Raw genomic sequence first — 72,089 nt, forward strand, 5'->3', positions numbered from 1 at the left:
CTATTATCCTCCTCCTTCTCCTCATCGTCATCAGGCACCACCACTAGATCACCATGGTGACCATGGTCTGTGATGCAACAGCCACGTTACTGTGCTAAAGGATGTTTTTGATGCCCGTAAAAAATGTTTACACACTATGTTAAGGTGTACCCCCCAGGGGAAAATGTTTGTCAGCCCATACACTTAGGCTGTCATGTGGCCATCCAGTGCGTGGGTTCAAAGGCTTATTGGGGTGCGTGTAACTTTGGGACAGGGCAGGCCTTGCATTCAATGCATAAGCAAATATTATGGGAGTATCAAATGAATAATGTGAACTTGGTTTTCCTGTGGCCATCAAGTATGTGAGTTCAAAGGCTTATTGGGGTGTGTGTAACTTTGGTGCAGGGCAGGCCTTGCTTTCAATACAAAATCAAACAGAATGGGAGTACCAAATGAATACTGGGAACTTTGTTTACATGTGGTCATCCATGACGTCTTGTCAATGGGTTGTTGGGGCGCTTCCAAATTTTTTTGCAGCCCTGCCAATCACTGCATACGCAATAATAGTACTGCACAGCAAGTGGTCACCGAAATCAGTCAGTGTTATAATTAATATGCCTTGGAGATCACAGTCATACAGCTGAAGAGTTGTGGACAGCTCTCCAGGCCCAGTTTGAGCAATGGCTGTCTCAGCAGAACCTGAATCCAAGGAAGGCAGTGTCCGATAATGGTGTGAAAATGGTGGTGGCCCTACACTGAGGCAAGCTATCACACATGCCTTGCATGGCTCACATCCTCAACCTGGTGGTACCATGTTTTCTCTGCCACTATCCTGGCCTGGGCAAGCTGCTGCAGAAAGCATGGGAGCTGTGTGCTCACTTCCACCATTCGCACCCCTCAGGTCGTCAACTTGCATCGATACAGAGGTTTTTGTTCAAACCAGTTAACAGGTTGATATGTGATTTGCCGACATGGTGGAATTCTACCCTGCACATGTTACAGCGACTATGGAAGCAGCAACGAGCCCTCACGCAGTATGTCATGTTGTATATCCTGGGTCAACACAGTACAGACGTTACACGTATCATTTTTATGGAGTTGGCAAAGATTAAGGACCTCTCCACCCTTCTGCACAGTTTCAAAATGGCTACTTAGATTGTTATTGCTGATAATACCATCATCAGCATCACTATTCCAGTCATCTATATGCTGGAGCAGACTTTGAATAGTCTGCGGGAGGAGGTGGTGGTCCCAGAGGAAGAGGAGGAAGCAGAGCAGGATGCTGAAGAGATAATATTGTCTCTATGTTCCAGACTGTCATCACACAGGGTGGTGCCAAGGGTGGGTGGATTACTTTGATCAAGGGGGGCTGGTAATAACAGACACATTTTTAGTGAAGGTGCAAGATCCGAGGAAAAAATGGAAGAGGAGGTGATGGGTGAGCAACTGTCAGGAGATGAAGAGGATAATCATCCCCTCTCTGTTGTTTGTGGTTGTCTGGAGGGGATGGAGGAAACAAGCTTCAGTGCTACCCAGCCATCAACACAGCATGGGCTTAGACATCAGCTCGTACACCAGCACAGCAGAGTCCAAGTATGACATGTAGTGAGCAACTGGAGAGGATGTCAAACCCATGTCAAACCAATCTAATCAGTTTTTATGAAGGGGTAAGCTATAGACTGGAACAAGGTGAGTCATTGTGCATGGTATACCTTGATTTTTCCAAAGTGTTTGACACCGTGACACACAAGAAGTTGGTACACAAAATGAGAATGCTGGGTCTGGAGGAAAATGTGTGTAATGGGTAAGTAACTGGCTTAGTGATAAAAAGCAGAGGGTGGTTATAAATGGTATATTCTCAAACTGGGTCGCTGTAACCAGTTGGGTACCGCAGGGGTCGGTGTTGGGACCTATCCTCTTTAATATATTTATTACCAATCTGCTAGAAAGTTTACACAGTAAAATATCAATATTTGCAGATGATACAAAACTATTTAAAGCAGTCAATACAAGAGAAGATAGTATTCTGCTATAGATGGATCTGGATAAGTTGGAAACTTTGGCCTAGAGATGGCAGATGTGGTTTGACAATGATAAATGAAAGGTTATACACATGGGAAGAAGGAATCCATATCACCATTACACACTGAACGGAACACCACTGGGTAAATCTGACATGCAGAAGGACTTGGGGATCCTAGTTAATTATAAACTTACAAACAGGATCATGGGGTGCAATAAAAGAGGTCTGGATGCATATGATGAGAGCATTATACTGCCTCTGTACAAATCCCTGGTTAGACCACACAAAGAGTACAGTTTTGGGCACCAGTGCTCAGGGAGGATATAATGGAACTAGAGCGAGTACAAAGGAGAGTAACAAAATTAATAAAGGGGATGGGGGAACTACAATGCCCAGAGAGAGTAGCAAAATAAGGATTATTTAGACTAGAAAAAAGATGACTGAGGGGTGAGCTAATAACTATGTACAAGTATATAAGGGGAGAATTGTTGTGAGTTCTGTTTTTGGGCTCCCTCCGGTGGTTACTGATGGTACTGGGTGACTTGTGTTCTCTGCGGTCTCTGGTGTCCACCTGTTCCATCAGGTTATGGGAGTTTCCTATTTAACCTGGCTTTTTTGTCATTTCTTCACCGGCTATCAATGTAATCAGCGTGTCTTTTTACCTCTGCTACCTGCGTCTGTTATCTTCAGGACAAGCTAAGTTTTGATTTTCCTGTTCCACGTTTTGCTTAATTGTTGTCTTAGTCCAGCTTGCAGATATGTGATTCCTTGCTGCTGGTTGCTCTAGTGGGCTGAAATTACTCCTCATGTTCCATGAGTTGGCACATGAGTTCAAGTAATTTCAGGATGTTTTTTTGAAGGGTTTTTCGCTGACCGGGCAGTTCACTTTTGTATCCTCTGCTATCTAGCTTTAGCGGGCCTCATTTTTGCTGATTCTATTTTCATAACTACATATGTGCTTTCCTCTCATTTCACCGTTATTACATGTGGGGGGCTGCTATTTCTGTGGGGTGTTTCTCTGGAGGCAAGTGAGGTCTGTGTTTCTTCTAATAGGGGAAGTTAATCCTTCGGCTGGCGCGAGACGTCTAGGAATCATCGTAGGCACGTTCCCCGGCTACTGCTAGTTGTGTGATTAGGTTCAGGATCGCGGTCAGCTCAGGTTCCATCACCCTAGAGCTTGTTTTGTTTTTGTGCTTGTCCTTTTGTTATCCCCTGCCATTGGGATCATGACAGTATAGCCGGCCAGAAAAAATTGGTCATCGTTTTGGCTGAAGTAGGAGGAAAAGTAGTCTGAGGAAGTTTTTTTTTTTTTTTCCCCTCCTCAGAGTTTGCTGCCTAGCCTTAATTGCAGCTTGGCTGCTTCTTTCCTCCTCTTAATCCTTGAATGGCTCTGACCTCAGCTGTTTATCATGGACGTCCAGAGTTTGGCTTCCAGCCTGAATAATCTTGCTGCTAAGGTTCAAAATATACAAGATTTTGTTGTATATACTCCTATGTCTGAACCTAGAATTCCTATCCCAGAGTTTTTTTCTGGAGATAGATCTAGTTTTCTGAATTTTAGGAACAATTGCAAGTTGTTTTTTTCCTTGAAATCTCGCTCCTCTGGAGACCCTGCTCAGCAGGTCAAGATTGTTATATCTTTCCTGCGGGGTGACCCTCAGAATTGGGCATTTGCATTGGCACCAGGGGATCCTGCGTTGCTCAATGTGGATGCGTTTTTTCTGGCATTGGGTTTGCTCTATGAGGAACCTAACCTAGAGATTCAGGCTGAAAAAGCTTTATTGGCTCTCTCTCAGGGGCAAGATGAAGCAGAAATATATTGTCAGAAATTTCGGAAATGGCTGGTGCTTACTCAGTGGAATGAGTGCGCTCTGGCTGCAAAATTCAGAGATGGCCTTTCTGAGGCCATTAAAGATGTTATGGTGGGGTTCCCGGCGCCTACAGGTCTGAATGAGTCCATGACTATGGCTATTCAGATTGATCGGCGTTTACGGGAGCGCAAACCTGTGCACCATTTGGCGGTGTCTTCTGAACAGACACCTGAGATAATGCAATGTGATAGAATTCAGTCCAGAAGTGAACGGCAAAATTATAGGCGGAAAAATGGATTGTGTTTTTATTGTGGTGATTCAGCTCATGTTATATCAGCATGCTCTAAACGCACAAAAAAGGTTGATAAGTCTGTTGCCATTGGTACTTTACAGTGTAAGTTCATTCTGTCTGTGACTCTGATTTGTTCATTATCATCCATTTCCGTCGATGCCTATGTGGATTCAGGCGCTGCCCTGAGTCTTATGGATTGGTCATTTGCCAATCGCTGTGGGTTTAGTCTGGAACCTCTGGAAGTTCCTATTCCTTTGAAAGGAATTGACTCTACACCTTTGGCTATGAATAAACCTCAGTACTGGACACAAGTGACCATGCGTATGACTCCCGTTCATCAGGAGGTGATTCGCTTCCTGGTACTGTATAATTTACATGATGTCTTAGTGCTTGGTCTGCCATGGTTACAAACTCATAACCCAGTCCTGGACTGGAAAACAATGTCTGTGTTAAGCTGGGGATGTCAGGGGGTTCATGATGATGCATCTCCGATTTCTATCGCTTCATCTACTCCTTCTGACGTTCCGGTATTTTTGTCTGATTATCGGGAGGTTTTTGAGAAGCCTAAGCTCAGTTCGCTTCCTCCTCACAGGGATTGCGATTGTGCTATAGATTTGATTTCTGGCAGTAAATTCCCTAAAGGTCATTTGTTCAATCTGTCAGTGCCAGAGCATACTGCTATGCGGAATTATGTTAAGGAGTCCTTGGAAAAGGGACTTATCCGTCCATCTTCGTCCCCTTTGGGAGCAGGTTTTTTTTTCGTGGCCAAAAAAGATGGTTCCTTGAGGCCTTGCATAGATTATCGTCTTTTGAATAAGATTACAGTCAAATATCAGTATCCTTTGCCATTGTTGACTGATTTGTTCGCTCGCATTAAGGGGGCTAAATGGTTCACTAAGATTGATCTTCGGGGTGCGTATAATCTTGTGCGGATAAGGCAGGGTGATGAGTGGAAAACCACATTTAATACGCCTGAGGGCCATTTCGAGTATTTGGTGATGCCTTTTGGACTTTCTAATGCTCCTTCTGTCTTCCAGTCTTTTATGCACGATATTTTCCGTGAATATCTGGATAAATTTATTATCGTGTATTTGGATGATGTTTTGTTTTTTTCTGATGACTGGGAGTCTCATGTTCAGCAGGTCAGGAAGGTGTTTCAGGTCCTGCGGGCCAATTCTTTGTTTGTAAAGGGTTCTAAATGTCTCTTTGGAGTCCAGAAGATTTCTTTCTTGGGGTATATTTTTTCCCCTTCTACTATTGAGATGGATCCCGTCAAGGTTCAGGCTATTTGTGACTGGATGCAGCCTACATCTCTTAAGAGTCTACAGAAGTTCTTGGGCTTTGCTAATTTTTATCGTCGCTTCATAACTAATTTTTCTAGTGTTGTTAAGCCTTTGACAGATTTGACTAAGAAGGGTGCTGATGTTACTGATTGGTCTCCTGCGGCTGTGGAGACCTTTCAGGAACTTAAGCGCCGGTTTTCTTCTGCTCCTGTGTTGCGTCAGCCAGATACGTCGCTTCCTTTTCAGGTTGAGGTTGATGCTTCCGAGATCGGAGCGGGGGCGGTTTTGTCACAGAGAAGCTCCGATGGCTCAGTGATGAAGCCATGTGCGTTCTTTTCTAGAAAATTTTCACCTGCTGAACGGAATTATGATGTTGGTAATCGGGAGCTTTTGGCCATGAAGTGGGCATTTGAGGAGTGGCGTCATTGGCTTGAGGGTGCTAGACATCGTGTGGTGGTCTTGACTGATCACAAAAATCTGATGTACCTTGAGTCTGCCAAGCGTCTGAATCCTAGACAGGCTCGTTGGTCACTGTTTTTCTCCAGTTTCAATTTTGTGGTTTCATACCTGCCAGGTTCAAAGAATGTGAAGGCGGATGCTCTTTCTAGGAGTTTTGTGCCTGACTCCCCTGGAAATTCTGAGCCCACTGGTATCCTTAGGGATGGGGTGATTTTGTCGGCTGTCTCCCCAGACTTGCGACGTGCTTTGCAGGAGTTTCAGGCGGATAAACCTGATCGTTGTCCACCGGAAAGACTGTTTGTTCCGGATAATTGGACCAGTAGAGTCATCTCCGAGGTCCATTCTTCTGTGTTGGCAGGTCATCCTGGAATATTTGGTACTAGAGACTTGGTGGCCAGGTCTTTTTGGTGGCCTTCCTTGTCGAGGGATGTGCGTTCTTTCGTGCAGTCTTGTGGAGTTTGCGCTCGGGCTAAGCCTTGCTGTTCTTGGGCCAGTGGATTGTTGTCACCTTTGCCTATCCCGAAGAGGCCTTGGACGCACATTTCCATGGACTTTATTTCGGATCTCCCTGTCTCTCAAAAAATGTCCGTCATATGGGTTGTGTGTGACCGCTTTTCTAAGATGGTTCATCTGGTACCCTTGCCTAAGTTGCCTTCCTCCTCTGAGTTGGTCCCTCTGTTTTTTCAAAACGTGGTCCGTTTGCATGGCATTCCGGAGAACATCGTTTCTGACAGGGGATCCCAGTTTGTGTCTAGATTTTGGCGGACGTTCTGTGCTAAGATGGGCATTGATTTGTCCTTTTCGTCTGCATTCCATCCCCAGACGAATGGCCAGACGGAACGAACTAATCAGACTTTAGAAACTTATTTAAGGTGTTTTGTTTCTGCTGATCAAGATGACTGGGTTTCCTTTTTGCCGCTTGCCGAGTTTGCCCTTAATAATCGGGCTAGTTCTGCTACCTTGGTTTCTCCTTTCTTTTGTAATTCGGGGTTTCATCCTCGTTTTTCCTCTGGTCAGGTAGAGCCTTCTGATTGTCCTGGAGTGGACATGGTGGTGGATAGGTTGCATCAGATTTGGAGTCATGTGGTGGACAATTTGAAGTTGTCCCAGGAGAGGGCTCAGCAGTTTGCTAATCGCCGTCGCCGCGTGGGTCCTCGACTTCTTGTTGGGGACTTGGTGTGGTTGTCTTCTCGTTTTGTTCCTATGAAGGTCTCTTCTCCTAAGTTCAAGCCTCGGTTCATCGGTCCCTATAGGATCTTGGAAATTCTCTGTGTCGTTTCGTTTGGATCTCCCGGCATCATTTGCTATTCATAATGTGTTCCATCGGTCGTTGTTGCGGAAGTATGAGGTACCTGTTGTTCCTTCGCTTGAGCCTCCTGCTCCGGTGCTGGTGGAGGGTGAATTGGAGTATGTTGTGGAGAAGATCTTGGATTCTCGTGTTTCCAGACGGAAACTCCAGTATTTGGTCAAGTGGAAGGGTTATGGTCAGGAGGATAATTCTTGGGTGATTGCCTCTGATGTTCATGCTGCCGATTTGGTCCGTGCTTTTCATAGGGCTCATCCTGGTCGCCCTGGTGGTTCTCGTGAGGGTTCGGTGACCCCTCCTCAAGGGGGGGGTACTGTTGTGAGTTCTGTTTTTGGGCTCCCTCTGGTGGTTACTGATGGTACTGGGTGACTTGTGTTCTCTGCGGTCTCTGGTGTCCACCTGTTCCATCAGGTTATGGGAGTTTCCTATTTAACCTGGCTTTTTTGTCATTTCTTCGCCGGCTATCAATGTAATCAGCGTGTCTTTTTACCTCTGCTACCTGCGTCTGTTATCTTCAGGACAAGCTAAGTTTTGATTTTCCTGTTCCACGTTTTGCTTAATTTTTGTCTTAGTCCAGCTTGCAGATATGTGATTCCTTGCTGCTGGTTGCTCTAGTGGGCTGAAATTACTCCTCATGTTCCATGAGTTGGCACATGAGTTCAAGTAATTTCAGGATGTTTTTTTGAAGGGTTTTTCGCTGACCGCGCAGTTCACTTTTGTATCCTCTGCTATCTAGCTTTAGCGGGCCTCATTTTTGCTGATTCTATTTTCATAACTACGTATGTGCTTTCCTCTCATTTCACCGTTATTACATGTGGGGGGCTGCTATTTCTGTGGGGTGTTTCTCTGGAGGCAAGTGAGGTCTGTGTTTCTTCTAATAGGGGAAGTTAATCCTTCGGCTGGCGCGAGACGTCTAGGAATCATCGTAGGCACGTTCCCCGGCTACTGCTAGTTGTGTGTTTAGGTTCAGGATCGCGGTCAGCTCAGGTTCCATCACCCTAGAGCTTGTTTTGTTTTTGTGCTTGTCCTTTTGTTATCCCCTGCCATTGGGATCATGACAGACAATATAAATACAGTTAGGGCCAGAAATATTTGGACAGTGACACAAGTTTTGTTATTTTAGCTGTTTACAAAAACATGTTCAGAAATACAATTATATATATAATATGGGCTGAAAGTGCACACTCCCAGCTGCAATATGATAGTTTCCACATCCAAATCGGAGAAAGGGTTTAGGAATCATAGCTCTGTAATGCATAGCGTCCTCTTTTTCAAGGGACCAAAAGTAATTGGACAATGGACTCTATGGGCTGAAATTAACTCTGAAGGCGTCTCCCTCGTTAACCTGTAATCAATGAAGTAGTTAAAAGGTCAGGGGTGGATTCCAGGTGTGTGGTTTTGCATTTGGAAGCTGTTGCTGTGAGCAGACAACATGCGGTCAAAGGAACTCTCAATTGAGGTGAAGCAGAACATCCTGAGGCTGAAAAAAAAGAAAAAATCCATCAGAGAGATAGCAGACATGCTTGGAGTAGCAAAATCAACAGTTGGGTACATTCTGAGAAAAAAGGAATTGACTGGTGAGCTTGGGAACTCAAAAAGGCCTGGGCGTCCACCGATGACAACAGTGGTGGATGATCGCCGCATACTTAATTTGGTGAAGAAGAACCCGTTCACAACATCAACTGAAGTCCAGAACACTCTCAGTGAAGTAGGTGTATCTGTCTCTAAGTCAACAGTAAAGAGAAGACTCCATGACAGTAAATACAAAGGGTTCACATCTAGATGCAAACCATTCATCAATACCAAAAATAGACAGGCCAGAGTTAAATTTGCAGAAAAACACCTCAAGAAGCCAGCTCAGTTCTGGAAAAGTATTCTATGGACAGATGAGACAAAGATCAACCTGCACCAGAATGATGGGAAGAAAAAAGTTTGGAGAAGAAAGGGAACGACACATGATCCAAGGCACACCACATCCTCTGTAAAACATGGTGGAGGCAATGTGATGGCATGGGCATGCATGGCTTTCAATGGCACTGGGTCACTTGTGTTTATTGATGACATAAGAGCAGACAAGAGTAGCCGGATGAATTCTGAAGTGTACCGGGATATACTTTCAGCCCAGATTCAGCCAAATGCTGCAAAGTTGATTGGACGGCGCTTCATAGTACAGATGGACAATGACCCCAAGCATACAGCCAAAGCTACCCAGGAGTTCATGAGTGCCAAAAAGTGGAACATTCTGCAATGGTCAAGTCAATCTCCAGATCTAAACCCAATTGAGCATGCATTTCACTTGCTCAAATCCAGACTTAAGACGGAAAGACCCACAAACAAGCAAGAACTGAAGGCTGCGGCTGTAAAGGCCTGGCAAAGCATTAAGGAGGAAACCCAGCGTTTGGTGATGTCCATGGGTTCCAGACTTAAGGCAGTGATTGCCTCCAAAGGATTTGCAACAAAATATTGAAAATAAAAATATTTTGTTTGGGTTATGTTTATTTGTCCAATTACTTTTGACCTCCTAAAATGTGGAGTGTTTGTAAAGAAATGTGTACAATTCCTACATTTTCTATCAGATATTTTTGTTCAACCCTTCAAATTAAACGTTACAATCTGCACTTGAATTCTGTTGTAGAGGTTTCATTTCAAATCCAATGTGGTGGCATGCAGAGCCCAACTCGCGAAAATTGTGTCACTGTCCAAATATTTCTGGCCCTAACTGTATCTCTCTGAGGATCTGTTTATACCAAGGAAGGCCACAAGGGAACATTTTCTGCGTCTGGAGGAGAGAAGGTTTTTCCACCAACATAGAAGAGGATTCATTACTGTTAGGGCAGTGAGAATCTGCTATTCCTTGCCTGAGGAGGAGGTGATGGCGAACTCAGTCGAGAGGTTCAAGAGAGGCCTGGATGTCTTTCTGGAGCGTAACAATATTGTATCTTACAGTTATTAGGTTCTTTCAAAAAACGTAGATCTGGGATTTTATTCTGACGGAATATAGGCTGAACTGGATGGAGAAATGTCTTTTTTCGGCCTTACTATTTATGAACTATGAATTCATGGTGCAAGAGTATCTAGAACTGAATATCAATACCATCAGGGAGGGTTTGGACCCTTTCACATTTTGGTCTTCAAAAATGTATGAGTGGCCTGAGCTTAACTCTCACACCTTGGAGGTTTTTTTTACCATGCCCGACAGCCAGCATTTTTTCAGCACTGCTTGTGGTGTCCTGATGAATGAGAACCGCCAGCACACCCCAAGGAAGAAGCACTAGCGAAACACGCGTTGGGGTTAGGAGGTTCAGCCTGCCACCAGGCAGAACATTTTTTGGAGCGGTGCAGACCCTAGCAATATGTGTATGGTGTGGGGTGGTCGGAAAGTTTTTTGCTGTATGATCGCAATATAATTGTAGTATACTGAGGGTACTTTGTACTATGGCAATATGCAGGTATATAGTCCCGGTGGTTTGCAAGCCCTATCACATTGTTCAATTAGAGTTGAGCGACTTTTACTTTTTTAGGATCGAGTCGGGTTTTGCAAAACCCGACTGTCACAAGTCGGGTCGAGTGAAATCGGCCGATAATTTCGAAAAGTCGGGGGCTGATATAAACACAAAACCCAATGCAAGTCAATGGGGAATCAAAGTCGGCAGTGAGTGGAGGACAGGAAAACACCTACAGTGCCCATTTTAATGCCAAAATAATAAATTAATATTTTTTAAGCTTGTCAATCTAATTTACTTTATAATAATAGTTAGGCATTGAAAACAGGGGGTCATTTGGCTAAAGTTGTGGGGGGGTAGGGCTGGCTCAAGATTTTTGTAGGCCCAGGAAACGCGGAGTACGTCACGGCGGTGGAGCAGGGAGAGGTAAGTATTTCAACTTTGCAAGTGCTGTGATCCTGAGCAAGCAGGGGGGCCCACTTGTTGGCCCTTGGCACAGGGCCCCTCACAGTACGGCAGTGTGTTTGACGGCGGGTGGCGCCTCCCACTGCCAAAGACACTTTTGCATACTATGAGGGGCCCTGTGCCAGTGAGGTTGCCAAAGAGTATGCCCCCCCACCTGATGAAGGAACCTGCACTTTCATCTGCACCTTCCTCTTTGTCCCCGTGTAAGGTGGTATAGTATGCGGGAAGGGGAACCTGACTTTAAGCAGGGTCAGATTCAGGCTGTGTAGAGTGCACGGGGAATGTAGTGGTCTGGGTCAATGTACCAGCAGACTCATCTAGCAGTGGCTGGGCATTAGGCAGGATGAGGAGGTAACACAGATATAGGCCCAAATAATAAAGTGGGCTAAATGCAGTTCAAAATTGGTAACAGGACTAAACAGGCGGCATAGCTTTGTTCAGTGGAACACAGCTATAATGAGTGGCGCAGACACAGTTAGTAGGCCCAAAATAAAAAAGTAGGCTAAATGCAGTTCAAAATTGGTAACAGGACTAAACAGGGGGCATAGCTTTGTTCACTGGAGGGCAACTGTATTGAGTGGTGCAAACACTGTTAGTAGGCCCAAATACAAAAGTAGGCTAAAAGCAGTTCAAAATTGGTAACATGACTAAACAGGCGGCATAGCTAGGTACTGGGGTGGGCTCCTCTGCTGAGTAGCAGACAGTGGTAGTAGGCGCAAAGTATTAACTGGTCTAAATGGAGGCCAGGGCCCCTGTATATTTTAACTATCATCTATCATTTCAACAAATTTGTATTGGCAGTGCCATTGAAGGATTTAACAGCACAGACTACACAGTGGTGGAGCAGGGAGAGGTAAGTATTGCAAGTGGTAGAGCACTGTTCGAGCTGGGGGGAACACTCTCTCGTGGGCGGCGGTACTGGCACAGGGCCCCTCATATTACGACGGTGTGTCTGACGTTGGTTGTGTACCACCACCGTCAGAGACACTTCATTATATTATGAGGGACCCTGTGCCAGTGCCATCGCCCAAGAGTGGGTGCACTCACCTGTCCAGGCAAATGGCACTCGCATGGGTGCTTGCGCCAGGTGGTGACCACGGCCCTCTTGGGAGAGTCAGCCCATTTAGGGAGGTATAAAAATGGCCTATGGTGGACATTCAGCAGCTGCAAATGGCGGAATTGGAGAAGTCAGTAAGAGGAGGCCAAAAGCAAGACATTTTTCAGGCAAGCTACACGTCAGCAGGAGAAGGTGGGGCAAAATAATTTGAAATCCATGATTGGTTCATTTTAATGAAGGTTAGATCTTCAACATTCTGGGTAGCCAGACATGTCCTTTTTTCGGTCAGTATTGAACCAGCAGCACTGAAGACTCTTTCTGATAGCACACTAGAAGCAGAGCAAGCGAGCTCCGGTAATGCATATTCTGCCAATTCAGGCCAGGTGTCTATTTTAGATGCCCAGTAATCAAAGGGGAATGACCTATGAGGGAGAACATCGATAAGGGAGGAAAAGTAGTTTGTACCCATACTGGACAAATGCTGTGTCCTGTCACTTTGAATCGATGCAGTGGCAGAAAGGTGCTGGAAGATATATCAAAAAATACAAGGACTGTAGTACAATTTCAATCTCTCTACAATGATCTCAGGAAAAGTATGGCAGCAAAAAAAAGGACTGCTGCACACAAAAGTGTGGACAAATAAACAAGATAACTGTGCAGAAAGGAGCAGCAGGATTTTTGCTTTTTTGATAAAAAAGCAGTTGGTTTGCACAGCGGCGTGCAAACAGCAATGCAGCTATCAGGGAGCCTTATAAGGCAGCCTAATAAGCTACAGAGATGATGCACAAAAATATAGCCTCCACTGTCCCTGCAAAGAAATGGTGGTGTTGGACAGCGGAAATCGCTACAGCACAAGCAGTTTCGGGGCTTAATCTTCCCTCCCTAACTATTTCCCTTCTTCTGATGAAGCTGCAGCAACCTCTCCCTATGCTACGATCGGCAGAAGTAAGATGGCGGTCGGCGTGCACGCCCCTTTATAGCTCCTGTGACACCGCAGAAAGCAAGCCAATCACTGTCATGCCCTTCTCTAAGATGGTGGGGACCGAGACCTATGTCATCATGCTGCCCACACTCTGCATCCTCCTTCATTAGCTGAAAAATGGCGCTGAAAGCGTCATAGGAAACGCGACTTTGGCGCGAAGATCGCCGACCTCATAGCCGATCCCACACTAGGATCGGGTCTTTGCCGAAAGTCGACGATTTTTGAATTTGTCCGATCCGTTTCGCTCAACCCTATGTTCAATATAAAGACTGCATCTTTCTACGTACATGTACCTTGGTATAGCTAGTTAAATATATTTATGCATTGCCCTCCCACTGCATAACAGGAACACTGGATTTGTTTATATGTGCATTTTGACACAACAATGTTCATCAGTCTTTTTATCCTATTATAAATATATTTGCATGGCTAACAGGCATTAATAATATTCCATTAAACTAATAATAGCTAATGACTACTTTTCAGCAATTTAACACCCCATGCATGTTCACATACATAATTTCCTGTGTATATATGTCCTGCTCAAGCTGACCTTTCAGTGTAATTTTTAGTTGATCTGAGGCACCTTGTCTATAAGTCTGTTCATGTATTTGCATGCATTTTAGCTGTTTATAATAAATAAATTTTGTTTTTAAAATATATATGTGAACACTTCTTAATCTGACCATAAACTACATAACTGTGGGGAATAATATGTTGCACTGTCCCCTAAAAGTGTAGACTGCCTAACTTTCATCAGCATCAACAAGTCATGGATCTCTAAGGACTTTTTCACCACAATCTCAGACTGTACAGACTAGGCGATGTTGAAGTTTTAAGTTTGCTGCATTGATCTTGCGTAACTGCAGCCTGTAATATTTTTACTGTAGTGTAGCTTCTGTGCCTGCTGTTGCTGCTGCTGCAGATGTTAACACAAAAATGAAATTTTTTACATATTGGATGGTGGGTGTCCATAGTAGGGCTCACTCGGGGCCTGTCCTTGTCAGGACAGGAGTCATACAGGGGTGCTACAGGGAAGACAGTGGAATTAATCCTACCCCCACCCTTTCTTTCCCCTTTTGCCCTGGAACCACCACTCTCAACTCTGGGAGATTGGGAGACATCCCTTCTATACGTCCGTCTTTACTGGTAAGACTGTTCCATGATTTTATCTTGAGCACTGGTGCACCTGATCACGTTTTTCTTTGGTTTATGTATGTGTTTTGGTGGGATCCAAGAGTTTTAGCTTTATCATTAAAGGTTATGTTTTATATATTGGTTATCCTCCATAGCTATTTTTGAATTGTCAAGCCCTGAGGGTATATGTACGGCGAAGCCTTTTTGCATGCCTTAGCTATTTCTAGAAATAGGGAGTACAAGTTTCACCATTGCACAATGTGCAAAGTTTTCAAAAAATTACCCCACGGGGTCTGTATCATACACGCTGAAAGAGGCTGTGATGGGGACCTTACAATACATTTATCAATTTTTACAAGAGGTAGAGGTAGGGAGTACAAGTCTCACCATTGCACAATGTGTAAAGTTTTCCAAAAATTACACAATGGGTCTATTTGACAAGCTGAAAAAATGCTGTGATGAGGACATCACAAAAGACTTTGCAGTTATTACAAGAGGGAGTACAAGTTTCACCATGGCACAATGTGCACATTTTTAAATAAGTAAAAATTAAACATTACCCAAGTGGGTATACATAGATGACGACTAAGTACTTGCTGCAGAAGAAGGAAGAGGAGCAGATGATTTCCTGAACAACATGGGCTTGTATGGTAAGGGATGGACGTTAAGATGACTTCCAAAAAAAACAAACATTTGGGCTACATTTACATGACACTGCTGTCACCTGTAGGGCCTCAAAATCAGAAAAAATCCAGCCCTTGTTCAATTTTAGAAAAGTCAGACATGATTGCACCAGCCGAACTGAAAATGCGCTCAGACAACACACGTGCAGTAGGGCATGGCAGAACCTCCAAATTGGGCAGAGGTCAGGCCAAGTGTGCAGCTTGGACAAGCAAAAGTTAAAGGGCACTGAAGAATCAGAAAGGATGCTGGTATGGTCACTTACGTAAGTAGTCCTTCACTATCTTTCTCAACTTCTTCCTCCATGTCATAGTTACACTCACAGATAGCCCTTAGGACTAAGGGAAATTACTGGTAAATAGTGACATTTCTGTGGCTCAACAGGTTTTGCCCCATTAGCACAACTGCTAGATAAATAATAGCTATTTAAGCAGTAGATGAGGAATATTATTTATCAATTAGCTTTTACAATGGATGTTATTATATGCTGGCACTGAGGAATATTATTCAGCTGTAAATATATATATATATATATATATATATATATATATATACAGTGGGGCAAAAAAGTATTTAGTCAGTCAGCAATAGTGCAAGTTCCGCCATTTAAAAAGATGAGAGGCGTCTGTAATTTACATCATAGGTAGACCTCAACTATGGGAGACAAACTGAGAAAAAAAAATCCAGAAAATCACATTGTCTGTTTTTTTAACATTTTATTTGCATATTATGGTGGAAAATAAGTATTTGGTCAGAAACAAACAATCAAGATTTCTGGCTCTCACAGACCTGTAACTTCTTTAAGAGTCTCCTCTTTCCTCCACTCATTACCTGTAGTAATGGCACCTGTTTAAACTTGTTATCAGAATAAAAAGACACCTGTGCACACCCTCAAACAGTCTGACTCCAAACTCAACTATGGTGAAGACCAAAGAGCTGTCAAAGGACACCAGAAACAAAATTGTAGCCCTGCACCAGGCTTGGAAGACTGAATCTGCAATAGCCAACCAGCTTGGAGTGAAGAAATCAACAGTGGGAGCAATAATTAGAAAATGGAAGACATACAAGACCACTGATAATCTCCCTCAATCTGGGGCTCCACGCAAAATCCCACCCCGTGGGGTCAGAATGATCACAAGAACGGTGAGCAAAAATCCCAGAACCACGCGGGGGGACCTAGTGAATGAACTGCAGAGAGCTGGGACCAATGTAACAAGGCCTACCATAAGTAACACACTACGCCACCATGGACTCAGATCCTGCAGTGCCAGACGTGTCCCACTGCTTAAGCCAGTACATGTCCAGGCCCGTCTGAAGTTTGCTAGAGAGCATTTGGATGATCCAGAGGAGTTTTGGGAGAATGTCCTATGGTCTGATGAAACCAAACTGGAACTGTTTGGTAGAAACACAACTTGTCGTGTTTGGAGGAAAAAGAATACTGAGTTGCATCCATCAAACACCATACCTACTGTAAAGCATGGTGGTGGAAACATCATGCTTTGGGGCTGTTTCTCTGCAAAGGGGCCAGGACGACTGATCCGGGTACATGAAAGAATGAATGGGGCCATGTATCGTGAGACTTTGAGTGCAAACCTCCTTCCATCAGCAAGGGCATTGAAGATGAAACGTGGCTGGGTCTTTCAACATGACAATGATCCAAAGCACACCGCCAGGGCAACGAAGGAGTGGCTTCGTAAGAAGCATTTCAAGGTCCTGGAGTGGCCTAGCCAGTCTCCAGATCTCAACCCTATAGAAAACCTTTGGAGGGAGTTGAAAGTCCGTGTTGCCAAGCGAAAAGCCAAAAACATCACTGCTCTAGAGGAGATCTGCATGGAGGAATGGGCCAACATACCAACAACAGTGTGTGGCAACCTTGTGAAGACTTACAGAAAACGTTTGACCTCTGTCATTGCCAACAAAGGATATATTACAAAGTATTGAGATGAAATTTTGTTTCTGACCAAATACTTATTTTCCACCATAATATGCAAATAAAATGTTAAAAAAACAGACGTGATTTTCTGGATTTTTTTTTCTCATTTTGTCTCCCATAGTTGAGGTCTACCTATGATGTAAATTACAGACGCCTCTCATCTTTTTAAGTGGTGGAACTTGCACTATTGCTGACTGACTAAATACTTTTTTGCCCCACTGTATATATATATATATATATATATATATCTTATAGGCTGCTACACAGGAATATCATGTACAGTAGCTCCAAAAAATTGGTTTTGTATATACTGCTACTACCTAATATTATTTGCCTCTAAAAAGAGCTGATTTGTATATTATGGTAGTGGATGAAACCCTCCCTATTTCCCCCAAATCCCATAGTCTGTTCCTAATATTAAACTATACAATACGATAGAAAATAGCAGAGATCTGCAGCATGTACTTGCAATGGTAATAGCACCCAGGTGCATGCCTTTTATTCTCCCTCCTATTAAATCTCTCCCTACACTATCCCCACCTAATGAAGAACTAATCTTCACAATCTTCTACTCTTAAAAGAGCTTTTTGGAATGATTAACTCTCCCTATATGCTCCTATCACTGTCCCTACACTCTCCCTATGCTGTTTCCATCTGCAATGTGTGCAAAATAGTGCTGGCAGCAATTAGATATCCCGTATGACACTGTAAGGTCAGCTTATCACAGTAATGCCACACCAAAGATGGTGCCGGCATTACTTTAATTGCCAAGCCAGCCCATACTATTTGTGAAAGTAACGAATAGTGCCAAATCTACTCGCTCATAACTACTTACCATCTTTTTACCCATGCAATTTATGTTGAGGTTAGTTTGACATTACTAAAATTGTTTTTGTGTTTTTGAGCTTGAAGTGAGTTGAATTCAGTCATCGATGACCTCAGAGTGTCACACATCTCTTTTCAGGGCAGTCGTGGACTTTGCAGTTTGATTAAACGCAAATCTTTTTTTTTTAAAGCAGGCAAATTTTAATTTTAAAAGAAGCGGTCATTTCCATTTATAATATACTTTATGTATGGGTCATGTTGTTTATCAGAATTTTTTTTACTTCGTTTTATTCACCCTGAATCTTGCAATTTAAAAGTTAAAGGAGCTATCTATTAATGTGTAACCTCACAGCCTGAAAAGTAAGAATGCATATTGTATGGAGGTGTAAATGAAGTTCCACAATATCTGTTCAAGGGCTACTCTTCACTCAGTCACAAAGAACTTTATAGGTTTGCTTATTTTCTCTTTAAGCTGCATGATAAATCAAAATGACATATTCACCAACAGTATAATCTGTTTGGCTCTAAAACTCAGACTTGGGTCTCCTATTCAGTAGGGTTTTATAAACATGCTCTGTTAGGCTGTACTGCTCAAGTGTATGAGCTTGGAGAAGATGGATGAGTTGGGATGTAAAGCTTTCGTAGGACTACAGGTTTAGCTGAGGGTACTGTTAACCCTTCCAGAATATAAAAATCAGACACATAGGAACAATGGCATATGCATGATGTCCTGAAAACAAAATAGTCTCTCCCTGTGAGCATAATGAGAATTGCTTGTTTGAAAGCAGTGAAGTGGTACTTTACTATATGTAGTATATAGTATATATAGTATTTCGTGGTAGACAACTCCTGTCAACTTTCTCAGCCAACATCCTGGGGAACTCTAGTGTTTAAGCATTTGAGTCCAAAATAAGTACCACAGGACCTACAGTATATCACAACATGAGTTCACCCCTCACATTTGTGTAAATATTTTATATCTTTTCATGTGACAACATTGAAGATATTTGATATAATATAAAGTAGTCAGTGTTCGTCTCGTGTACCAGTATAAATATGATGTGTCCTCTAAATAACTCATGTCACAGCCATTAAGATCTAAACTGCTGGCAACAAAAGTGAGTACACTCCTAATTTAAAATGGCCATATTGTGCCCAATGTGTCAAAGCACTGCCTTAACTCTCTTGGGCTTGGAGTTCACTAGAGCTTCACAGGTTACCACTGGAATCCTCTTTCACTCCTATGTAGCGACAACATAGAGCTGGAGTATGTTGGAGACCTTGCGTTCCTCCACCTTCTGTTTGAGCATTACCGAGTATGCTCGCTCATCACTATTACCCACAATTTACATGATATGCATCACATGGATATTTCAAGGCAACATTAAGAACACAATAATAGTTATAATTAGCACAAAATGGAAACATTATGTACTTATTTTGTGATTATTTCAAAGGAACGTTACATTCATTTGCTTCACTTGACTTTGAGCTACAATTTCCTTTTATACAGTAAACTCTGCAAGCTATCTGGTTGTTTCTATTATAATCATATCTTTAAAATGATAAAAGGCGATTTTATTTTTCTCCTTTTCTGTTCTTCTAGGTCTCATGAGTTTGCATTCTTTCCTTTTCAATCCTTTAATTTTGCAGTGGAAAAGTTCCATTATCTCTGCTTCACACAATGTGTTATTAATGGATTAAACTGCGTGTAGGTGAAGGTCTATTTTAATGCCCTTAATGACTTTAAAACTGGATTTTCTTACAGATTTTCAGACGTGCAAGGCTGTTAACATCTATAATGGAGACACTGCTCCAAATAAAATAAATACAAGAAATTATTGTGCTGCAGACTTGGAAGAGTTTTACCCATAGTTTTCAGGACTGATCAATTAACAATTGCAGTGATTCTGGTATATTATCAACTCTAAAAAGGAATTTACTACTATGGTAGTACTTATCCATAGTATATATATGGAATGATAGTGGATTGAAGAATTTGTACAAACCTGTACTTGTCCTTATATGGCCAGGGTGGAATGTGATCCACTCTATTTTATTAGAACGGTCTGTGCTATCGATACAATCCATATACCATGATGGATGTAGCTGTAAGGTTTAGCACAACCAGTTCGCTTTAACGGCTGACTGTAAGTTATATCACACACCACTTACGTTCCAGTAAAACATACATAATGCAGTTGGACGTACGCATGGGCTCTGTGTCTCGAAGCGGTGTGACATCTTCTTTGACCGGAAGTGACGCCAGCGGTTCATTACACACTGCTTGCGTTCCAGTTACCAAGCGCGATGAAGCCAGAACGGCGCATGCGTGGGTTATTCTGGAAGCGTTGAGGTGGCGTCCGGAAGTGTGGCGCCACGGTGCATATATTTAAGGCAGGTAACTACAGGAGCGCGGCAGCTCTGCTCACTTTGAAAATGTCATCATCCCCTGATGAATCGATATGAGGAAACGCGTCGGGAGACATTATGATACTAAGGAACCGTGCAACAAAAAAGATAATGAAGATTGCCGGTGATGACTATGCTCTAATGAAAGGGTTTTCCAGAAAGCCATCCTGTGGACCCAGATGAGTATATGTGGTTAACGCACAGCATATTTAGTCCACTATTTGAACCTATGCTATTGATATATTGGCATCGATGTATTCGGAGTATATAGTGGCATAAGGCTGCGTGATTGAGATGTGATTGATGGGACATCTCAGAGGAATTGTACAGATGAGCATGCTGATTGTTTACCACTAAATGATTTTGAAGAATACTACGTATGGGATCATATAACAGTGATCCATATTAGATACGAGATCAGTCCCGCATGAGATTGTGCTGACCTACAAGGAAAAAAAGATATGGTTCCTGGGGTGAAATGTGCACCCTAATGGTTTAATATATCCAGGTTATTACGGAATATCGGATATACACTGAATATAACACAATTATCGTGACATATGTAATCAGCTAAAGGAATCTATTGAATTTGAATTAGGAAGCCCGATTAATGAGATAATCTGATAGGGATACTCTGGAAATAAGGGAAGAAGCTTCCTTACATTCATTTAGTGGTATTCTTATACTGCCACATTTTTTTCACACTTTGTTTGCACTTAGCACTTTGTCACTGCACCTTTATATATATATATATATATATATATATATATATATATATATATATATACAGTGGGGCAAAAAAGTATTTAGTCAGTCAGCAATAGTGCAAGTTCCACCACTTAAAAAGATGAGAGGCGTCTGTAATTTACATCATAGGTAGACCTCAACTATCGGAGACAAACTGAGAAAAAAAAATCCAGAAAATCACATTGTCTGTTTTTTTAACATTTTATTTGCATATTATGGTGGAAAATAAGTATTTGGTCAGAAACAAAATTTCATCTCAATACTTTGTAATATATCCTTTGTTGGCAATGACAGAGGTCAAACGTTTTCTGTAAGTCTTCACAAGGTTGCCACACACTGTTGTTGGTATGTTGGCCCATTCCTCCATGCAGATCTCCTCTAGAGCAGTGATGTTTTTGGCTTTTCGCTTGGCAACACGGACTTTCAACTCCCTCCAAAGGTTTTCTATAGAATTGAGATCTGGAGACTGGCTAGGCCACTCCAGGACCTTGAAATGCTTCTTACGAAGCCACTCCTTCGTTGCCCTGGCGGTGTGCTTTGGATCATTGTCATGTTGAAAGACCCAGCCACGTTTCATCTTCAATGCCCTTGCTGATGGAAGGAGGTTTGCACTCAAAATCTCACGATACATGGCCCCATTCATTCTTTCATGTACCCGGATCAGTCGTCCTGGCCCCTTTGCAGAGAAACAGCCCCAAAGCATGATGTTTCCACCACCATGCTTTACAGTAGGTATGGTGTTTGATGGATGCAACTCAGTATTCTTTTTCCTCCAAACACGACAAGTTGTGTTTCTACCAAACAGTTCCAGTTTGGTTTCATCAGACCATAGGACATTCTCCCAAAACTCCTCTGGATCATCCAAATGCTCTCTAGCAAACTTCAGATGGGCTCGGACATGTACTGGCTTAAGCAGTGGGACACGTCTGGCACTGCAGGATCTGAGTCCATGGTGGCGTAGTGTGTTACTTATGGTAGGCCTTGTTACATTGGTCCCAGCTCTCTGCAGTTCATTCACTAGGTCCCCCCGCGCGGTTCTGGGATTTTTGCTCACCGTTCTTGTGATCATTCTGACCCCACGGGGTGGGATTTTGCGTGGAGCCCCAGATCGAGGGAGATTATCAGTGGTCTTGTATGTCTTCCATTTTCTAATTATTGCTCCCACTGTTGATTTCTTCACTCCAAGCTGGTTGGCTATTGCAGACTCAGTCTTCCCAGCCTGGTGCAGGGCTACAATTTTGTTTCTGGTGTCCTTTGACAGCTCTTTGGTCTTCACCATAGTGGAGTTTGGAGTCAGACTGTTTGAGGGTGTGCACAGGTGTCTTTTTATACTGATAACAAGTTTAAACAGGTGCCATTACTACAGGTAATGAGTGGAGGAAAGAGGAGACTCTTAAAGAAGAAGTTATAGGTCTGTGAGAGCCAGAAATCTTGATTGTTTGTTTCTGACCAAATACTTATTTTCCACCATAATATGCAAAAAAAATGATAAAAAAACAGACAATGTGATTTTCTGGATTTTTTTTTCTCAGTTTGTCTCACATAGTTGAGGTCTACCTATGATGTAAATTACAGACGCCTCTCATCTTTTTAAGTGGTGGAACTTGCACTATTGCTGACTGACTAAATACTTTTTTGCCCCACTGTATATATATAGTAAGATACTTTTAACACAACTCAGTAAAAGTATGTTTCAATACTTAGTCATTATTTGTTGCTACTCCTTTGAATATTTTGTCGGATTAGGAATAAGGCCTTTGCTAATAAGTCATATCATACATCAGGCATGGCAGGATTCTTATCCACAGGTTTAGATACAAACTCATGGGTAAACGAAGCCAAGTGTATATTCTCTGATTGGGCATTTATGCAAAAAAAGTACACACCATCTTACAACGCAGCATTCAAAAAACTAACTAAAATTTATAAAGAGCAAATTACATCCTGGTGGGAGGTCCAAAGCCTGGACAGTTACATTAAGGCAGGTATCGTACCGAGGCATTTCAGAATTCCTATGTCCCCGGGATATAGATATAAAAGTACAAATCTTCTTAGTAGGTTGGAAAAGGAAGCCACAGAAAGTTCCCTGAGGCTTATGAGACTTCTCCTTGAAGAGGAAAGAGTGATACTCAATAGCCTCAGCGACAATTTAAAGTAACAGATTGAGGTGACAAAAAAGTTTTCAGGCGAGGCTGATTTTGCAACTAAGGAAAAAACACTGCAAAACACCATTGAGAAGTACCAATATCATCTAAAGGAAAGGAAACACAAGTTCTTTATTAGGAATCTACGGGAATTCCGGGATAACAAAGCATATCTAGTGCAAAATCCTAAACCATTTAGACCGTTCCCTATTAGAGGTTCCCTACAGGAGGAACATTTTTTAGACCAAGGTTACCCAATCTGGAAAAGGTACAACTTCCGGAACCCCACGTAAAAAATCACATTATTAATTTTTCCTCAAAACCCCTCACTAATACACAGATGGCAGTCCTAAGCAAAGGGCTGTCCTTTGTACCGACCACCGATCTTGATAGCTTTGAAGCAATAAAAGACCTGAATCTGTTCGCTTGACGTTTAAAATGGAAGAAACATTTTATAAGAGAGGATAAAAAACATTGTGCGGACTTGGGAATAGATGAGGACCTCCTAAACGATGTAAGACTTCTCTTTCATTTGGAGGACATGGACCCTACTACAATGGGGATGGGTCCTTTCACTGACCTCAAAAATAAAAGTAAACGTATGCCACCAACTACAGGAGATGTGAAAACAGTGTATGTCTTCTTAAATTTAGTGTCGAGAGACATAATGGAGCTGAAACAAAAGAAAGGGAGCTTTCATAATTTGTCAAGGAATTAAATGGAAGGCTTGCGTAATTTAGAGGATGACAGCAGCAGAGTGATGAAGCCATCAGACAAGGGGGACAATATAATGGTAATGGATGTATCACAATACAGGACCCTATGTTGCTCCCTTTTACAAGCTGAGATGGGCTATGAGATACTTGATAGAGACCCAACAGCTGTATATCATAAAGAACTGAGTAGGTTAATATCAGAAGCCTTCAAATGTAGGGTGATTGACAGTGGTGAGAGAGAGTACCTCTTACCCTCACATCCTGTGGTGACTACTTTTATAGTCTACCAAAAATCCACAAGGGGATGAACCCTTTAAAAGGTCGCCCCATTGTTTCGGGGATAGGCAGTCTTACCCAGAATCTGGGTCGATATGTGGACAAAATTCTAAGACCATTCGTCACTTCTTTGAGTTCATACATAAGAGACACAACAGACCTTCTCCTTAAATTGGAGAACGTTGAGCATGATGAAGACATGATTCTGTGCTCTATTGATGTGGAGGCCCTATATTCCTGGATCCCTTACAATAAAGGCATCTTGGCTGTGGACTACTATCTAAAAACATTAGGTCGGCAATACACTGATCACAACAAATTTGTTTTACAAGCACTGGAGTTTTGTCTAACAAGAAATAATTTTTTGTTTGATGGCAAGTACTTCCACCAGCTCAGGGGCATGGCTATGGGAAGCGCGTGCACTCCGTTGTATGCCAATTTGCTCCTGGGCTGGTGGGAGGAAAATGTTGTCTTTGGAGAGGGTACGTCTGTGACCGACGATAACATCATTCTGTGGCTTAGATACATAGACGATGCGTTCGTCATATGGAGAGGAGATGAAGCCAGCTTCAGCACATTCGCGACAGGCCTCAACTCCAACAATCTGGGTCTACACTTCACATATGAGACAAACACCTCTAGACTTCCTTTTCTGGACATTTTGATTGAAAGAGGGAGAGAGGGAGAACTACTAACCAGTACAAACAGAAAACCTACAGCATCAAATTCTCTCCTGAGATCGGAATTTAATCATCCGGCCCCACTCAGGAGAGGTATACCAAAAGGCCAGTAAATTTGGATACAAAGGAACTGTTCAGACCAAGGTAGACATAAGGAACAAGCAAAAGATCTAAGGAAATGTTTTTGTGAGCATGGCTATCCAGACTCAGTCCTGAGGGAAGCCTATAAATCAGCGACTGAAAAAGATAGGAATGATCTACTCAATCCACCTACACAAAAGAGGGACAAAATGGCGCTAAAGATTTGAGAGAAATCATACAGTGCCATTGGCCCATTTTACAGATGGATGATGACCTAAAAAATGTAGTTGCCTCTTCCCCCCAAATCACGTTCAGGAGAGGCAGATCCCTCAGAGATAGAATTGTCCACAGCCATTTTGTCCTCCCAAACCCTGCTAACTGTACCTGGCTAGACACGTAGTTAAGGGATGTTTCAGATGTGGTGGCTGTAAATACTGTGGCTCTGTTAGCCAAGGAAAAGATTTTGTAAGCAATGTGACAGGGAAGACCTTCAGAATAAACCAGTTTATAAACTGCAAAATGAAAGGGGTTATCTATAAAATGACATGTGAATGTGGAATGGAATACATAGGGAAAACCTCTAGGGAATTGAGAAGAAGGGTAGGAGAGCACCATAGAGATACCATCAACCACAGAGACACCCCTGTAGCCAACCACATTAATAACATACACAATGAAGATCTGAAGAAGGTAAAATTTATGGGAATTAACAGGGTGCCTAGAGCACAGAGAGGAGGAAATTGGGACAGAGGTACCCGACAGAGAGAAACCAAATGGATCTTCCATCTACAAACTGTGAATCCGAAAGGACTAAATCTGTTAGGACTGGCGGAACGCACCAAGACAGATGATATAGATGCGTTCGCAGTCCGGGGTCCACCGTGCAAGTGAAAACCTGCTGCTAGCAATTTGCAGACTATATGGCGGGACACTCAAGTATAGACGCGTGGGTTAAACCTCACCCAGCGTGAAAGAAGCAATCCTGTTAAGTCACAGGACCGCGGTACCGCACCTAAAGCGCGAGCAAGTAGTCAGCGAACTCAACCCTAACTAGGATTGAAGTCCGATTAGACCCTTGCTGGCACAACACCGCAAAAGGGTGTGTAAGGAAACAGAATAACAATATTAATGCACAAGAGTGCATGCGGTGCCGCACTGACGAACGCCACTAACCACCCAGGCTTGGGTAAGGAAAGCACAGAGGAAGTGCACGGCGCCGTACTGGCGGTCACAGCAACTGGACGCTGTAATGTGTGATTCGTGCTGTAGGATAAGTCGGGCGCTAGATAGCAACCATACACCTTCCGCGAACAGACATTCAATAGGGTAGGGGTATCCAAGGACGACTTGCACTCACAACATACACACATTAGCAATTGTAAGACAATACTAGCGCATGGCCGTGCGGTCATGCGCAGTTTATATAGTTGCAGCACAGGAAGTGGCTACAGCACTTTTGCCCTTCCAAGACCTGCCAAGAGGACCAATGTAATGTGCTGCAGAGCCTGAGCACATGACCCTCGATCTCCAACGGGAGACCTTACCCTGGGCATGCTCAGTACGTGCAGACAAGGACTTAGTCCCAGAGAAGTCCGATCGCTGCTGACCAGCACTGACTTTAATGGCAGAGACTGGAGAAGCAGCAGTAACTCTCAGAACAGAGTGAGCATGAGCAAGACGCTGGGACCGACGTCTTTGCTGAGCAGACTCCACTGCGGCCGGATAAGAATGGGAGACCGCAGCGGAGGTGGTTCGAGATTCCCCCTGTGCAGAAGCGGGAACTCGACCCCTAACATAAATCAACAACTTAACTATTCTTCCTCCCTATAAGTGCAGCCACAACAGGGACAGCCACCGATGAGTGGGGGCACCACTGCGCAGGTCTAGGGTGCCAACCTCCGCGTCAGGCAGGGCTCTGACTAAGATAGGGGGCTACAAGGTGCATAGGGTCACCCTTTTCTATCTTTCCTTCAATGTATCCATGAGAGGTCCGTTGTGTCATCAATATTTTTGAAAAATTTCTCGATATTATTTTTATTTTTGGTACGGAGGAGGTCTCTCTCTCACTCTGCTGTAAATCCCTGTATGTGTAATAATATAATCGGAGCACTTTGGTAGTACTTATCCATAGTATATATAGAATGATAGTGGATTGAAGAATTTGTACAAACCTGTACATGTCTTTATATGGCCAGGGTGGAATGTGATCCACTCTATTATATTAGAACGGTCTGTGCTATCGATGCAACCCATATACCATGATGGATGTAGCTGTAAGGTTTAGCACAACCAGTTTGCGTCAACCGCTGACTGTAAGTTATGTCAGCGGCTTATGACACACCACTTACATTCCAGTCAAACAGATGTAATGCAGTTGGAAGTACGCATGAGCTCTGCGTCTCGAAGTGGTGTGACGTTCGCTGACCGGAAGTGACGCCAGTGGTTCAATATACACTGCTTGCGTTCCAGTTACCAAGCGCGATGAAGCCAGAACGGCGCATGCGTGCGTTATTCCGGAAGCGTTGAGGTGGCGTCCGGAAGTGTGGTGCCACGGTGCATATATTTAAGGCAGGTAATTACAGGAGCGCAGCAGATCTGCTCACTTTGATAATGTCATCATCCCCTGATGAATCGATATGAGGAAACGCATCGGGAGACATTATGATACTAAGTAATCGTGCAACAAATGGCTATGCTCTAATTAAAGGGTTTTCCAGAAAGCCATCCTGTGGACCCAGATGAGTATATGTGGTTAGCTCAAAGCATATTAAGTCCACTATTTGAACCTATGCTAATGATATATTGTCATCGATGTATTCGGAGGACTGCTCAGAGGAATTGTACAGATGAGCATGCTGATTGTATATCACTAAATGATTTTGAAGAATACCACATATGGGATGGTATAACAGTGATCCATGTTACATACGAGATCAGTCCCGCATGAGATTGTGTTGACCTACCAGGATAAAAAGATATGGTTCCTGGGGTGAAATGTGCACCCTAACGGTTTAATATATCCAGGTTATTACGGAATATCGGATATACACCGAATATAACTCAATTATCGTGACATATGTAATCAGCTAAAGGAATTTATTGAATTTGAATTAGGAAGCCCGATGTTAGGGTTGGCGGAACGCACCGAATATATTTATTAAGTAAGATTGGTGCGTTGGCCACCCAGGATCCACCGTGCAGGTAAGAACCTGCTGCTAAGTGAATGGCGGCACTATATGGCGGTACAATGTAATTACACACACGGGTTAACTTCACCCTGTGTGAAGGAAGCAATCCCTGTTAAGTCACAAGGTCACGGTACCGCACAGAGAGCGCAAGCAAGGAACCACAGAACTCAATCCCAGGACACAGGATTAGAGTTAGTGTAGACCTCTTGCGATCGACACCACAACAGGGGTATCAGAGATAACTATTGTGCACAGAAGTGTATGCTGTGCCACACTAGCGGACGCCACTAACCACCCAGACTTGGGTAAGGTAGGCGCACTAATAGCGCACGGCGCTGCACTGGCGGTCACAGCAGTTAGACGCTGCTTCGTGTGTTAAGGCTGTGAGTTCAGCCGGGCGCTAGATTGCAACCATACACCTTACGCGAACAGTCATACACAAGGGATGGGTTTTTTAAGGAACGACTTGCACTCATCAACACACACACGATAACAATAGTATACTAGCGCATGGCCGTGCGGTCATGCGAAGCTTATATAGCTGCAGCACGTTCAGGACCCTTCAAAGAAGGACCAATGGATTTACAGCAGTACCTGAGCATGTGACCCTAGATCTCCATTGAGAGATCTTGCCCTGGGCATGCTCAGTGTGTGCAAAGCAGGACTTAGACCCAGAAAAGCCTGCTCGTTGCAGATCAGTGCAGGGTACCATAGCAGAGCCTGGAGAAGCAGTAGTAACCCTTTGCACAGTACCAGTCTCAGTGAGACGCTGGGAGCAACGTCTCCGCTGAGCAGGCTCCACTGCGGCCGATGCAGAATGGGAGACCGCAGCAGACACAGATCGAGATTCCCCCTGTGCAGCAGAGGAAACTCGACTCCCAACACCCGATTAATGAGATAATCTGATAGGGATACTCTGGAAATAAGGGAAGACGCTTCCTTACATTCATTTAGTGGTATTTTTATACTGCCACATTTTTTTCACACTTTTTTTGCACTTAGCACTTTGTCACTGCACCTTTATATATATAGTAAGATACTTTTAATAAAACTCAGTAAAAGTTATGTTTTAATACTTAATCATTATCCGTTGCTACTCCTTTGAATATTTTGTCAGATTAGGAATAAGGCCTTTGCTAATATAGTCACTATATGGGCTCGGTGTGCCACCATAAATGGTCCTCGAACAATGGCATTGCACTACAAATTGGGCATACTGTAGCAGAACATTTTTATTTGAGGATTTGTCTAGTAATATTATCTGAATTATCCTGCTTCATTACGTAAAACTATAGAACCCTTTTAGCATTTTAATTATCAATATTCCTTTTACATGATCCCCCCTTATAAAAAGTGACTTTAAAATGTAAAATCAACTAACAAAAAACTGATACGCTGGTTACCATGGATGCTGCAAGTGGGTGGGCAAAAAAAAAAGAAATTTTGTCAGTTAGATAAGCAATACAATATCTAATTTCTATTAGTCATAGGTCAATAGTGTAATATTAGCAAACTGTATCTCCACCTGCCATACAGGAGGTATTACTTTACAAATGAAAACATTCTTTATAGATTAACAGGATTAGTTTAGACAAGGGCTCACTAAATTAATTATCACTTTACATCTGCATGCAGTACTATATGTCATGGAAACACTTTATGATGATACACTTCTGAAATATGATTATAAAAGAAATGGTTTTGTGTGAGTATGAAAGCCTACTAAGTAGTTAAAAGTAAAAATTCGCAACACACAAACTATGTGAAGCAATACATGCATTATGCTGCGCGGTGCCTGAAGCCCAGCTATGCCGGCGGACGGCTTGTCCATGGCTTCCTGGAGGAGAGCGGACTCCCTGCAGCATTCCTCTAAGGAGAGGTTTTCTTTGTTACTTTTGGACCTGGAGGAATACTTTTTTGAGCAGCATCTAGCACATCACATTACTAAATCAGGGGATGCGATAGAAAGAAGCGTAAGTGGATCCCTGAAAGTGTGTTCCAAATCCCTTATATTTGAACCTGATAAAATTGAAGAGCCCATACTGAAGATTGCATTGCGGGATTGCTCAAGAATTGAAGTGGAAGATGGTGACAATCTGTTCAGGAACAACAAGCACAAAAGATTTTCTGTTGTATTCAGTCAGGTTAACCTCATCAAGGAACAAAACATTGTTACTCCATACAACCTTCAGCGTGGTGGAGGCCATTTTTTCTTTCAGCTGGAGGATTCTAGAAAGGTGGATGATGTTGTACAGAATCTTCTACAGCTTCAAAGAGCTTCTCGTCTAGAAAAACTTGGAGATCAGACAGCCATGATTACTGCTATTCTGCAGTCTCATTTGGCAAGGGCGTCATTTGATAAAAACAGCTTTCAGAGTGTGTGTGAGAAATGGATCATGGAATGTGAAGCCGAGATGATAACGCCGCTGGTCTCCAACCCGGGCCATGTGTGCAACACAGATAAATATCTCTATTTCCAGCCTTTAAATGGATACCCAAAGCATGTAGTTTTTATTAGCCTGGCTGACATTCATCGAATATATAAAAGGAGACATATGCTGATGCCTCTGGGCCTGGAAGTATTTTGTACTGAAAATGACCTGTGCTCAGGTATATACCTTAAATTTTACAACCCTAAAGATCGAGATGACGTGTACTACTATATTGCTTCATATATAGAAAACCACGTGACGGAGCACACGGCAGACAGCTACATGCTTCAGTGGAAGATGGGCCAAATATCCAATTACCAGTATCTTTTACATCTCAATAACCTTGCAGATCGGAGCTGCAATGACCTTTCCCAGTATCCTGTGTTTCCATGGATCATCGCCGACAACACCAGTTCTCATTTGGATTTAACGCTTTGTGAAACCTTCCGAGATCTGAGAAAACCGGTGGGTGCTCTCAATAAAGACCGGCTTGAACGGTTACAGAAGCGGTATCATGAAATGCCAGAGCCGAAGTTTATATATGGAAGTCACTATTCCTCTCCAGGATATGTCCTCTTCTACTTGGTTAGAGTCGCACCAGAGCACATGCTTTGCATCCAAAATGGAAAGTTTGACCATGCCGATAGAATGTTCAACAGTATTGCAGAAACATGGAGGAACTGCTTAGACGGAGTAACAGACTTCAAAGAGTTAATTCCAGAGTTTTATGGAAGTGATGGCACATTCTTGCTAAACAGTTTGAACCTGGACCTTGGAAAAAGACAAGGGGGGAAATTAGTTGATTATGTAGATATCCCTCCATGGGCATCAGATGTAGATGACTTTCTACGGAAGAACATAGAGGCTTTAGAAAGCCAATATGTGTCAGACCATCTCCATCAATGGATTGACTTGATATTTGGCTGCAAGCAGAGAGGAAGTGAGGCTGTTTCTGCAAATAATGTGTTCCATCCAGTGACATATGAAGGAGAAATTGACTTAAAAAGGTTATCCTCCTATATTTGTTAGTACAGCCTTCCTTACAGACAGAATATCTCTTCAGTTCTTTTAGAGGCTGCTGGTGGAGGAGCATGTGACCAGTCAGTTGAATAATATGGCACATGATCAACACCTTAACGACCTGTGATGTAAATTTTCATTACAGGGTGTGGCGTATGGAGCGGGCTCAGGAGCCAAGCCTGCTTTATACCTGGCAGATGCTGGTATAAAAAGCAAACCCACACCCTTCTCCACAGACCGAAAAAGTTACGGGTCTCATTGGATTGACTAGGACGATAATGCTGCACAATGCTGCACAACTCTTCAGACAAGCCTACAACCTGCAGTAACCACCGATCGACCAAACCGCTGCATGACCATCTCTACCCTCACCTACTGTATTCTCACCCATCCCTTGTAGATTGTGAGCCATCGCGGGCAGGGTCCTCATTCCTCCTGTACCAGTTATGACTTGTATTGTTTAAGATTATTGTACTTGTTTTTATTATGTATACCCCTCCTCACATGTAAAGCGCCATGGAATAAATGGCGCTATAACAATAAATAATAATAATAATAATAATGTCAACACAGCACTTATCAAGATTATTGCTCACTTCCCATCAATGTGATGCTTTTTCAAGTTCTAATAGAAGAAGCCACTTTCCTAAACAATGTTAAAAGATACATGTGGCCTGCCCCAATGATTGTAAAGCCAGAACTACTCACTTTATTGACTCCCCACTACAAGTATGACAGGTATGGAAACTGCTGCAAGGATTTGACATTGTGGACAGTCCAGCTTGGCTTTATTAACTCCCTAGATGCAATAAACAGCAGCAACTGCAGAAACAAAGAAGATAGAGGGATAGAGCTCACACTTTCCAGCTATAAGCATCCTTTCATTTGATAGTGCTAGTTGGGGACTAATTATAGCTTACAGGTCTGTAGGTATATGTCTTTTAGACAATACCAGATGATTTATTACAGTGAAATTGAATTATACTTGAATTTTACAATAATCCACAATCTTCAGAATGCATCATTTTTGTAATTCACTAGCCACTATTATTTTGCTGAACATCAAAAGCTTACAAATAAAAAATAATGCTCACCTCACTACTCAACTCTCCAGCCATCTCTGCAGTTTGCTCACCTACACAGTACTTGATATCTTCTTACAACTGCTGCATGTTGCACACTGTATGTCCATGCGAGGTTGGGGTTTCTGGCCATGACTAGGCTTTAACATTACATTGTCGCTGCATCCTTACTAGAGATGAGCGAACCTTTCAAGTTTCGATCAGTTTGGATTCGACGAACGGTCGTCCGTTTGCAGAACAGTTCTCGAACGCTATTAGATTCAATGGGAAGCAAAATCAAAAGCACAGACAAGACATTAAGTGGTAATAAAAAGTGGCATCAATGGACACTAGAAATTTGAAAATGGAACAGCAGCATTCAGTCAAGGACAATGTATGGGTTATCAGGCTCTGGCCCAGCATTTACAGCTTGGAATTTAAGCTTTAATGAGGACTTGATGGTTAAGGGAGCAGTTTCGACCTTCGTAGCTGGGAGACATCACACCTCATGCAACACCTCTAATTTTTTTTTTCAGCCACACTCAGATGGCACAAACACCAGTTTTATAGACTACTATTGGTTGAAAAATGTAAGGAAATTAACACAGGTATTGGACTGAAAGTAGGTGCAGGCCTGCCTGTCTGGGAGACCTACTTGCACGGGCAACCCACCAGATGGCAACCCAACTTGGAGTCTCCACATTTCCAAAAATTGTTTGCAACATCAGTAACAGTAGCAACAGCAGGCACAGAAGACACCACAGATATGGCACATACTGTAAGAACGCGAGATCAATACATGACACTAAAAATGACTCATCGCCTCATCTGCCCAATCTGTGACTGGGGTGCAAAAGTCATCGGAGATTCATGATTTGTTCATTTTAATGAAAATTAGACAGTCTACACTTTGAGGGGATAGCCAGATGTGCTTACCCATCAGGTCATCCCCAGCAGCGCTGAAGACACGCTCTGAGAGAACGCTGTCTGCGGGGCATAACAAAACCTCCAAGGCTTGACAGATGAGCTCAAGCCACTCTTCCATTTTTGTTGACCAAAATGTAAAAGGGTCCAAACCCCCCTGATGGCATTGATATTGAGCTCTAGATACTTCTGCACCATTCTCTCCAGACAATCACAATGTGATAGACTTGTATTCTGTTCTGCTGGTGCACAGGCTGTTCCAAAAAATGTGTTAAACGACTCACAGAAATTGCTTATGCCGCTTACACTGCTGCTGCTTCTGCTGCTATTGTTTTGGTGATGACGCCTTGACGTTCCTGAGGTTGGACATCTACAGCTGGGATGCACAGTGTGTGCCTCACTGCTGTCTTGGGGATAACCACTCTTAAGGTTGTCTACAAGCATTCATGTGTTTGGTCGGTTCCATGAGGTCTAAGTCCATGCTGTGCTGGTGGTGGGGATACACTAGAGGTTGCTTCACCTTCCCCTCCCACCAACCACGGAAAACAGAGAGCATATCATTATCCTCTTCATCTCCTGACTGTTGCATATTCATCACCTCATCCTCCTCAATTTGTTCCTCAGCTCCTGCATCTTCATTAACAGTTTGTTTGGTACCATGACCTTGATATCTGTAAGCCACGCTTCCATGGCACCCGCCTGTGCGACGACAGTCCAGAAATATTGTTATCCCTTCTGCATCCATCTCTGCTTCCAACTCTTCCTCTGGAACCATCACCTCCTCACGCAGACTATTCAAAGTGTGCTACAGCATATAGATGACTGGAATAGTGATGCTGATGACAGCATAGTTAGCAATAACCATCTTAGTAGCCATTTCAAAACTGTGCAGAAGGGTTCAGAAGTCCTTCATCTGTGCTCTCTCCGCAAATGTAATTTGCAACATGTCCGAACAGCATTGGTCAAGGCTATTCAAAAGGACATACTGCATCAGGGATCATCGCTGCTGCCATAGCCACTGCAATGTGTGCAGAGTGGAATTCCATCATGTCAGAACCTCACTTATCACTTATCAGTTAACCAGTAGGCCGAAAGACCTCTGTAGCAACGCAAATCGATGAACTGCTGAAGTGAGCACATAGTGATCGTCCTTTCTGTAGTGTCACATCCAGGCCGGGTTAGTGGCAGAGAAATTGCTGTATCAACAAGTTGAGGACATGAGCCATGCAATACATGTAGTGAGCTTGCTACAGCGTAGGGCTACCACCAGGTTTGCATTATTATTGCATACGGCCTTCCCTGGTCCAGGTATAGTGCAGGCAGCCATTGCTCTAACTCGGCCTGGATACCTGTCCACAACTCTTGAGCTGTGTGACTGCAATCACCAAAGCATATTAATTTAAACATTGCCTGATTACAATGAGCTATGGCTGCACAGTACAGAGGTGGGGTAGATTTATCTGCACTGTTGGAACGCGTGTTTGATTACGCAAGAGTTTGAGGACACAAGTGGAGACCTTAGATGAAGTGGAGGAGGCAGAAACAGGGGAGGAAGTGTTAGATACAGAGGTTTGTCCTGCAATTCTTGATGGTAATAGACCGCCTGCCTCCACAGAAACCCGAGTCATCCAGTGCCCAGTCAGCAAGATGTAAGGCCCCTGCCCAAATTTGCTTGTCCAGGTGTCAGTGGTGAAGTGCATCCTGGCAGACAGATTTCTTCAGGGAATGGGTGATATTATTGGTGATATGTTGATGTAGTGCAGGCACTGATTTCTTTGAGAATTAATGGTGACTGGGCAACTGATTATTGGGGACTGCGACGGCCATCATCTTTCTGAAATCATCTGTATCCACCAGGCAAAAAGGCAGCATTTCCGTGGCCAACAGATTGGAGATGGTGGAGTTCAATCACTTGACTTTGCCATGTGTAGGAGGAAACATTCTTTTACATGACCACAACTAAAGGACCGAGAGCTGGATGCTGTGCTGAGAGAGGGCAGAGTATTGAAAACTGGACCAACTGCTGAACTGTAAGTGATGTTTAGGTGGAGGTGTTATGGTGGATTGAGAAAGATATGTTGTGCTAGGTGTCTACTTCCATAACAACTGACCGGCTCTCACTCACCCCGACTGTGGTGGGTAAACAATTGTACTTTGAACACTTGGAATGTTGACAAAGGAGGAAGAAGATTAACACATTAAGGCATGTTGATCGTGCATGTGCCGATTCATGCATGTAGTTCTCAAATTATTGCAATTTTTGTCTCTACTGAATTTTTGTTTGCAAATTTGACAGATAATGTGTGTTGGGTAGTGTTGAGCGATACCTTCCGATATTTGAAAGTATTGGTATTGGATTGTATCAGACGATATCCGAAAAATATCGGATATCGCCGATACTGATATCCGATACCAATACAAGTCAATGGGACAGAAATATCGGAATGTATCCTGTAATGGTTCCCAGGGTCTGAAGGAGAGGAAACTCTCCTTCAGGCCCTGGGATCCATATTCATGTGTAAAATAAAGAATAAAAATAAAAAATATTGATATACTCACCCTCAGATGCGCCCTGGTTGTAACCGCTGCAACTGCCATGCTTCCCTTCGTAAGAATGAGTGCGTGAAGGACCTTCGATGACGTCGCGGCTTGTGTTTGGTCGCGTGACCGCTCATGTGACCGCTCACGCGACCAATCACAAGCCGCGACATCATCGCAGGTCCTTCACGCATAATTCAGAAATTTAAACACAACTGTCTATATCACATGCTCGCTGTAAAAAATATATACATTTTTGCACCCTTCATTGTTGTAGTAGTCCATTATTAGACCCTAACACTCATCACCTGAATACTGTGGGCTGTTGAAGGTGCTTGCTTTTGGAATGTTAAGTTATCTAATTATTCTTGTCCAGTCCCATTTTGTAAAGGTTCTTGGCTGTTTTTTTTTTAATCTTTAAAAGAAAGGTCACATTTCAGCTTTTGATTACCTTTTTAAATGGTCTAATTAATCAATCGCACACCCCACAAATATATTGTATGCTGCTATCGCATTTTAATTTCCTGCTGTGAGCCTGCGTGTATCTTCTTTGCAATGGAAAATTTTAGGGTTACATAAAATTAATATATCTTTAATAATTTAAAAAATAAGGAGAGATGAAATATTGACAAAAAAAGTAAAACTGAAAAATATTAAAAAAGGTTACAGTTTTTTAACTGATTTACAAGTTGCAGCTATCAATCATATGCATCACAACAGTATTGCTGGATTTTTCCACAAACTAATTTTCGAACATGCACATGGCTTTTAAGGTTAGATGGTTTTTGATAAGGGGTGGGGTAAAAAATGTAAATATATGTCTTATGATGCAGTCATGAACACTGACCTTAACTGAAGCAAATGAGGGCTGCAGTTCTTTGGATGTAGATGGTTGATCTTTTGTGACCTTTTGGATAAGTCGTAGTTGCACTATTGGGGTAATTTTGGTTGGCCGTCCACTCCTGGGAAGGTTCACCACTGTTCTTTGTTTTTTCCATTTGTGCATAATGTGGTTTGCTGGAATCCCAAAGTTTTAAAAATGGCTTTATAACCTTTTCCAAGCTGATAGATCTTAATTACTTTGTTTTTCATTTGTTTCAGAATTTCTTTGGATCGCAGTATGATGTTTAGCATTTAAAGATTTTTTTCTCTACTTTAGTTTGTCAGGCAGGTCCCAGTTAAGTGATTTCTTGATTGAGAACAGATGTGACAGTAATCGGGCCTGGGTGCAGCTAAGGCATTTGAACTCAGCTTCCCAAAGATGTGATAAACCACAGTTAATTTAGTGGGAGGGGCGGGGCAAACACTTTTTCACACAGGCCACTGTGGGTTTGGATTTACTTTCTCATAATAATAAAGATCTTCATTTGCATTTTGTATTTACTTGTGTTATCTTTGTCTAATATTTAAATTTGTTTGCTGACCTGAAACATCAAAATTGTAACAAACATGCAAAATAATATTAAATCTGGAAGGGGGTACTGTATATTTGTCCTACACAGACACAAATAAAAGGTTTTTTTTACACATTTATACACTTTTAACTTTTTGATTACCCATTTTAATACTTCAGTTTGGAAATAGTACCACATGTCTACCCTGTGGTCTGCTGCAACCTTTTTAGGCAGTGTTCCATTTGTTTTAAAGCGGTCATTTTTGGCCAGAGAGAATTAACCTAACATTTATAGATTTTCACGTGTCACTGTTTATTTGCTTTTTTGCAAGTGTGCCTGCGCGTTATGTTTTATTCTGAATTATATTTGCTTTTTTTTTTTATGTGGAAGGTCGGCTCACTTAGCTGATCCTCGAAGTAGAAACAGGCATACACGTGGCTAAAGTCTCTGGGTGGTTTACTGCATCATAAACTAAAAAACCCAAGCTGGTAACAGAAAACAGCCTTTCCGGCTCAAATGAAAATAAACAAAGTTCATATACAGTCCTGCCCAGGTACTCTGGAACAACACATATGGCAGGTCTCTCAGGAGCTAGCAGTCAAGAGGCTTCCTACCTCCACACACAGACAGAGAAAAAAAACTGGCTGGACATTTATTTTCCCAACCACACTCTTGAGGTGGAGATATGGTGAGTAGGCATCCCGCCCATCTGTTACCTACTCACCTAAAAACCCGCCCATAACATGACCGATAAACTCCTTCACCACATAACATGCTGAAAAGAAACTTATGGGTTTCTAGATCACGGAAGAAAGCAATCTCTAGGACACATATCTCCCCTCACATACAGTGCTAGTGACCCTGTCACTTATTCCCTCTCCCTCTGCCCAAAGTTGGGGGCTTTGGCACCTTCAGTCACCAAACAGGGAATTCAGGAAAGGGCATCTGCATTCCCGTATGACTTCCGGACCTGTAGAAACCAAGAGGAATGTCCAGCTCCAGGAAAACCAATGCATTTGTTTGAAAAATAGATTTTTAAAAATACAACCTTGTCCAGAAAAAATAGAAAAAGGGGAAGGGCAACGCGTTTCAAATGCGACTCTGAAGTTCTTTGTCACAGCTTCTAATGTGTAGTGCGGTCAACTCTTACATGTGTGTGCTAATTGCAAACAGGTGAGATAAACACACCCTGTGGGAGAAACTGTGTGGCCTCACTCCAGAATGGGAAGGGTCAACATAATTGAAAAAAAACAGTATAATTTATTTTGCTTTTTTTCTTTTTTTTCTTTTTCCCTTGTACTTTTTCTCATGAGGGAAGGAACAGGGGCGAATACACATTAAATGAATAATAAAACCAATACACCTAATGAAGCAATAGACAGGCAGAGCATGAGAAAATTAACAAATCTTGTTAGTAATGGAACATAATTTCCTTGCGCATATTCAAACCTAGTCCGGGAATACAGGTATCTAAATTATAAGTCCAAAAAGCTTTCCTAGTACGCAGTCTTCTCATGTGATTGCGCCCCCCTATTATACCTAGTCACTTTTTCAATACCATAGACTCTAAAGGATGAATTACTTCTGTTATGTTGTAAAATAAAATACCTAGATGCCTGTGAGATGTTGCAATTCGCATTGTTAGTGCTGATAATATAAGTAATATGCTCTGATAAACGGATCTTTGATTTGTGCAATGTACATCCCATATATATCTTGTGGCATGAAGAGCAGTCAATAATATAGACAACATCCGTAGTATTACAATTTATAAAGTTTTTATATCATAACTGCAAGAGTTGTTCTGATTACAAAAAGTTTTTTATTTTATTATTAACTGCTTGTGAACATGTTCTGCACCGATCTCTTTCACACCTGAAGAAAAACCCCTGCAGGAAAGCCAGGTTTGATTTTTCATGTAAGAGTAAAAGTAGCTGGGAGAAACTTTTCTATTGTAGTTGCTTTTTTACACTATTGCACCGCCTGGTTCAAGAAAAGAAGACAAGATAGGGTCCTGATATCATATAGGAATAACTTATGAATGATTTGTTTTATGTGGTTGAATTGAGGGATATATTAAAAAGGAAGTACAGGTTTATCATTTATTTTAAAATTCTTTAAGTTTTTATTTTTATTTTTCACTTTGTTCACCATATCAGATCTATTTTTAGAGGAGATAATATTAGTGCCCTATTAAGGGACCAAGTAGAATAGCCTCTTTTCTTAAGTCTGGAGCGGGCTTCACTAACTTCCCGATCAAGGATATTAGGATCAATACAATATGTTTTACTTTTAATTGCATTACGCTCACCCACTGGAATGGCACGCAATGTGTGATTAAGGTGGCTACTACGAGCATGCAGAATGGTGTTAATATGGGTAGATGTAATAATCCTGCTCTCCACTCCTCTTCACTGGTCAGCACAAAAAAATCTTCAGCAAAGGTAATATTTCTGCTTTATGGGGTTTGATGTGCTGATTCCAAAAATATGCTTAGTTTTGTTTTATCACATAAAGTTTCTGAGATAGAAGTATTTTTGTTGTTACAATATTTCTGCATCTTCAATGCATGTGTTTTTTCCTATGTTATTTCCATTTCTTTGCTTGTCTTACTTAATTGTGAATTTTCTTACAGGGACCTTCAGTAAAGGTTTTAGTGAGTTTTATGGGAAGGAGTATTGACAATGCTGTCAACTAATGACTGCTTCTCAGAAAGTCACTTGTTATGGTGAGGAGCTAACTGTTATGAGGTGGTAAGATTTGATTCAGTCAGAAAAGGATGGTGAGGGCAGCAAGGACTAGCATGTGAGACTCTGACAGGAGACAGGCCTCTACAGGGATCTGAGCCCTGCCACAGGGAGATAGAAGGGAAGGCAGCGAACAGCTAACATTGTGAGAGGATTTTCACTGCATTTCTGGGAGGGCAAGTCACCTCGGAGGGAAGAAAACAGCTCAGACACTGAGGTGTAAATGAGTGAAGGTCTCCACAGAGATAGAACCTGAAAGCAGCCACCATCACATTGAGTAACTGCCTGTCTGCAAATGTCCATCTGTAAGGAATAGGCTGCCCCGTTTACCTCACAACTGTATCTAGTGATCTATCACATTAACTCCAATAATATCAGTTCTAAATACAAGCTGCCTCTGTCATCTCCGGGGAAATATCTACATATAGTCGGTCGGCTCATTGCATTTTTTTTTAGTTTGTCACCACCATTGAACTGAACTTACTCTACTATTTGATCTGATTTAAAGGGGAAAAATGCCCCGACGGTCTATCAATCATCCAAACAGATTCTGCTATGTGCATGGTTATTTTACACCAAAAGGCCAAGTATGTTCAATCACTCATGATATTAAAAAGATGTACCAGATGTACTTTAAGTGTTCACTTAGTGATCAAGTCAAAAGCTGACCAAAAATTGTCTTCGTGACTGGTTGAATATGAAGAAAGTGGCTACGCCATTGGCTGTTCCCATGATTTGGAGAGAACCCAAAAATCATAGTGATGACTGCTACTTTTGTTTTTACCCAAGCAAATTGAAGGACAGCATCCAATCCAGGTGAAAAAAACTCTCCTTTATTATGCCAAATGCGATGTTTCAACCATCAAAGGTCTTTTTAAAGCATACAAAACAGTTAAAATGGCAGCCTTAAATAGGAACTGGCTGGAAACACCACCAATCCCCTTTCAAGAAGCCGCCCATATAATTTACATATCAACATATCATAATTAAGTAAACAACATATAAATAAAACAAAATCAGTATATTACATATCTCCAAAATTAGTGCAAAGTGCTATATACAGAAAGAAGTTACCATAATTATTGCCACATATACATTTGTTAACACATGGTAGATGTTAAAAGTAAACAAACAGTAGCACGCTGTCATGTCAGGACCAATCGCCTCATCCATCACAAATCACACATCGTCTTACCACCAATGTCATATGCTATAACATGGAGTAGACCGTATGTCCCGGCTGCACCAATCGAGCATCAAGATGTCCCAACAAATCCCCGTTAAGCATATCAATATTGCTTCCTGTTAGCATTAGATATACATGCGGTCTGTCATTGGCCCATATGACAGAGACGCTGACAGACCTGCAAGCGTACTAGAGTCACCCTGGAAAGGAAACCACATGACATGATCGGACCTCCGGCACCGCGTCATGACAAACAAGGACCCGCCCTGTTATGGACCTGGTGGTTAGGAGCACCCGGAACGACCTGATGGTTAAACTCACACAGGACAAGCTCTGGGAAGTGGGAGCTCTGCTGACCGCAACCCCTAATCCTATCACACAACTAGAAATAGCCGTGGAGCGTACCTAACACTGCCTAGACGCTTCTTCACAGCCTAAGAGCTAACTAGCCCTAAAGATAGAAAATAAAGCCTACCTTGCCTCAGAGAAATTCCCCAAAGGAAAAGGCAGCCCCCACATATATTGACTGTGAGTTAAGATGAAAGTCACAAACACAGAAATGAAACAGGTTTCAGCAAAGGGAGGCCAGACTTACTAAACAGACAGAGGATAGGAAAGGTATCTTTGCGGTCAGCACAAAAAACTACAAAAAGATCATGCAGAGTGTGCAAAAAGACCTCCGCACCGACTCACGGTGCGGAGGTGCCACTCTGCATCCCAGAGCTTCCAGCTACCAAGGCAAAATCATGATAGCAAGCTGGCCAAGGAAACAATGAACACATAATTAACAAGCAGGGACTTAGCTTCTGCTGGAATAGACAGGTCACCAGAAAGATCCAAGAGCAACTGAACCAGTACAAGAACATTGACAGCTGGCATGGAGTAACGATCTGAGTGGAGTTAAATAGAGCAGCCAGCCAAAGAATAAACTACGTCACCTGTGGAAGGAACCTCAGAAGCAGCAGCTCCACTCACAACCACCAGAGGGAGTCCATGGACAGAACTCGCCGAAGTACCATTCATGACCACAGGAGGGAGTTCGATCACAGAATTCACAACAGTACCCCCCCTTGAGGAGGGGTCACCGAACCCTCACCAGAGCCCCCAGGCCGATCAGGACGAGCCAAATGAAAGGCACGAACTAGAACGGCAGCATGAACATCAGAGGCAAAAACCCAGGAATTATCTTCCTGACCATAACCCTTCCACTTGACCAGGTACTGGAGTTTCCGTCTCGAAATACGAGAATCCAAAATCTTCTCCACCACATACTCCAACTCCCCCTCGACCAAAACCGGGGCAGGAGGATCAACGGAGGGAACCATAGGCGCCAAGTATCTCCGCAATAACAACCTATGAAACACATTAATAATGGCAAAAGAAGCTGGAAGGGCCAAACGAAATGACACAGGATTGAGAACTTCCGAAATCTTATACGGACAAATGAAACGAGGCTTAAATTTAGGAGAGGAAACCTTCATAGGAACATAACGAGACGACAACCAAACCAAATCCCCAACACGAAGTCGGGGACCAACAGAGCGCCGGCGGTTAGCGAAACGTTGAGCCTTCTCCTGGGACAATGTCAAATTGTCCACCACATGAGTCCAAATCTGCTGCAACCTGTCCACCACAGTATCCACACCAGGACAGTCCGAAGGCTCAACCTGCCCTGAAGAGAAACGAGGATGGAAACCAGAATTACAGAAAAAAGGCAAAACCAAAGTAGCCGAGCTGGCCCGATTATTAAGGGCGAACTCAGCCAAAGGCAAGAAGGACACCCAATCATCCTGATCAGCAGAAACAAAGCATCTCAGATATGTTTCGAAAGTCTGATTAGTTCGTTCGGTTTGGCCATTTGTCTGAGGATGGAAAGCCGAAGATAACGACAAATCAATGCCCATGTTAGCACAAAAGGACCGCCAAAACCTCGAAACAAACTGGGGACCTCTGTCCAAGACGATGTTCTCCGGAATGCCATGCAAACGAACCACATGCTGGAAAAACAATGGCACCAAATCAGAGGAGGAAGGCAATTTAGACAAGGGTACCAAATGGACCATCTTAGAGAAGCGATCACAAACCACCCAAATGACCGACATCCTTTGAGAGACAGGGAGATCTGAAATAAAATCCATGGAAATATGCGTCCAGGGCCTCTTCGGGACCGGCAAGGGCAAAAGCAGCCCACTGGCACGAGAACAGCAGGGCTTAGCCCGAGCACAAGTCCCACAGGACAGCACAAAAGAACGCACATCCCGTGACAAAGAAGGCCACCAAAAGGATCTAGCCACCAAATCTCTGGTACCAAAGATTCCAGGATGACCAGCCAACACCGAAAAATGAACCTCAGAGATAACTCTACTAGTCCATCTATCAGGGACAAATAGTTTCTCCGCTGGACAACGGTCAGGTCTCTCAGCCTGAAACTTCTGCAGCACCCGCCGCAAATCAGGGGAGATGGCAGACAAAATTACCCCCTCTTTGAGAATACCCGCCGGCTCAGGAACACCCGGAGAGTCAGGCACAAAACTCCTTGACAGGGCATCAGCCTTCACATTCTTAGAGCCCGGAAGGTACGAAACCACAAAATCAAAACGGGAGAAAAACAGCGACCATCGAGCCTGTCAAGGATTCAACCGTTTGGCAGACTCGAGATAAGTCAAATTCTTGTGATCCATCAAGACCACCACGCGATGCTTGGCTCCTTCAAGCCAATGTCGCCACTCCTCGAATGCCCACTTCATGGCCAACAACTCTCGATTGCCAACATCATAAGTGCGCTCAGCAGGCGAGAATTTTCTAGAAAAGAAGGCACATGGTTTCATCACCGAGCCATCAGAACTTCTTTGCGACAAAACAGCCCCTGCTCCAATCTCAGAAGCATCAACCTCGACCTGAAACGGGAGCGAAACATCTGGCTGACACAACACAGGGGCAGAAGAAAAACGACGCTTCAACTCTTGAAAAGCCTCTACAGCCGCAGAGGACCAATTGACCACATCAGCACCTTTCTTGGTCAAATCAGTCAACGGTTTAGCAATACTAGAAAAATTAGCGATGAAGCGACGGTAAAAATTAGCAAAGCCCAGGAACTTCTGCAGGCTCTTCACAGATGTCGGCTGAGTCCAATCATAAAAGGCCTGAACTTTAACAGGGTCCATATCGATAGTAGAAGGGGAAAAAATGAAACCCAAAAATGAAACCTTCTGAACTCCAAAGAGACATTTTGACCCCTTCACAAACAAGGAATTCGCACGAAGGACCTGGAACACCATTCTGACCTGCTTCACATGAGACTCATTCAGACCAGCAGGCGTGGGAAATCCCACCATGACATCCTTAAGGGCTTCAGAAAGACCCTTTCTGAAAATTGCCGCCAGGGCACACTCATTCCACTCAGTAAACACAGACCACTTTCTAAACTTCTGACAATACACCTCCGCTTCATACTGACCCTGACACAAAGCCAGCAAGATTTTCTCTGCCTGATCCACTGAATTTTGTTAATCATAAAGCAATCCAAGCGCCAGAAAAAATGCATCTACATCACGCAATGCAGGATCTCCTGGCGCAAGAGAAAATGCCCAGTCCTGAGGGTCACCACACAACAAAGAAATAATGATTTTTACTTGTTGAACGGGGTCACCAGAGGAGCGGGGTTTCAAAGCTAGAAACAGTTTACAATTATTTTTGAAATTCAGGAACTTAGATCTATCCCCAGAAAACAAATCAGGAATTGGAATTCTAGGCTCTAATATCGGATTCTGAACCACAAAATCTTGAATGTTTTGTACCCTTGCAGTAAGATGATCCACACACGAGGACAGACCTTGGATGTCCATATCTACACCTGTGTCCTGAAGCACCCAGAGGTTAAGGGGAAAAGAAAGACAAAACTCACTGCAGAGAAAAAAAAAAGGTCTCAGAACTTCTCTTATCCCTCTATTGAGATGCATTAATACTTTGGGCCAGCTGTACTGTTATGGACCTGGTGGTTAGGAGCACCCAGAATGACCTGATGGTTAAACTCACACAGGACAAGCTCTGGGAAGTGGGAGCTCTGCTGACCGCAACCCTAATCCTATCACACAACTAGAAATAGCCGTGGAGCGTACCTAACACTGCCTAGACGCCTCTTCACAGCCTAAGAGCTAACTAGCCCTAAAGATAGAAAATAAAGCCTACCTTGCCTCAGAGAAATTCCCCAAAGGAAAAGGCAGCCCCCACATATATTGACTGTGAGTTAAGATGAAAGTCACAAACACAGAAATGAAACAGGTTTCAGCAAAGGGAGGCCAGACTTACTACACAGAGGATAGGAAAGGTATCTTTGCGGTCAGCACAAAAAACTACAAAAAGACCACGCAGAGTGTGCAAAAATACCTCCGCACCGACTCACGGTGCGGAGGTGCCACTCTGCATCCCAGAGCTTCCAGCTAGCAAGGCAAAATCATGATAGCAAGCAGGACAAGGAAACAATGAACAAATAATTAACAAGCAGGGACTTAGCTTCTGCTGGAGTAGACAGGTCACCAGAAAGATCCAAGAGCAACTGAACCAGTACAAGAACATTGACAGCTGGCATGGAGTAACGATCTGAGTGGAGTTAAATAGAGCAGCCAGCCAAAGAATAAACTACGTCACCTGTGGAAGGAACCTCAGAAGCAGCAGCTCCACTCACAGCCACCAGAGGGAGTCCATGGACAGAACTCGCCGAAGTACCATTCATGACCACAGGAGGGAGTTCGATCACAGAATTCACAACACCGCCCCACTCCATCGTGCGTCACCAGCTCTGGGACGGGCATCCCTCTGCCAGTTGTGCGGCCAGCTAACTTCTAGTTTATGAACTGCTACTTTTGTTTTTTCAAACTGAAGGGCAAAGAATAAACATAAGATTACTTACCCTGAACTTAAATCTACGATTAGGCCAGTTCCACATGATGGTACCTTGCCAGTTCCTGTAACTCCGTTTTCTGGATTAGATGAAAATGAAGTAGAATATGAAGACTATGGAGCTGATGCTACTGGCAAAGACATGGAGACCTCAAGTCAAGATGAGTATGTACCTGATGGAGCAGCTGAGCAGCCAGAATGTTTTACTCAACATGAATTATATGATCTCATCAGAGACATTTCATTGTCAAAAGATAAAGCTGAACTTCTTGCATCTAGGTTGAAACAGAAGAATGTTCTTCACGATGATGATGTCAAAGTGTGTTATTACCGAAACAAAAGGAACACTTTAACCCTTATCCGGCTGAATAGGTACAATTGTAACTATTCCGTTTTAAAATTGCAATAACTTTTTTTTGAAAAGACGTAGAGGGCTGAAATTTCGTGACATCTCTACATTTTTGGTCCAGAATATATTGGCCAAATTTCAATAAAATATCTCCACCCGCTTCCGAGATAAGGGGTCGAGATCTTTTTGCATCCATAACAAGCTGCATAGGTACAAATGTACCTCATATATTTTGAATGAAGATAATGCAAGGGAAAAAGCATAAATTTTTTTTTAATGATAATGCTATTTAACTATTATAAACAAGTAAAAAACTGTTCATTTACATTATAAAAGAAAATGTAAGAAACTTTTTTTTATTGATTTTCTTTGCAAGTAATGCATGTTGGCTTTGCTACAGAGTGTTCATCGCAAATGGGTTTCACACAAACCACACAAGACTTTCTAGTCTTGCGTTGTTTTCGCCTCAGGTCTCTGCAGACATAGCAACTACCAACAACAGGGGAGGGTCCACGACTACCATGAGGTATTTTGGGGCCAGCTGCTGGCTGCGATGCTACCACAATGCATCGTCCAAGCACCATTTCTACTGCACCTCGAAGAAAATGGTTTCTCATTATCATTTTGTTTGTACTACGATCTTCAATTGCAATCATACACAGCTGATTTGCGAGATCTTTCAGGAACTTTCTTCGTTGATCCTTTGCCCTGAAGCTTGGATTGTGTTCTCTGTAGATGATGTAGGATGCTAACCCACTGACATCAATCATATTGTAGAAAAATGCCAAAGTCCAACGTGATGTTCGTCGTTTCACAGTGTACTCTCCCAACATTTTATCCATAACATCAACGCCACCTTTTGTTATGTTGTAGTATTTTATTATCTCTGGCTTGGCTGCTAGTGTCTCTTCAACTTCTCCCGTCATGTGCATAGATGATAGAAGCACGACTGATTTGTTCTTCTTTGGTACATATGAACAGACTGTTGCATCATGATTGTAGGCAAAATTTGTCGAGTATACAGGCCTTTCTTTGGCAGGCTGCATGTTGTTAGGTAGGAACCTTTTGTTTTTTCTCACTGTACCAACTAGTGTCATGTTCCAGGAGTTCAATACCTTAGCTAGTTCCATGGTTGTAAAGAAGTTATCGGTGGTGACATTTCTTCCAGAGCCTTTATACGAGCTCACTAGGTCCAATACTGTTCGTTCTCCAATGTTTACTTGTCGAGGACCATCAGTTGGTTTCCCAGTGTAGAGCTGACCTTGTAAAGGGTAGGCATTTGATGAGTCACAAGCCCAGAAAATCTTTATGCCATATTTAGCTGGTTTTGAAGGTATATACTGGGTAAATTTAGTATAACCTCTAAATGGAAATAATTGCTCGTCGACGGTGATACAATGATATGGCTTGTAGGCTCTCTCCAGATTACTGTTCAGCATTGTCCAGATGTCCCGTATTGGTGCAGCTTTATCTGTTTGCACACGTTCTGCACGTGTATTTTCGTTGTCAAACCTGATAAATCTGAGTATCATCTTGAAGCGGTCACGAGACATGGCTGCACGTATAAGAGGCAGAGCAGCAACATTCCACATTTCCTCCAGATTCTCTTTGTTGGCTCTGTGCACACCAGCAGCAATCAGTATGCCCAAAAATGCATGAAGTTCAGTTTCAGTAAATTGCTTGAATGTTTTTTGTGGTGGCCGTTTGGAAGAATCAGGAAAACGTTGTACCAGTTCGTTGTTGTAAGCATCACAAACTCTCTTGGCCTTTCGATTCGTTTCCCGTAATATGATGTCACACATCTCGGGAGTCATGATGGACTTGAATAGCTCTTTTGCTGTATATAGGTTGCTGATTGCTGCAGGGCCACCTCTTTGTCGTAGGACATTATGAGATTTTGTTTGTGCATTTGGCAGTGGATTACTGCACCATTGAGTTTCATCCTTAGCAGTCCAAATGTCGCCTGCACTTTGAGGCACAGAATCATCCTCAACACTTTCGTCTGATTCGTATTCATTTTCATGCTCTATGACCATTTCTTGTTCAATGTCTGAATCTTCTTCAGTAACATCCACTTGTGGTACATAGTTTTCATCATCAGATGGAACATATGGTTCATCCTCATGCTCAGAATCAGATTCTTCTAGCATTCGCATTATTTCGTCAGACGTAAATCTGTAAATATGAAAAAATGTAAAATAAATAATTTTCCGAAATACTACATTATTGGCTTTTCACAAAATTATACTAACCTGCAAACACGTTTTCTTGGATTATGGCGGAAACTAGATCCAGCATTACTATCACTCATGATGACTTGCTAGATGAATTTTGGCTTCGTATTTTGTGCTGAATATAAATAAAACATCGTAAAACAATATGTAGATACTAATTATTATCCATTTTTCGTATAAAAATTATACCTATAGTGATAAGTTTCATACAAAATATATGTAAGCCAAGTCCAGGCTGAAAGACAATTTGACTGTTCTGTCCCCACATAATGAGAATAAAGGTATAACTGGCTGTTAGATGCTGTGAGACTTTCCTACCTTCGTTTCCAAGAAATTGAAGACTTCACAAGCCTAGAAATGTGTGCTCACAGCAATGAGATGAACAGCAAAATGGCTAATGAGAGGAGGGAGGCAGGAAGACAAGTAGAAGCCACTCCCAGTTTGAATTAACTTAATTGACAGCAACATAAGTGACCAGTAACAACACTGAACAATAGATATCAGCATAACATTTGTAGCTGAATGAACTTTAGTTTCTGAAACCAAGTAAAGTCTTCCCACAGTGGAGGTATATGTGAAGGTACAATTGTACCTATGCAGCCTGTTAAGGTTGTAAAATTATGCAGCCTGACAAGGGTTAAAAACGTTTTCACAGTTGATGGACAAATAGTGTACTGTAACTATGTGAATGGCCTCTTTGAAGAACTGACTCAAGAGTATTTTGTTGCAGATTGGCGATTGTTTATTGACTCATCCCAGAGAAGTTTGAAAGCAGTGTTGCTTCACAATGGAAATATGAAACCATCAATCCCTATTGCTCACTCATGTATTATAAAGGAATGTTCTGAAAATCTGTCAATTGTTTTGGATGCTATACAACTTAAGCATCATCAATGGAATATCTGTGGAGATTTGAAAGTGATTGGTCTGCTAATGGAAATACAAGGTTTCACAAAATATTGTTGCTTCTTGTGTTTATGGGACAGTAGAAATACAGTAGAGCATTATGCTTGTTGTGATTTGGGAAAGAGAAACATCTATGCTCCAGGTAGAGACAATGTTCAGCATAATCCATTAGTTGCTCCAACAAAAATCTTTCTTCCTCCACTACATATAAAGTTGGAATTGTTTAAAAACTTTGTAAAAGCAATGGCAAAGACAAATTCACAAGGGTTCCAGTAGAGCTCACAGAAATTCTCCAGCATTTCACCAGCAAAACGGAAGGAAGGGTTATTTGTTGGTCCTCAGATAAGAGAGCTTATGAGAGATGATGTGTTTGAAGGAACTCTAAATGATAAGAAATTGAGATCTTGGAAAAGCTTCTAGTGGATTTGTGAAAACTTCGTTAGGAAAACCAAAATCTCCAGAATATGCTGAAGGTGTTGAGGGACGGCTAAATGCAAGTATTTTGGATGTTGCATGTCTCTGAAAATGCACTTTTGCTTTCCCATTTAGATTTCTTCCCTAAAAATCTTGGGGATGTAAGCGATGAACAAAGCGAGCGGTTTAACCAGGACATTAAAGTAATGGAACACCGCTACCAGGGTTTTTGGAATGACTCAATGATGGCAGATTACTGTTGGATGTTATATAGGGATAACCCTGAAAAATCATATCACTGACAGTATAATGTGAAGCACTTTTAATTTCTGCTCATATTTTGGTTTCTATTTTGCATGTGAATTTATTTTGGTTCACTGAAAACTGTTTTTAAGTTGAAGCATTTTTTTCTGATATTTAGATTACTGTCGCCAGTAGTGTTGAGCATTCCGATACCGCAAGTATCGGGTATCGGCCGATATTTGCGGTATCGGAATTCCGATACTGAATTCCGATACTTCCCGCGTATCGGATACCGGAATCGGAAGTTCCCAGAATTCAAATTGAACGCAGCAGCCAATGAGGAATGAATGAAAGTGTGGGCACATCCTGTTTAGCATGGTGGGCATGTAAGTACTGGCAAGGCTTGGATTGGCTGCTGAAATGATGTCACTCTGCACTATAAAAAAGCGCTGCCGCCATTTTGCGCTCACTCTGCTGTGATTTCAGTTAGGGACAGGACGCTGTGTTCTAACTGAGGGCCAGTTGAGCTAGCTAATTGCTTTATTTTCCTTTCCAAAGGCTAATTTAGCAAAACGCTGTGTGTTCTTCACTGTTCACCTTGCTCTTGCCTTGCAGCGCTGTTTTAACAGCGTTCTGCAAGGTCTCTGTGTGTGTGTGTGTGTGTGCAGCTCACTCTGTAGTCTGTGTGCAGCCATATACCCGGTTGTATTCAGCTCAGGGGGGGTTCACACTGCCTCACACAGTTGTTCTTTTTTGCTCTTAGTGCAGCCTGCTGCACATTTTTTCTCAAATTTCCTATTAGTGTTTTTCCACCAGTCTCCAGCTCTATTGTGGAAAAACACTACATAGGATAACCTAGAGGGGGGTTTTTGGGCCTTGCAGCGCCGTTTACGGCTGTCTGCACGGTCTCCGTGTGAGCCCAGCTCGCCCTGTAGTCTGTGTGCAGCCATAGCCGGTTGGATTCAGCTCAGGGTTCGTTACTGGCTCATACCTTGAGAAAAATTTTCCTTTTTTTCAAATAGTGCAGCCTGTTTAAAATTTGAAAAAAAAAATTCCTATTAGTGTCTTTCCACTCGTATCCAGCTAAATAGTGGAAAAACACTATATAGGATAACCTAGAGGAGGGTTTTTTGGCCTTGCAGCGCCGTTTACGGCTGTCTGCACGGTCTCCGTGTGAGCCCAGCTCGCCCTGTAGTCTGTGTGCAGCCATAGCCGGTTGGATTCAGCTCAGGGTTCGTTACTGGCTCATACCTTGAGAAAAATTTTCCTTTTTTTCAAATAGTGCAGCCTGTTTAAAATTTGAAAAAAAAAAAAATTCCTATTAGTGTCTTTCCACCAGTCTCCAGCTCAATTGTGGAAAAACACTACATAGGATAACCTAGAGGTTTTTTTGGGGGCCTTGCAGCGCCGTTTACGGCTGTCTGCACGGTCTCTGTGTGAGCGCAGCTCGCCCTGTAGTCTGTGTGCAGCCATAGCCGGTTGGATTCAGCTCAGGGTGCGTTACTGCCTCATACCTTGAAAAACAATTTCCTTTTTTTCAAATAGTGCAGCCAGTTTAAAATTTGAAAAAAAAAATTCCTATTAGTGTCTTTCCACTTGTATCCAGCTAAATAGTGGAAAAACACTATATAGGATAACCTAGAGGAGGGTTTCTTGGCCTTGCAGCGCCGTTTACGGCTGTCTGCACGGTCTCCGTGTGATTTAAACTAGCTCTGTAGCCCGATCTGCACCAAAAAAAAGGTTAAGTTCACCAAACACAACTTACACTTGTGTAGGCCACATTTGAAAAATAATAAAGTTTAGTCCACAATTTACAACATTAGTGTTTCTTACACCTGTTAGGAGGAGCATTACAGGAATAAGCACACTAAGGCCTTAGTACTTTTCTGCTTATCTTTATCTGTCAACCAAGATGAAGAGGGCAGGGAGTAAGGCACGTGGGCGTGGGCGCGGAGCAGGGAGAGGAGCAGGGAGAGGACGTGGTGATTCTGTGCCTGCTGCGGGCGCCGGTGACTCGTCGTCACTCAGTTTCAGCAGGGAACAGTCCTTCATGCGCAGCTTTGTCGGAGAGCGCCGTGCACCGCTGCTGCGTGAAGACCAAATTGAAGCCGTTGTCGGGTGGATGGCAGCTAACGCCTCGGCATCGACTTCAGTTAGTGCCACATCCTCTCAGGCACAGAGCACTGGAGAGCAGCCATCTGTCTCTTCACCACCTGCCAAATTGGCCAGGCAGTCAGAGAGCCCAGGACAGGAGCCGTCTCTACTTCTGTTCTCTGAATCTCTTGGCTTGGAAACAGGGGGCCAGCCAAGCAGCATTGGAGAAATGGAAGAAGAGGCAGTGTGCAGTGATGCCCAACACCTTTTTCTCTCTGACTCTGAAGAGGCAGGTGGGCCAGTGCCTCCGGTGACCACAGCGCAGTACGCATCTGATGATGAAACTCAGGTGCCGCTTTCTCGTGCGTACTGTGCTGCTGAGACTACCCAGGAGGAGCAGTTGGTGGCAGAGGGTAGTGGAGATGATGAGGTCCTTGACCCATCGTGGCGTGAGGAACAGGAAGGTGGTGGGAGCAGCTCAGAGGAAGAGCTTCCTCTTACGGGCCAAAGAGGGAGAGGGAGGGGGAAGACTGCGGAGCCTGTAGCCTCCACTTTGGCACCCGTTAGGAGCCTGTCTCTTTCCAAAGCCAAAAAGGGCGCTCCCAAGACTTGCAGTGCCTGGTCCTTTTTTGACACAGTTGCAGATGACATTTGTTTTGTCAAATGCAAGCTGTGTCATCATAAAGTAAAAAGAGGGAAAAATGTCAGCAACCTCAATACCACAAATATGTGGAAACATGTGCGGACCAGGCACGCGGTGGAGTTACAGAAACACACTGAAGATGTAGGCCAACCAACAGCGGCAGCTACCACCTCTTCAGCTCGTGTTGCCTCTTCCTCCAGCTCACGCACAGCTGGTTTGGCTTCCTCCCAGAGACCTAGTGTAATTCCACCCACAGCACCACCTTCCCAGTCATCCTCACACTCCCAGTCTACTCTACAGCCATCGGTAGTCCAGGCATGGGAGAAAAGGCGGGCATTCTCGGCCAACCACCCCCGAGCACAGGCTCTGAATGCAGGCATTGCCAAACTGTTGTCCCTGGAAATGCTCTCGTTCAGGCTGGTGGAGACTGACAGCTTCCGTGACTTGATGGCATTGGCAGTCCCACAGTACAAGGTGCCCAGCCGCTTTTACTTCAGCAGGCAGGCTGTCCCTGCCCTGCACAGGCATGTTGAGGCAAACATAAAACATGCGCTACTGAACGCCGTCAGTAGCAAGGTCCACCTCACCACCGATGCGTGGACTAGTCAGCATGGACAGGGGCGATATGTTTCCCTCACTGCCCATTGGGTTAATGTTGTTGAGCCAGGTACAGATCGTGCGAGTGGCGCAGGACGTGTCCTGCCCACTCCAAGGATTGCAGGAATCCAGTCTGTACGCATCGACTCCTCCTCTTACACCAGTTCCTCTGATTCCTCTCTGCAGGATCCGTCACAGTCCACCCCCACATGGACCCGTGAACGTTTACCTATGACCGACATGAGCACAGTCGTGGCCAAACGTCAGCAGGCCGTCTTGAAACTAGTTTCATTGGGGCATCGAAGCCACACAGCGCAGGAGCTCTGGAATGCCATAAAGCAGGAGAGCGATGTGTGGTTACTGCCAGCGAATCTCCAGCCAGGCATGGTAGTGTGTGACAATGGCCGAAATCTGGTGGCAGCTTTGGCCCTTGGCAACCTCACTCACATCCCATGTCTGGCACATGTGCTCAATTTGGTTGTGCAGAGTTTTCTGAGGGACTATCCGGATCTTGATGCCCTGCTGCACAAGGTCCGCCTAGAGTGTGCTCACTTGCGGCGTTCCAGCTTGGCCAGATCCCGCATTGCTGCTCTGCAGCGCCGATTCCGCCTTCCGGAACACCGCATCATATGTGACCTACCTACCCGGTGGAATTCCACGTTACATATGTTGGAGCGGTTGTGTGAGCAGCAGCAAGCAGTTATGGAGTACCAGCTGCATCAGGCGCAAAGAAGTCGCAGTCAGCGCCGATCAGACTTCACAACCACAGAGTGGGCCACTATGAAGGACGTCTGCCAGGTTTTGCGTCCTTTTGATTATTCCACGCGGATGGCAAGTGCAGATGATGCACTAGTCAGCATGACTGTCCCCCTTATCTGCCTGCTTCAGCAAACTTTGCAAGGGTTAAGGGATGATGTGGTGGAAGAGGTGGAGGATGAGGAGTCACCTTTTCCATCAGCTTCTGGAGAGTCAGCGCCACGTGGTTCCTCACAAAGGGGTACGCAGGGGCCAATTTGTGAGGAGGATGAGGAGGAGTCAATGGAGGAGGAAGAGCTCCGTCCAGAGGAGGGAGCGACACAATTGTCCAGTGGTCAGTGTGTACAGCGAGGGTGGGGTGATGACGAGCGGGCAGAGATCATGTCTCAAGCAGGGGACAGCGTTTCTGGGCCGGTTGGCACTCTGCAGCACATGGTGGATTTCATGCTGCAGTGCCTGAGAAACGACCGCCGCATCGACCACATTCTCAACATGCCTGATTATTGGGTGTTCACCCTCCTCGATCCTCGCTACCGGGACAACGTCCAAAACCTCATCCCTGCGTTGACCCGGGAGCGTAAATTGCGGGAGTACCACGACACACTGGTGAATTCCATCATCTTCTCCTGTCCAACTGAGAGGAGTGCTGCTAGTGCTTTACAAAGCAGCTCAGTGCGTCGAGGCAGTGGGGGAGGCTCTGCCCAAAGAGGGAGCAGAAGCAGTGCCTCTGCCCAAGGCAAGCCCAGTATGGCACAACTCTGGCACACTTTTGTGTGCCCGCCTCAAATGTCTACACCATCACCGGCGGCTCCAGTCAGCAGGAGGCAACGGTTCCGTCAGATGGTGACAGACTACATGGCTTGCCCTCTTACTGTACTCCCAGACGGCTCTTCCCCGTTCAAGTTTTGGGTCTCTAAGCTGGATACATGGCCAGAGCTAAGCCAGTATGCATTGGAGGTGCTGGCTTGCCCTGCGGCTAGTGTCTTATCGGAACGTGTCTTTAGTGCCGCAGGTGGTGTACTAACAGACCGTCGCATGCGACTATCCTCCGATAACGTTGACCGGCTTACTTTCCTGAAAATGAACCAGGCCTGGATCTCGCAGGAATTTGCCACTCCTCTGCCTGATTAAGTAATTGGGTGTCATCCAGGTCTCCTGCTGTGTTCATCTTTCTACCACCTGAACTGCTATTCCTGGGCTCCAACACCGCCAGTTGCGGCTCAGAAGTGCAGGCTGCACAGTAAAAACATACGACCCAGTGTTATTGGGTTTCAGTAACGTCAGCTGATCCCCAGCTGTGTAGCCGGCAATGTGTCCTGCGACCGCCACGCTGGCACAACAACCTAAATGTAAGGGAACCTCTCCCCCCCCCCCCCCCCGTCGTTTGTTACTGAAAGAGCCATCTTGTGCAGCAGTAATGCTGCGCAAGGAAAAGGTAGCTCTTTTTTTTTAGCTCTTTGCACACGCAGAACTTAACACTTATAAAATGTGTTCACTGATACCGTTATACCGTCCCGGAGCTGGGACTTTCCTTCGTAATGTGACGCAGCACAGCCGTCATTCCTACCCCCTTGGTGCCATGCGCTGCCTCCTCAGCGTTGTTTTAAGCTGTCACGGAGCCTGCGCTGTTCTGTTATCCCTTGGGCATGCCCTATTTGCGCTGCCTGTCTTCTGACATAATTTGGTGTCAGGCTGGCTGCGCCTGTGCGGCCGCGGTGCCCGAGATCCCGCCTCGCAGTGTCTTCTGATTGAGTCACACTGCGGGCCTGGGATCCATGGGCATGCGCAGTGCATATCTTCCCCTCGGGCTCTCGCTCATTTCCCTCCGCCTTCTTTAGACTGTGCGCCGTCAGCTGATCCCTAGCATGCCACGGCCGTGACACCGCACAGTCTGAAGAAGAGGGAAGGAGGGGAGTGAGAGTCGAGGTTATGCACTGTGCATGCCCATGGTTCCAAGGCCCGCAGTGGGATTACGTTAGATGAGACTGCGAGGTGGGATCTGGAGCAGCGTGGACGCACAGGCACTGACAGCCTGACACCAAATTATGTCAGAAGACAGGCAGCGCTAATTGGGCATGGCCAAGGGCTAACAGAACAGCGCAGGCTCCGTGGCAGCTTAAAACAACGCTGAGGAGGCAGCGCACGGCATCAAGGGGATAGGAATGACAGCTGTGCTGTGTCCCATTACGAAGGAAATTCGCACCTCCGGAACGGTTTAACGGTATAAAGGGACACATTTTTAGTGTTTACTTCGGTGTTTGCAAGGAGCATAATTAAAAGAGCAACCTTTTCCTTTTGCATCCTTAGTGCTGCACAACATGGCTCTTTCAGCTACAAACGTCTTGGGGGGGGGGGGTTAAAGGTTTCCTTTCAACTTGCTCCAATCAGGCTTCGGCCTACACTCTGTTCCTCTGCTCCTCCTGCTGTCCCTGGGCTCTAACACCGCCAGTTGGTGCCTGGAAGTGCTGTGTGCACAGTCAACAGTCGCTCCTCTGTTATTGGGGTTCAGTAACGTCAGCTGATCCCCAGCTGTGTGTGCGGCAATACCTCCAATCTGCTCCTCCTGCTGTCCCTGGGCTCTAACACCGCCAGTTGGTGCCTGGAAGTGCTGTGTGCACAGTCAACAGTCGCTCCTCTGTTATTGGGGTTCAGTAACGTCAGCTGATCCCCAGCTGTGTGTGCGGCAATACCTCCAATCTGCTCCTCCTGCTGTCCCTGGGCTCTAACACCGCCAGTTGGTGCCTGGAAGTGCTGTGTGCACAGTCAACAGTCGCTCCTCTGTTATTGGGGTTCAGTAACGTCAGCTGATCCCCAGCTGTGTATCCGGCAACGTGTCATGCGACCGCCACGCTGGCACAACTAAAATGTAAGGGGACCTGTCCCCGCCCCCCCTAGGCGTTTGTTACTGAAAGAGCCACCATGTGCAGCACTAATACTGCACAAGGGAAAGGTCGCTCTTGAAATTATGCTCCTTGCAAACGCTGAACTACACACTCATGTAATGTGTCCCCTCACACCGTCCAACCGTCCCGGAGGTGGGACTTTCCTTTGTAATGTGACGCAGCACAGCCGTCATTGCTACCCCCTTGGCACCGTGCGCTGCCTCCTTAGCGTTGTTTGATTCCGTCATGGACCCTGCGCTGTTATGTTATCCCTTGGCCATGCACAGTTTGCGCTGCCCGTCCTCTGACATCATTTGTTGTCGTCCTGGCTGCGCCTGTGCATCCACGCTGCCCGAAATCACACCTCGCAGTGTCGTCTAATGTGATCCCACAGTGGGCCTGGTATCCATGGCCATGCGCAGTGCATATACTAGCCTCTCACTCCCCTTCTTCACGCTTCTTCAGACTAGGCGGCGTCAGCTGATCCCTAATAGCATGCCACGGCCGTGACGCCGCACAGTCTGAAGAAGCAGGAAGGAGGTGAGTGAGAGGCGATGATATGCACTGCGCATGCCCATGGATCCCTGGCCCGCAGTGGGACTACATTAGATGACACTGCAAGGTTGGATCTCGGGCAGCTTGGACGCACAGGCACTGCCAGCCTGACACCTACATGATGTCAGAAGACGGGCACCGCTAACTGTGCATGGCCAAGGGATAACATTACAGTGCGGGCTCCGTGACAGAACCAAACAACGTTGAGGAGGTGGTGCCCGGCACCAAGGGGGTTGGAATGACGGCTGTGCTGTGTCACATTACAAAGGAAAGTCCCACTTCCGGGATGGTTTGACGGTGTGAGGGGACACATTATATGAGTGTGTACTTCAGCGTTTGCAAGGAGCATAATTTTCGGAGCCACCATTTTCCATATGCAGTATTACTGCTGTACAAGATGGCTCTTTCAGCAACAAATGCCTGGGGGGGGGGGTTAAAGGTTCCCTTTCAACTTGCTCCACTGCAGGCTTCGGCCTACACTCTGCTCCTCTTTGATTCCCTGGGTTTCAACACTGTCAGTTGCCACCTGGAAGTGTTGTCTACACAGAAAAAAACACTAGGTGATGTGTCAGTGGGGTTCAGCACCGCCAGCTGTTCCCCTGCTGTGTAGTCGGCAACGTGTCCAGCACAAGCCACGCTGGCACAACAGAACAAAAGCTGCCACCAGTGCAGGCTTCGGCCTACACTCTGCTCCTCTCCTCCTCCTGCTGACCCTGGGCTCAAACACCGCTAGTTTTTGCCCGGAAGTGCTAGCTGCACAGAGAAAAACACCAGCCAATGTGTTAGTGGGGTTCAGCAACGCCAGCTGTTCCCCTGCTGTGTAGCCGGCAACGTGACCTGCAAACGCCATGCAGGCACAGGAACTGAAATTAAAAGGGAACCTGGCCCCACCCCCCCAGGTGTTTCTATGTATAACAGCCACCTAGTACAGCAGTACTGCTGCATTTGTACAAGGTGGCTGACTTTTTCTCCTTGCCCACGTGGAACTCAACACGTACAAAATGTGTCTCATTGAGACCATTCCACTGTCCCTGAGGTGTGACTTTCCTTTGTAATGATACGCAGCACCCCCCTTGGTAGCGTTTCCCGTCTTTTGTCATCATGGTTAGCTGGCTGCGCCTGTGCATCCGCCCTGCTAGAAACAACGCCCCTCGTTGTCATATTTATTTTGTCAGCGAGGGTGTGGTTTATGGGCACGAGCAGTGCATATGTTCGCCTGTCTTAACTCATCTCCTTCCGCCTTCTTCAGACTGTGCGGCCTCCTGGCCGTGGTAGGCGATAAGGGATCAGCTGAGGCCGCCCAGTCTGGAGCAGGTGTAAGGACATGTGTAAGCGGCAAACCTATTTACTGCACAAGGCCACGAATCCCAGCCACGCAGTGTGATTTTTTGAAAACACACTGTGGGTCTGGGATTCATGTCCATCGCTAACCGCAACGGCCGACATGAAATGAGGTCAGAAGACAGGAAGCGCTCACAGCGCATGGCCAAGGGATCACAATAGCGCAGACTCCTGTACAGCAAATAACAACGCTCAGGAATCTGCGCCCAGTACCTAGGTGCAAATTTTGACACCTGTGCTGCGTCTCGTTAAAAAGACAAGTCACGCCTCCACAACTGTTTGACAGTATAATGGGCTAAATAGTGTACGTGTTTTAGTCAGCGTGTGCAAGGAGCAAAACAAATAGAGCAACCTTTTACTTGTGCAGCATTAATGCTGCACAAGGTGTGGCTCTTGTACCTTGCAACACCTGAGGGGGGGGTTAAAGGTAACCTTTGAAATTGGTTCAACTAGGCTTCGGCCTACACTCTGCTCCTCTACTCCTCCTGCTGACCCTGGGCTCAAACACCGCTAGTTTTTGCCCGGAAATGCTAGCTGCACAGAGAAAAACACCAGCCAATGTGTTAGTGGGGTTCAGCACCGCCAGCTGTTCCCCTGCTGTGTAGTCGGCAACGTGTCCAGCACAAGCCACGCTGGCACAACAGAACAAAAGCTGCCACCAGTGCAGGCTTCGGCCTACACTTTGCTCCTCTCCTCCTCCTGCTGACCCTGGGCTCAAACAACGCCAGTTTCTGCCCGGACATGCTAGCTGCACAGAGAAAAACACCAGCCAATGTGTTAGTGGGGTTCAGCACCGCCTGCTGTTCCCCCGCTGTGTAGCCGGCATCGTGTCCAGCACAAGCCACGCTGGCACAACCGACCAAAAGCTGCCACCAGTGCAGGCTTCGGCCTACACTTTGCTCCTCTCCTCCTCCTCCTGCTGACCCTGGGCTCTAACACCGCTAGTTTTTGCCCGGACATGCAATCTGCACAGAGAAAAACACCAGTCAATGTGTCAGTGGGGTTCAGCAACGCCAGCTGTTCCCCTGCTGTGTAGCTTGCAACGTGACCTGCAAACGCCACGCAGGCACATGAACTGAAATTGAAGGGAGCCTGCCCCCCACCCACAGGTGTTTCTATGTATATCAGCCACCTTGTACAGCAGTACTGCTGCATTTGTACAAGGTGGCTGACTTTTTCTCCTTGCCCACGTGGAACTCAACACGTACAAAATGTGTCTCATTAGAGACCATTACAATGTCCCTGAGGTGTGACTTTCCTTTGTAATGACACGCAGCACCACCCTTGTTAGCGCTGCCCGTCTTTTGACATCATTGGTTAGCTGGCTGCGCCTGTGCATCTCCCCTGCTCGAAACAACGGCCCTCGGTGTCTTATTTTTTTGGACAGCGAGGGTGTGATTGATGGGCATGTGCAGTGCATATGTTTGCCTGTGTTCACTCATCTCCTTCCGCCTTCTTCAGACTGGGTGTCCTCATGGCCGCGGCAGGCGATAAGGGATCAGATGAGGCCGCCCAGTCTGAAGCAGGTGTAAGGACATGTGTGAGCGGCAAACATATTTAGTGCACCAGGGCACGAATCCCAGCACCGCAGTATGATTTTTTAAAAACACACTGTGGGTCTGGGATTCATGTCCATCGCTAACCGCAACGGCCGACATGAAATGAGGTCAGAAGACAGGAAGCGCTCACAGCGCATGGCCAAGGGATCACAATAGCGCAGACTCCTGTACAGCAAATAACAACGCTCAGGAATCTGCGCCCAGTACCTAGGTGCAAATTTTGACACCTGTGCTGCGTCTCGTTAAAAAGACAAGTCACGCCTCCACAACTGTTTGACAGTATAATGGGCTAAATAGTGTACGTGTTTTAGTCAGCGTGTGCAAGGAGCAAAACAAATAGAGCAACCTTTTACTTGTGCAGCATTAATGATGCACAAGGTGTGGCTCTTGTACCTTGCAACACCTGAGGGGGGGTTAAAGGTAACCTTTGAAATTGGTTCAACTAGGCTTCGGCCTACACTCTGCTCCTCTACTCCTCCTGCTGACCCTGGGCTCAAACACCGCTAGTTTTTGCCCGGAAATGCTAGCTGCACAGAGAAAAACACCAGCCAATGTGTTAGTGGGGTTCAGCACCGCCAGCTGTTCCCCTGCTGTGTAGTCGGCAACGTGTCCAGCACAAGCCACGCTGGCACAACAGAACAAAAGCTGCCACCAGTGCAGGCTTCGGCCTACACTTTGCTCCTCTCCTCCTCCTGCTGACCCTGGGCTCAAACAACGCCAGTTTCTGCCCGGACATGCTAGCTGCACAGAGAAAAACACCAGCCAATGTGTTAGTGGGGTTCAGCACCGCCAGCTGTTCCCCCGCTGTGTAGCCGGCATCGTGTCCAGCACAAGCCACGCTGGCACAACCGACGAAAAGCTGCCACCAGTGCAGGCTTCGTCCTACACTTTGCTCCTCTCCTCCTGCTGACCCTGGGCTCTAACACCGCTAGTTTTTGCCCGGACATGCAATCTGCACAGAGAAAAACACCAGTCAATGTGTCAGTGGGGTTCAGCAACGCCAGCTGTTCCCCTGCTGTGTAGCTTGCAACGTGACCTGCAAACGCCACGCAGGCACATGAACTGAAATTGAAGGGAGCCTGCCCCCCACCCCCCCAGGTGTTTCTATGTATAACAGCCACCTTGTACAGCAGTACTGCTGCATTTGTACAAGGTGGCTGACTTTTTCTCCTTGCACACGTGGAACTCAACAAGTACAAAATGTGTCTCATTACAGACCATTACAATGTCCCTGAGGTGTGACTTTCCTTTTTAATGACACGCAGCACCCCCATTGTTAGCGCTGCCCGTCTCCTGACATCATTGGTTGGCTGGCTGTGCCTGTGCGTCCCCCCTGCCCAACACAACGCCCCCCGTTGTCTCATATATTTTGACTGCGAGGGTGTGATTGATGGGCACGAGCAGTGCATATGTTCCCCTGTTTTCACTCCCCTCCTTCCGCCTTCTTCTGACTGTGCGGCCTCATGGCCGCGGCATGCGATAAGGGATCAGCTGAGGCCGCCCAGTCTGAAGCAGGTGTAAGGACATGTGTGAGCGGCGAACATATTTACTGCACAAGGCCACGAATCCCAGCACCGCAGTGTGACTTTAGGAAAAGCCACTGTGGGTCTGGGATTTATGGCCATCGTTAACCGCACCGGCCAACATGAAATGAGGTCATGAGACGGCCTGCACTAACAGGGTATTGCCAAGGGATAACACAAGAGCGCAGTTTCCTGTACTGCAAATAACAACGGTAAGGAATCTGCGCACAGCACCTAGGTGTAAATTTGTACACCTGTGCTGCGTCTCCTTAAAAAGACTAGTAGTCACGCCTCCACTACTGTTTGACAGTATAATGGGCTAAATAGTGTACGTGTTTAATTCAGCGTGTGCAAGGAGCAAAATTAAATAGAGCAACCTTTGACTTGTGCATCATTAATGCTGTTCAAGGTGTGGCTCTTGTACCTTGCAACACCTGAGGGGGGGGTTAAAGGTAACCTTTGAAATTGGTTCAACTAGGCTTCGGCCTACACTCTGCTCCTCTACTCCTCCTGCTGACCCTGGGCTCAAACACCGCTAGTTTTTGCCCGGAAATGCTAGCTGCACAGAGAAAAACACCAGCCAATGTGTTAGTGGGGTTCAGCACCGCCAGCTGTTCCCCTGCTGTGTAGTCGGCAACGTGTCCAGCACAAGCCACGCTGGCACAACAGAACAAAAGCTGCCACCAGTGCAGGCTTCGGCCTACACTTTGCTCCTCTCCTCCTCCTGCTGACCCTGGGCTCAAACAACGCCAGTTTCTGCCCGGACATGCTAGCTGCACAGAGAAAAACACCAGCCAATGTGTTAGTGGGGTTCAGCACCGCCAGCTGTTCCCCCGCTGTGTAGCCGGCATCGTGTCCAGCACAAGCCACGCTGGCACAACCGACCAAAAGCTGCCACCAGTGCAGGCTTCGTCCTACACTTTGCTCCTCTCCTCCTCCTCCTGCTGACCCTGGGCTCTAACACCGCTAGTTTTTGCCCGGACATGCAATCTGCACAGAGAAAAACACCAGTCAATGTGTCAGTGGGGTTCAGCAACGCCAGCTGTTCCCCTGCTGTGTAGCTTGCAACGTGACCTGCAAACGCCACGCAGGCACATGAACTGAAATTGAAGGGAGCCTGCCCCCCACCCCCCCAGGTGTTTCTATGTATAACAGCCACCTTGTACAGCAGTACTGCTGCATTTGTACAAGGTGGCTGACTTTTTCTCCTTGCACACGTGGAACTCAACAAGTACAAAATGTGTCTCATTACAGACCATTACAATGTCCCTGAGGTGTGACTTTCCTTTTTAATGACACGCAGCACCCCCATTGTTAGCGCTGCCCGTCTCCTGACATCATTGGTTGGCTGGCTGTGCCTGTGCGTCCCCCCTGCCCGACACAACGCCCCCCGTTGTCTCATATATTTTGACTGCGAGGGTGTGATTGATGGGCACGAGCAGTGCATATGTTCCCCTGTTTTCACTCCCCTCCTTCCGCCTTCTTCTGACTGTGCGGCCTCATGGCCGCGGCATGCGATAAGGGATCAGCTGAGGCCGCCCAGTCTGAAGCAGGTGTAAGGACATGTGTGAGCGGCGAACATATTTACTGCACAAGGCCACGAATCCCAGCACCGCAGTGTGGCTTTAGGAAAAGCCACTGTGGGTCTGGGATTTATGGCCATCGTTAACCGCACCGGCCAACATGAAATGAGGTCATGAGACGGCCTGCACTAACAGGGTATTGCCAAGGGATAACACAAGAGCGCAGTTTCCTGTACTGCAAATAACAACGGTAAGGAATCTGCGCACAGCACCTAGGTGTAAATTTGTACACCTGTGCTGCGTCTCCTTAAAAAGACTAGTAGTCACGCCTCCACTACTGTTTGACAGTATAATGGGCTAAATAGTGTACGTGTTTAATTCAGCGTGTGCAAGGAGCAAAATTAAATAGAGCAACCTTTGACTTGTGCATCAATAATGCTGTTCAAGGTGTGGCTCTTGTACCTTGCAACACCTGAGGGGGGGGTTAAAGGTAACCTTTGAAATTGGTTCAACTAGGCTTTGGCCAACACTCTGCTCCTCTACTCCTCCTGCTGACCCTGGGCTCAAACACCGCTAGTTTTTGCCCGGAAATGCTAGCTGCACAGAGAAAAACACCAGCCAATGTGTTAGTGGGGTTCAGCACCGCCAGCTGTTCCCCTGCTGTGTAGTCGGCAACGTGTCCAGCACAAGCCACGCTGGCACAACAGAACAAAAGCTGCCACCAGTGCAGGCTTCGGCCTACACTTTGCTCCTCTCCTCCTCCTGCTGACCCTGGGCTCAAACAACGCCAGTTTCTGCCCGGACATGCTAGCTGCACAGAGAAAAACACCAGCCAATGTGTTAGTGGGGTTCAGCACCGCCAGCTGTTCCCCTGCTGTGCAGCTTGCAACGTGACCTGCAAACGCCACGCAGGCACATGAACTGAAATTGAAGGGAGCCTGGCCCCCACCCCCAGGTGTTTCTATGTATAACAGCCACCTTGTACAGCAGTACTGCTGCATTTGTACAAGGTGGCTGATGTTTTCTCCTTGCCCACGTGGAACTCAACACGTACAAAATGTGTCTCTTTGAGACCATTCCACTGTCCCTGAGGTGTGACTTTCCTTTCTAATGATACGCAGCACCCCCCTTGGTAGCGCTTCCCGTCTTCTGACATCATTGGTTGGCTACTTGCGCCTGTTCGTCCGCCCTGCCTGAATAAAATGCTCCTCGTTGTCTTAATTATTTTGACTGCGAGGGTGTGATTGATGGGCACGAGCAGTGCATATCTTCGCCTGTCTTAACTCATCTCCTTCCGCCTTCTTCAGACTGTGCAGCCTCATGGCCGCGGCATGCGAGAAGGGATCAGCAGAGGCCGCCCAGTCTGAAGCAGGTGTAAGGACGTGTGTGAGCGGCCAAAATATTTACTGCTCAAGGCCACGAATCCCAGCACCGCAGTGTGGCTTTATGAAAAGACACTGTGGGTCTGGGATTTATGGCCATCGTTAACCGCACCGGCCAACATGAAATGAGGTCATAAGATGGGCAGCGCTAACAGGGCATTGCCAAGGGATAACACAAGAGCGCAGACTCCTGTACAGCAAATAACAACGCTCAGGAAGCTGCGCCAAGCACCAAGGCGTTATTTTGGACACCTGTGCTGCGTCTCATCAAAAAACCAAGTCACGCATCCACTACAGTTTGACTGTAGAATGGGGTAAATTGTGTATGTCTTTCATTCAGCGTGTGCAAGTAGACAAATTAATAGAGCAACCTTTCACTTGTGCAGCATTAATACTGCACAAGGTGTGTCTCTTGTACTTTGTAACACCTGAGGGGGGGGTTAAAGGTTTCCTTTGAAATTGGTTCAACTAGGCTTCGGCCTACACTCTGCTCCTCTCCTCCTCCTCCTGCTTCAACACGGGCTCTAACATCGCTAGTTTTTGCCCGCAAGTGCTAGCTGCACAGATAAAAACACACGCCATTGTGTTAGTGGGGTTCAGCAACGCCAGCTGTTCCCCCAGTGTGTAGCCGGCAAAGTGTCCTGCAAACGCAACGCAGACACAAAGCTGCCTCCAGTGCAGGCTTCGGCCTACACTCATCTCCCCCTGCTTACCCTTTGCTCCAACACCGCTAGTTGGGGCTCTAGGAAGACAATCTTTAATAGGCAAGGCAACGCATCCGGGTTCCAGCACCGCCAGCTGGTTCTCGGCAGTGTTCTTGTCACAGGTACTCCCTCGTGCCAAGCCTGGTTTCAGCACCGTCAGCTGTTTCCGGGTTGTGTCAACTTCACTGAGACGCCTATGCTTGCCCCGTCGTGGGGCGGTCGAGTTAGCCAACTCCAGGGTGCCTCCAGTTTAGGAGCTTCCTATGTGGGCTGCGTGAACTGGTAGTCAAGGCTGGTTCTGTAGTGCCAGTAGGCCCAGCTCCCCCTGTAGGACTGTTGGGGTTCGGTAACTGCGGCTGCCTCGCGGCCTAGCTGTTCTCTCCTCTCCTGTGGGCCTTGGGGTCCACCACCTGGTTCCAGCACCGTCAGCTGGTTCCGGGCCGAGCCTTTGGCTTAGGTGCCTCCTCCTGGGTATCCGAGTTCCGCCAACGCCAGGCGGTCCTTGGTAGTGCTTTTAAGCGCGGGCACCTACAGCTTAGTAACCGGGTTCCAGCACCGTCAGCTGGTCCTCGGTCGTGCCATTGGCTCTTGCACACTGGGGCAACGCATCCGGGTTCCAGCACCGCCAGCTGGTTCTCGGCAGTGTTCTTGTCACAGGTACTCCCTCGTACCAAGCCTGGTTTCAGCACCGTCAGCTGTTTCCGGGTTGTGTCAACTTCACTGAGACGCCTATGCTTGCCCCGTCGTGGGGCGGTCGAGTTAGCCAACTCCAGGGTGCCTCCAGTTTAGGAGCTTCCTATGTGGGCTGCGTGAACTGGTAGTCAAGGCTGGTTCTGTAGTGCCAGTAGGCCCAGCTCCCCCTGTAGGACTGTTGGGGTTCGGTAACTGCGGCTGCCTCGCGGCCTAGCTGTTCTCTCCTCTCCTGTGGGCCTTGGGGTCCACCACCTGGTTCCAGCACCGTCAGCTGGTTCCGGGCCGAGCCTTTGGCTTAGGTGCCTCCTCCTGGGTATCCGAGTTCCGCCAACGCCAGGCGGTCCTTGGTAGTGCTTTTAAGCGCGGGCACCTACAGCTTAGTGACCGGGTTCCAGCACCGTCAGCTGGTCCTCGGTCGTGCCATTGGCTCTTGCACACTGGGGCAACGCATCCGGGTTCCAGCACCGCCAGCTGGTTCTCGGCAGTGTTCTTGTCACAGGTACTCCCTCGTGCCAAGCCTGGTTTCAGCACCGTCAGCTGTTTCCGGGTTGTGTCAACTTCACTGAGACGCCTATGCTTGCCCCGTCGTGGGGCGGTCGAGTTAGCCAACTCCAGGGTGCCTCCAGTTTAGGAGCTTCCTATGTGGGCTGCGTGAACTGGTAGTCAAGGCTGGTTCTGTAGTGCCAGTAGGCCCAGCTCCCCCTGTAGGACTGTTGGGGTTCGGTAACTGCGGCTGCCTCGCGGCCTAGCTGTTCTCTCCTCTCCTGTGGGCCTTGGGGTCCACCACCTGGTTCCAGCACCGTCAGCTGGTTCCGGGCCGAGCCTTTGGCTTAGGTGCCTCCTCCTGGGTATCCGAGTTCCGCCAACGCCAGGCGGTCCTTGGTAGTGCTTTTAAGCGCGGGCACCTACAGCTTAGCAACCGGGTTCCAGCACCGTCAGCTGGTCCTCGGTCGTGCCATTGGCTCTTGCACACTGGGGCAACGCATCCGGGTTCCAGCACCGCCAGCTGGTTCTCGGCAGTGTTCTTGTCACAGGTACTCCCTCGTACCAAGCCTGGTTTCAGCACCGTCAGCTGTTTCCGGGTTGTGTCAACTTCACTGAGACGCCTATGCTTGCCCCGTCGTGGGGCGGTCGAGTTAGCCAACTCCAGGGTGCCTCCAGTTTAGGAGCTTCCTATGTGGGCTGCGTGAACTGGTAGTCAAGGCTGGTTCTGTAGTGCCAGTAGGCCCAGCTCCCCCTGTAGGACTGTTGGGGTTCGGTAACTGCGGCTGCCTCGCGGCCTAGCTGTTCTCTCCTCTCCTGTGGGCCTTGGGGTCCACCACCTGGTTCCAGCACCGTCAGCTGGTTCCGGGCCGAGCCTTTGGCTTAGGTGCCTCCTCCTGGGTATCCGAGTTCCGCCAACGCCAGGCGGTCCTTGGTAGTGCTTTTAAGCGCGGGCACCTACAGCTTAGTAACCGGGTTCCAGCACCGTCAGCTGGTCCTCGGTCGTGCCATTGGCTCTTGCACACTGGGGCAACGCATCCGGGTTCCAGCACCGCCAGCTGGTTCTCGGCAGTGTTCTTGTCACAGGTACTCCCTCGTGCCAAGCCTGGTTTCAGCACCGTCAGCTGTTTCCGGGTTGTGTCAACTTCACTGAGACGCCTATGCTTGCCCCGTCGTGGGGCGGTCGAGTTAGCCAACTCCAGGGTGCCTCCAGTTTAGGAGCTTCCTATGTGGGCTGCGTGAACTGGTAGTCAAGGCTGGTTCTGTAGTGCCAGTAGGCCCAGCTCCCCCTGTAGGACTGTTGGGGTTCGGTAACTGCGGCTGCCTCGCGGCCTAGCTGTTCTCTCCTCTCCTGTGGGCCTTGGGGTCCACCACCTGGTTCCAGCACCGTCAGCTGGTTCCGGGCCGAGCCTTTGGCTTAGGTGCCTCCTCCTGGGTATCCGAGTTCCGCCAACGCCAGGCGGTCCTTGGTAGTGCTTTTAAGCGCGGGCACCTACAGCTTAGTAACCGGGTTCCAGCACCGTCAGCTGGTCCTCGGTCGTGCCATTGGCTCTTGCACACTGGGGCAACGCATCCGGGTTCCAGCACCGCCAGCTGGTTCTCGGCAGTGTTCTTGTCACAGGTACTCCCTCGTGCCAAGCCTGGTTTCAGCACCGTCAGCTGTTTCCGGGTTGTGTCAACTTCACTGAGACGCCTATGCTTGCCCCGTCGTGGGGCGGTCGAGTTAGCCAACTCCAGGGTGCCTCCAGTTTAGGAGCTTCCTATGTGGGCTGCGTGAACTGGTAGTCAAGGCTGGTTCTGTAGTGCCAGTAGGCCCAGCTCCCCCTGTAGGACTGTTGGGGTTCGGTAACTGCGGCTGCCTCGCGGCCTAGCTGTTCTCTCCTCTCCTGTGGGCCTTGGGGTCCACCACCTGGTTCCAGCACCGTCAGCTGGTTCCGGGCCGAGCCTTTGGCTTAGGTGCCTCCTCCTGGGTATCCGAGTTCCGCCAACGCCAGGCGGTCCTTGGTAGTGCTTTTAAGCGCGGGCACCTACAGCTTAGTAACCGGGTTCCAGCACCGTCAGCTGGTCCTCGGTCGTGCCATTGGCTCTTGCACACTGGGGCAACGCATCCGGGTTCCAGCACCGCCAGCTGGTTCTCGGCAGTGTTCTTGTCACAGGTACTCCCTCGTACCAAGCCTGGTTTCAGCACCGTCAGCTGTTTCCGGGTTGTGTCAACTTCACTGAGACGCCTATGCTTGCCCCGTCGTGGGGCGGTCGAGTTAGCCAACTCCAGGGTGCCTCCAGTTTAGGAGCTTCCTATGTGGGCTGCGTGAACTGGTAGTCAAGGCTGGTTCTGTAGTGCCAGTAGGCCCAGCTCCCCCTGTAGGACTGTTGGGGTTCGGTAACTGCGGCTGCCTCGCGGCCTAGCTGTTCTCTCCTCTCCTGTGGGCCTTCGGGTCCACCACCTGGTTCCAGCACCGTCAGCTGGTTCTCGGCAGTGTCTTTTGCTCTTGTACCTTCTGCTCCCCATCCTGGTTCCAGTACCGTCAGCTGGTTCCGGGCAGAGCCTTTGGCTTAGGTGCCTCCTTCTGGGTATCCAAGTTCCACCAATGTCAGGTGGTCCTTGGTAGTGCTTTCAGGCACGGGTACCTCCTGCTTAGTAACCGGGTTCCAGTAACGTCAGCTGGTCCTTGGTAGTTCCATTGGCTCTTGGACATTCGGCTACCCATCCGGGTTCCAGTACCGTCAGCTGGTTCTCGGCAGTGTCTTTTGCTCTTGTACCTTCTGCTCCCCATCCTGGTTCCAGTAACGTCATCTGGTTCCGGGCAGAGCCTTTGGCTTAGGTGCCTCCTTCTGGGTATCCGAGTTCCGCCAACGTCAGGCGGTCCTTGGTAGTGCTTTTTAGCACGGGTACCTCCTGCTTAGTAACCGGGTTCCAGTAACGTCAGCTGGTCCTCGGTAGTTCCATAGGCTCTTGAACCTTCGGGTAGCCATCCGAGTTCCAGTTCCATCAGCTGGTTCTTGGCATTTTCTCAGCCTTCTTGTACCTTCTGCTACATTTCCAAGTTGAAGACCCTAACGTCGACAACCCGGAAGACCACCCCGATGACGACGACCCGGAAGACCACCCCGATGACGACGACGACGACGACGGCGGAGACGACGACGGCTGAGACGACGACGGCGGAGATGACGACACTGGAGACGAAGACCCTGGAGACGACAACATGGAAGACCGAGAAGCAGAAGAACAAGAGGCTGCAGAACAAAGAGCAGAAGAACATTAAGCATAAGACTTAATATCAGAGCAAAAGATATTATCTAAATTATATGCAGAAGAAGACTAAGCAGTGTATGGGGGTGAGTCCGTTCCTCCTCGTGGTGCCCCTGGATAAAGCCTGATGCTGCAGGCCAAACTGAACGCGGACAAATGTAACTTTTGTGACTGGCAGAACGGAAGGTGTAATCTTCCAACTTTTATAGATAACAACTACGGGAATGCCTGTCACAAATGAGAATATGATGAAGAAGTAGAATAGGAAGAATAATAACAGTGGAATAAAAAGAATATGTAGAATAGGAAGAATAATAATAGTTGAAGAAAATGAATATGAAGAATGTAATAAAAAAAAAAAATAGGTAGAAGATGAAGAAGAAGATGAATAAGGTGAAGAAGTTGATGTCAAGGATGCTGATGATGATGAAGATGAAAGTGTGGGAAAAGAAAAAAAAAAAAAGAAAAAAAAGAAGGGGAAGGGCGTGGAATAGTGAAACATCAATATCTGACAAAATAAAAAAAATTTACATACTCAATATCTTTTTCAATCCGAACGTCTTTAAAAAAAAAAAAAAAACATGCTATTCTATTTGATTGGACTAATCCTCATTGCCTTTAATGTCTCCGCCACCTCCCCCATACATCCTACATTATTCTTAGTTGTTTTCCTTCAGGTAGAATGAACCTACAAGGAAAGAAAGGGTTTATTTTAATTCCGATATTTTGGTCCCATTGACTTGCATTGGGATCGGGTATCGGTATCGGCGATATCCGATATTTTTTGAATATCGGCCGATCCAAACCGATACCGATACTTTCCGATATCGGAAGGTATCGCTCAACACTAGTCGCCAGTATATTTCCTATAACTCATAATAATGATGCTGCTCCATGGAAACAATACATGCTACAGAAAAACTATATACATTTTTGAAATCAGGATAAAAAGATGATTCAGAAAACTAAAAAGTCACCTGCGATGATTACAAAAAATATTTTTTTGTAAACCTGTGTATTTGATGGTCCAAAAATGAAATTGTGTTTTTATGAAAAATATAGGTATACTGCAAATTAAAGCTATTTTTGTTAAAATATTCAACGAAGTCTGTTATGGCAGACACATTGCCCCACGTATGAAGAGGAGATCATCTATGTGTCTGCCATACCAGACCACGCCATGCCCAAAAGGGCTGGAGATGGAATACAGGAACAACAACTCTCAATAAGCCATTACCAGATTTGCTAGCGATGGAGAATATTTAGCCCCCTTAGAGAAAACCCTCTTCTGCAAAGAAAATGAGTGATCAAATGTGAAAAATTATGGGTCATAAGAAAAAAAAGGTAACTTGCAGAATTAAATCCTGGAGATCCTGTGTGAATTTGCTGTAACAAGACATGTGAAATTTTAAGGCTTTAATAGCCACATCATGGGGTATCGATGTGTTACATCACAGGATAACCATGAAAAATCCTGACACCATTTTTTGTCCGAAAAACTTCTAAGCACATAAATCCTTAAGAAACCCTGATGTTCTTTGGGCTAATGGTTGAAGGGCTCTGACCAAATAATGATGAACTTTGCTAAATTTTTTGCACAGCGGGAGCTGGTCATCAAGGGATTTGTAAAGGTCTGATCATGCTGAGAGCTACAGGGCATGGCAAGCCTCTTCCAGAATGCCACCAGAGACTTGGACCTTTCCAGTAGCGAGGAGTAAGATCTCCTGGTAAAGTGGCCTGGCAAAGTGAGTCTTTTAAACTCACCAAAAGAATCAGAGACCTTTTTTAACTCAAATAGATTTTTATTAAGTATAACATCACAATAAACATTTTA

General features: G+C 45.6%; 1 pseudogene; it reads left to right on the forward strand.

Moving 5' to 3' along the window:
* The first annotated feature begins 29,743 nt into the window (after window positions 1-29,743).
* Window positions 29,744-46,530, forward strand: LOC138671640 (protein FAN pseudogene; annotated as a pseudogene).
* Window positions 46,531-72,089: the final 25,559 nt, after the last annotated feature.

The sequence above is a fragment of the Ranitomeya imitator genome, chromosome 3 (genome assembly GCF_032444005.1).
Source record: "Ranitomeya imitator isolate aRanImi1 chromosome 3, aRanImi1.pri, whole genome shotgun sequence".
Classification (NCBI taxonomy): domain Eukaryota; kingdom Metazoa; phylum Chordata; class Amphibia; order Anura; family Dendrobatidae; genus Ranitomeya; species Ranitomeya imitator.